At 41.8% G+C, this 72089-nt stretch overlaps 2 protein-coding genes across 4 annotated transcripts in view; one reads left to right on the forward strand and one right to left on the reverse strand.

Annotated features, from left to right (window-relative positions):
* COL4A2 (collagen type IV alpha 2 chain) overlaps positions 1-21390 on the forward strand; it is a gene marked incomplete at its 5' end in the record, with an annotated part of 101423 nt that extends 80033 nt beyond the window's left edge. Inside the window, 18 exons of the mRNA XM_042032933.1 lie at positions 540-710; positions 1841-1984; positions 3235-3360; positions 3691-3872; positions 5345-5408; positions 6214-6288; positions 6885-6992; positions 7938-8045; positions 9314-9385; positions 9774-9899; positions 11227-11343; positions 13195-13356; positions 13492-13590; positions 14347-14493; positions 15115-15231; positions 16083-16274; positions 16988-17274; positions 19726-21390. Of these exons, the coding sequence (XP_041888867.1) occupies positions 540-710; positions 1841-1984; positions 3235-3360; positions 3691-3872; positions 5345-5408; positions 6214-6288; positions 6885-6992; positions 7938-8045; positions 9314-9385; positions 9774-9899; positions 11227-11343; positions 13195-13356; positions 13492-13590; positions 14347-14493; positions 15115-15231; positions 16083-16274; positions 16988-17274; positions 19726-19980 (2552 nt within the window). The remainder of the gene's footprint in view (positions 1-539; positions 711-1840; positions 1985-3234; positions 3361-3690; positions 3873-5344; positions 5409-6213; positions 6289-6884; positions 6993-7937; positions 8046-9313; positions 9386-9773; positions 9900-11226; positions 11344-13194; positions 13357-13491; positions 13591-14346; positions 14494-15114; positions 15232-16082; positions 16275-16987; positions 17275-19725) is intronic.
* Positions 21391-26652: 5262 nt separating this feature from the next.
* Positions 26653-54095, reverse strand: RAB20 (RAB20, member RAS oncogene family). 3 transcript variants are annotated; one of them, XM_042038499.1, is made up of 2 exons: positions 53733-54095; positions 26653-27747 (listed from the first exon to the last, which is right to left on the reverse strand). In XM_042038499.1, the coding sequence occupies exons 1-2, from the start codon at positions 53902-53904 to the stop codon at positions 27227-27229; spliced, it is 693 nt and encodes a 230-aa protein (XP_041894433.1). In that variant the 5' UTR covers positions 53905-54095; the 3' UTR covers positions 26653-27226. The 3 variants fall into 3 exon arrangements, with proteins under 3 accessions (XP_041894433.1, XP_041894453.1, XP_041894443.1); XM_042038519.1 differs by lacking the exon at positions 53733-54095 and adding an exon at positions 30420-30501; XM_042038509.1 differs by lacking the exon at positions 53733-54095 and adding an exon at positions 28474-29599.
* Between the last annotated feature and the right edge of the window lie 17994 nt (positions 54096-72089).

Raw genomic sequence — 72089 nt, forward strand, 5'->3', positions numbered from 1 at the left:
TTCAAATAAATACCTACCTTATTTCCTTACTCCTGTCTAGTCTCTGTGTCTAGGAGGCCTCTTAAGGCATCACTGTGTCATTCCTTTTGCCAGTCCTCTGTGGCAGGGCCATTGTATGGTTTCCACAGCGGAAAATTAAGCTTGGGGATGAAATTTCTTCACAGGCAGAGCTGCTGCTTTTCTTTTTATAGCCACTTACCAAGTCAGGTCAGAGCTTGCTGCTGGCAGACTGGGAAAAGGGAGCCACCAAATGGGGGTAGTCTTATGGAAAAGGGGCTTAATTCTTAAATTAAAGAGGAGGGAAAAGTCCTGTTGGGAGTGGGTGTGGAACCAAACTGATAGCGAGGCTGGTTCACACTGATGAGCTGCTTTATCTTTGCAGCCATTTCTGCAATTCTTTGATGAAAAAAATCCTGATTTCCCTCCTTCAATATGAAGCTGGTAGGACAGCAGTTTTCTCCCTCTTGAGCTACCTTGTATGAATCATCATCTATGTCCAAACCTTTTTTACTCTCCCTGTTCTCACGTTTACATGACAGGTCCACCTGGTGCTAGGGGAGAAGATGGTGAGCAAGGTTTTCCTGGCCCTGTGGGCCTGAAGGGTCTGTCTGGTGACAAAGGTGACATGGGTCTCACAGGATTACCAGGTATACGTGGCGTGACTGGTCCCCCTGGCATAAGTGGAATGGATGGCTTTCCAGGAGATAAAGGTGAGCTCTGGACTGCTGCTTTGAAAACAGTAATTGATTAAAGCTGTTCTGTGCTGAGGTGAGCCAGACATATTCTCTGCTGGTCTCCCTCTATTTAAAACAGTAGAATTAGGATAATGTGCCTAATATATTCCAAAATCACTGCCCGTTTTCCCCTCTGATGTACTTGGCACAGTGGTAGCTCATGATATGCAGTCCTATTTAGAAGAGCAATGGGTGCTTTATTTCTCATTTTAAAAAAAGATACAGTATTTACTATTTTCTCTCTAAAAGTCTTACCCTCATCCTAGTCCCACTTGTCCTCAGTAAAATTTAAGAGATGTTTCCCCAAACCTTGGCTTTAAAGCTTTTTAAAGCTGGGAGCTGTGGACTGAGCAATGCCAAACACAAGACCTCGATGGTGACTTTAGGATACTAATGTTATGTTGGGAAGGTGAGATCCTCACCTGCCAGCAATGAGAAAATACATATGTGTAATGCACATTGCCTACACCACATGGGGAGTTTCAACAGTGTTCAACTCCATGTGAAGCCAAATTGAGCACAAAGCATGCTTAAAAATGCATGCTGCAATTTCATCAGTTGGAAAGACAGGACAAGACTAGCTGTGGAGTACTGATCAACTCTCATTTGAGAGAAATTAAGATCTGTTTGTTAGCTTTACCCATGTAAAACAGCATTCTCTTGTTTAGAAAAGAGGAGTAGGGGAATTTTTGGTGAGAAAGGGCCAGCCAGTCCTAGACTCATATCTCTACATGTGGAACAGGCTGACTAAAAACCTTATGTGGAACTAGGTACCTATCTCAAGCTTATCTCTAGGAGAGGGGTTGTACTGGTCTGTCAGAAGAATACGGTAAGTTCTGGTCATCCCCACAACATCTCCTCTTGGCCAGTTGAGGCGGGTTAGTGTACTCCTGAGAGTACACTACCTCAGGAGCTCTACTACCTCTCAGAGAGCTTGGGTGCCTGCTCCAGACCCAAAGATTTCTGTAGGCATCAAAGCACCCAAAAAATAGGTACTGCTGCACTGAAGTTTTCATACAATTTTGTCATGTGTTGCTGGTTCATATTTACTTAGTTTGCAGAAATCGGAGTGAAGTAACAGTTCTCTTCCCCTTCTTTCCTTAAAGGCTCGAAAGGTTCATCTGGCATTGATGGTTTCAAAGGCATGACAGGCCTAAAAGGAAGACCAGGCATCAAGGGAGTCAAAGGAGAATTTGGCCCAGTCGGGGCTCGGGGAGATAAAGGCTCACAGGGTGCCCATGGCTTCAAAGGTATTTGCTTATGGGTGGTACCAGTGTGTTTGCTCTTCACGTCTGCAGAACTATTTTACAAGGACACAAAGACAAAGAAGACACATTTTTCACATGGTAAATTTAGCTCAGACATTCCTCCACCTATTTCACACATGGGCCTCTGGCCAAGAGGCCTGGATTTTAGACTCAGGGAGAGGTTAGTTCTTTACATACTTAAGGCTGGAGACAGACATCTTATTACTCATCTGAGCTCAGACAGTGGCACCTCTGGACATGTGCAGAAGTCAAGAGAGCTTTTTCCCAGGAAGCATAGGATGTTTGGGGGAGAATACTTGGATTTCTCTCCAGTTGCACTGTAAAGACAGTGAAATATTCAGAAAACCAGACAATTAAGTAGTTTAAGTAGTTAAAAATCACAAACATTCAGCTGGTATTATCGTTGGTGAAATGAAAACTGTAACTCAGTCCTCTTTTTATTGCACACAATTATCTTTAAATAAATGCTTTGCCACAAGGCCAAAATGTTCTTTCTAGGCACCCTGAGATTGGTATTTTTTTTAAAAAGTATCTGCAATTCAGAGATTGCAGAACAGTGATCCCAGCATCAGTCTCAGCAAAAGCCAAGTGTGAAAGCAGCCCCTGTGAAGAGAAGTGCAAATATGCTTCTTGGCAAAGAAATATAAGACAATGCATAATCACAGGGGACAAGTCTGGGTTACTGGCCTGTCTCTGCACCCCACAAAGAACTAAATACAGTCATACAGTCTATATGGGTCCCTTCTTCAAGACATTATTTACTGATATCACTGATACTTATTGATAAAGTGAACACTATAACAGATAACAAATCCAAACACTTTCTTTTGCCCAAGGCTTTTTGACTGAGAATTCCCTTTTAATAGAAATTAACTACTTTTCTGTGCTTTCTTCTGTGTGCTTTTCAGGGTTTTTTATAAACCATGATTTTGGGGTTTTTTATAAACACTTGATTCCTAACTGATCTGTTGAGAGATAAATTATCTATCACAGGCGAGTCTGGGTCCAGCTCCCGGGATTGTATGTACAAAAGTTGAGCTCTGTTTTCATGTTTTCTTAACTGTGACTCTTGCACTGCCATGTTATATTGACACAGGTTACTTTTCATGAAGGTGGATTTTCTGTAGCTTGTGCAAGGACATTCCTTTTTCCTAATTCGCTCTTCTGTTCACTTTTCCCAACAGTGCTGCTGACTAACATTTTGTAACACAGTTGGATTTTTTACCCTTTAGGTGACCGTGGGGATCAAGGCCCCCCAGGAGAACCTCCAAAGCTCATGCCCAGCATGATGATGGAAGTCAAAGGTGAAAAAGGAGATGTTGGAGAAAGGGGCACGAAGGGATTCTTTGGCTTAAAAGGTCAGTGGTCACAATAAAACAAGGCAAGCACATTCAGGATTATCAGCCAGTGCTTGTTCTCAGCTACCATATTAAATATTCCCTGCTCATTTTACCACTGTGCTGCAGCCTGCCTAGCAAGGTCTCTGACAGCAGAAGCTGAGCTCCTGGCTGCATTTCACGGAGTCACCCCCAAGGAAAGCTCTGAGGGGTGGGGGGTGGGTGTGTGTGGACTTGTACAGCACACTGTGGTGCCATGTTTCGAGACGGCCATTAGCAGGAAAACTTCTTACACACAAGCAACTGCGTGTCAGTCTTTCCTTACTTACATTTCTTCTTCCCTGCCTGCAGGTAGCAAGGGAATGCCAGGCCTTCCTGGAAAGACAGGAACCCCAGGGTCCCCTGGGCATCCCAGCTACGTGGCTGGTGTGAAAGGAGACATCGGCGCAAAAGGGCTGACAGGTCTGAAAGGGTATCCTGGTCCTGCTGGCTCTCCTGGCATCAGAGGCTTCCCTGGCACCACAGGAGTCCGAGTAAGTTCACACACATGAGGGAATGTTGGTGCCCCTGTGCTGGCATTCAGCTTCTCAGCAAGTGGCATTCACCCCTTGAAATTTTGCTGAACAACGGCAGTGCAAAGATAAAAATGCCATAAGCATTGAATAAATAGATCAAATATTTTTGCTTGCTCCCTCCAACATTAATTAAGCAGAGTCATTTATTTTCTCCTTGTGAGACATCCAAATTTCATGTGCCAACTTTTTGCCAATGAGGACCCAGATGGTTCCTTCTAGCTCCTTGGTTCTGTTGCTGCAGCTGCTGGTAAAAATTATTCTCAATGTTGGGCTTACTTTTCTTTTTCTCCCAGAACTTGATGGTATCACTGCCAAAAGTTACTCACTGTCACTTATTTAACAGTAAAAGAGCCTAAGAACCTTAGCTTCTAGAGGGTAATTCACTGTGATTCACTTCAGCTGCAAAATATGTTACACTGAAAGAAATAAATGCTTAGAAAAGGCCTGACAGTAGACTCACAGACATAATTTATTTAAGAGAGACAAAAACTATATGCCTTTCTCAGGTTCTCTTTGCCTTTAGGTTTCAGTAAAATTTTTTTTAACCAAGGACTGCAGGACTGTTACAGTTTAATCTCAGCCAGAAACTAAGCCCTACCCTATCACTTGGTCCCTCAAACATCCCCAGCAGGATGGGGAGAAGAGAATTGGAAGGGTTAAAGTGAGAGAACTCAAAAAGGTGAAAAGTGAATAAGAACAGTTTTCTAATTGAAATAAACTATCATAACAATAAATAATAATAATAATAATAATAATAAGGAATATAATAATGATAGATTAATAAAACCCAAGAAAGACAAGTGATACAAATGAAAACAATTGCCCACCACCAACTGGCTGATGCCCAGCCAATGCCCAAGCACTGTTACCCCCCAGCCTATTGTCCCGCCTGCCTTATATGCTGAGCATGAGGCCATATGGTGTGGGATATCCCTTGGGTCAGTTGGGATCAGCTGTCCCAGCTGTGTCCCCTCCCAAATCCTTGCTCACCCCCAGGCTGCTCACTGGCAGCGTGGGGTGACAAGCAAAAAATGTCTCGACACTGTGGAAGCGCATTTCAGTAGGAATGAAAACATCCCTGTGTTATCAGCAGTGTTTCCAGCACAAATCCAGCACAAAACAGTCCTGTACTGGCTACCATGAAGAAAATTAAATCTGCCCCAGCCAAAACCAGCACAAGGACTCACTACTTTATATGCACAATAAGATGTCCTCAATTTCAGACTTAAGCCTTTGCAAACATAACTTCTCCCTTGGTTGGTACTGATTTAGATTAACTGACTGCTGCCAAATCACTCTATAAAGTACTAAAGAAACTCAAAAATGGGAAATTTAATAGCCTTTTTAAAATATTTCCAAAACCAGCTGCTTGGAAGGTTGACTAAATGCTCATCCTCACTAACTGATGCCTGTTTTCAATCATACGATAGGGAGAAAAAGGCATTCCAGGAATTTCAGGCCATTTTGGTACTCCTGGCTCACATGGAGAAATAGGTGAGTTTGTTCTCTTATCTGAGCACCCTCCGTATTCATCACCCATCAAATACGTGACATTAAGATCTGAGGGGTCTCTGTTGCAGTGCTAGGTTTCGTTTAGCAAGCTGCAGCTTTCCCTGGGAGCTCAGCGGAGTGTTTAGGGCAGTGTGACCATTTTGCCCTCTCGTAGTCCACTTCGGACGGCTCCACTCTCTTGCTCCGGCAGCTCTCAGCTCTACAACACAGTGACAGCAAAGGAGGCGAGAAGGGTCCCTCCATAAGGGTTTCAGAGGACCTTTAATGGTTACACCTCGTCCCTGCAATCCCCAGAAACAGAGAGACCTCTTGATCCGGGTGCAGGGGGGTTTTATCAGGGGCTCAGGGGCGGTACATGGGCAGAGTTGGGGTACAGGAACCAATAGGGAGAGCCCGAGGGGAGGGGCCAGGGCTACGGGCAGGGGAAAGCGGGGTGGGGGAACAATATGGGATAAGAAAAGCAGTGAGTAAACGGATCACCACAGGTCTCAGTGGATCTTCAATCTCAAAGAGTCTTTCCACAGTCTTACAGAATGATATTGTAGATGTGGGAGGCTGTAAAAAGGTTAATACTGTTAATTTCATGCCACATGTGCTGTCCATGGATAAATCCATCTGTGGCAAGGAGGGAGGCTGTTCTACAGACTTTTTTTTGCTTTAATTTACTCCTCGTTTATTCTAGAAAGATAATTGTTGAATTTTGCCTCAAGTTGCAATTCCTCAAAACAACAGGAAGTACTGTTTAAATTAAAGCCTTACCACTCGTGTTCATTTTTATTTGAAATAGGTGATCGGGGAGATACTGTAAACTTACCAGGAATGCCAGGCCTTAAAGGGGAAGTTGGTGTGCCAGGCTTAACAGGTATTAATTTCACAGTTGCTCTTTGGATGTATTTCTTTCACATATTAAAGTTCCCAGAGGAAGGGAGGGGGAGTTTTGTATGGGCTCTTGAATGTGTGCTCTCATGACAGCTCCAGGAGAGGTTCATCTTTTCTTTATTGAAATAAATATGCGCTACATTTGCCTCTTCAACTGAAAATACCATTATAGCAGTAAACATCATCACATGCAACTCTAGTAAACATTTTTATATTATTTTTTTTGCTATTGATGACCAAAGGAGCATTATCAGGCCATGATTATAGAAGATGGGATAGCAAAGTCTCATAGATTTTGGATTGAGTTGTTAGGTAATGTATTAAAATTTCCCTGCACATGCAGTCCACTTGAACATCAGTGTCATATTCCACATAATTTGGGGAGTACTTTTAAAAACAAGTTCAGTGATCGTTTGGCCAGACGACTGTTCATGCTCCCAGATTACGTAAGCACCCTGACTAGAAGAATGTCTTTATGTGGCAAGACCAGGACCCATTCAGTAGCCAAGTTCACTTTATGCTTGTTTGCTTAGGGTTGTATAGATATTAAAATAAGGTACTGGTTTTGTGGTTTTCCAGGTATAAGAGGAGGTGTGGGGTCAAAAGGAGAAGGTGGTGATCCTGGTTTCCCTGGCATTGAAGGCCTCAAGGGCACACAGGGTGTCCCTGGCTCTGTGGGACCGGAAGGTAAAATATTCTTTTTAACACTTCAAAGAATAACATTGTTTAAGAGGAAAAAGAAAAATACTCTTTCCATCAAAAGAAAGTCATTATGTTTTTTAATATGTTCATCATTCTGTAAGTTGGTGAAGAGCAGTGACAAGGATGTGGAACTCACAGCAGAAGTTAAGAGAAAATTGCAGAAACCTAACTCTGCTTCATACCAGTTTTTGCTTCTTTATAGCAACCACGCGTCCAGTCAAAGTGTTGTATTGCTGGCATACTCAGGTATTCTAGTGTTGTCTCAGTACTACAAGGAGTGGGCTTTTCAATGACCTTTTCTGCCATAAATGAAGTCAGTATCCCCCAGGACACAGTTACAGAGCCTTCGAGCCAGGCTCATTGGCCAACTGTACAAGAGAATCCAAGTCAGGTTCAGCTGAGGCCAGATCATACACTCAGGACTTAAGAACATGTCTTGTTGCAGGAGGATCATGGAAAGGCTCTTTCAGAACAGTTGTTCCACATTTCTCCTTATTAGAGGGCTTAGAAACTCCAGGCAAAAGTGGAAGAGTTTTGATAGGTGCCTCACTGGGAAACAGTTCTTGTCTGATGAGCTTCTCAGTCAGAAAGGCAAAACAGGCACAGCAGAAGGGGAAAGTAAGTAACATGCACAGCAATGAAATCACTTATTGTAACTGGCAATAAAAGTCAAATTATCATTTTAATAGGAGGAGCCCACTGTCTTTTCTGAGGTTGTCAGAAACCTGAAATTTGTAATGAGTTTGTCTCTCCTACCTGTGCTCTCTTTAGTTTTCTTGCACTTGGATGAGCAGTGCAGTGTCATACAATGACATTAGGAAGGGAAAGTCTTCAGTTTGCTGCCTGGGGGAATGAAAGTAGCACAAGTTGGTGTTTTGGGCTGCTGGTTTTAAGGATGCTCATGACCAATGATTCATTGTTGTCACACAGGTTTGCCAGGACTGGTTGGCCCCCCAGGGCAGCAAGGAAGCCCTGGGACACCTGGATTTCCAGGTGAAAAGGGAACTCCCGGCTGGCCTGGCTTACCAGGACAAGCAGGTATTTGTACAGTTTCAGCTATTCAATCATTTCTGTCTGAACACTTGCAAATGTTCCTTTGGGGTGAAGAAGAAAGGGGGTTTTTGCAGTTCAGAGTGGCAGAGTTTCCCCTGCTAAAACATTTATTCCTCACAAAGTCCAGGTGTATTAACAAAGACACATGTGGTTGCTTTCTGATTTATGGCTTCTGGTGTCTTCTCAGCTCATTTTAACTGTTGATGACCTCTTCAACTAGGAAAGCAGTTTTCAGGAAACATATTCATTTTTCATGACAGCTAGGAAGAAAAAACAATAAAAAATTATTAAATATGCAGCAAGGGTAATGATATACAATATGAGAATATTAGAATGTGGCATTAGATAGCAAGCAACATATTTGTCCTACATCATCACCAAAAACTGTTAACTGATTCAGTATCGAGTTTCAAGAATAAATTCCTTACGGCTTAGACAGAATTGTGCTATCAAAATGCAGGTGATAGTTTAAAATGAAGCTGTTTATATCATAGGATACAGAATCTCAATGGTTGCCACTTAATTCCTTAATATATTAAGCTAGCAGGTTTTTTCTACCTTATAGCCAGAAATCACCCTGCTTTTAGTAAGATTCTTCTATCTGAATGTGCATCAAAGCTCAGCTAATACAGTTTTGAAGACTGCTTTTTTAGACAGTGAGGAGAGACAGACAGACACTTATTTTTCTGAGATTGAATAATCCTCCAGAGCTGTGGCCATTGTCTAGCTTTAACATCATATTCACCACTTTGACAGGTACAAATAGATGGAATAAATTTTACCTGTAACAATAGTAACAGTAGCTGTTAGACATTTCATTAGGGTTTTGTTGGGGTTTTTTAAATGAGACAGAGTGAATTGCTCCTGAAGACAGCTTTATTATAACCACATTTAGAGTCTACAATTATGTCATAATTGTCTTGGCTTGAGGATTTTGGAAAACTAAATAAGTACTAATAAAACTATGGAAGCAAGGCTGGAACTAATGGCATGCTACCAGATGGATCAGAGATATTTAAAAACTATCTCTGGAGTAATGAGTTTATCATATAATTACAAAATTTGCCAATCACAAACTATGGTGTGGTGTATTTCATAATAAACTTATGGTAATTAATTAATTTTCAGATAATACACCATATTTTAACACAGAATAGCATTTATTCAAGCTTTTTTTTTTTTTTTTTTGGCCCAGGAATATATATAGACTAATAGAAACTATTATGATAATCATGACTGTCGTTTTAAAACAGGCCAGCCTGGCTTAAGAGGAATCAGTGGACTGCATGGTTTACCAGGCACTAAGGGCTTACCAGGATCACCAGGTAAGTGAGGCTGTTACTCTGCCTGTTCACAGGCACAACATTGTGTTGGCTTCAAGTTTTGTTAGTGAGGTCTTTGTAATGCAACTTTCTAAACTGTGTCCTCAAAAGCTTTGGAATGTGCTTCATTATTGTGGGCTCTGGCAAACAACTTCGTACACCATGTGCTACCCCACAGGTGGATTAGAACACAACTTCAAATTATAACTTCTTTCCTCTGATAAAGTTAAAGCCTCAAGTTCTTTTTTCTCATCATGAGCCTTTTTTTCAATGAGCCATTACAGACTCATGTATTTTGTAAATCCACATGCTCTATACATGTACTTTAGCATGCATTGTTATATGCAGAAACATTTCAGCTTTCCTTCTTGTTCTGAACAACTCTCAACAGGTCCAGATGGGTATGGCTCTGCAGGTTTCCCAGGCACAGTGGGTGACAAAGGAGAAGCAGGAGAGCCAAGCAGAGTAGAAGGTGGCCGAGGACCTCCGGGCCAGAAGGGAGACAGAGGTGTTCCAGGTTTGTATTCCAGAGAATGGGATCCATCTGTTATTTGTTTCATCTGTGGGTGTTAGAGAGGTCACAAAGTGCATAGTTGTGTAGGAGAACTCCCGAAGTCAGGAAGGTCACTGTTTGGAGTTTGTGCTGCAGCTCAGCCAGCCCCTGCTCAGAAACAGCAGTGTGTATTCCCCAGTGCTGGACAGCCTGAGTCCTTCCCCATGGTAGCAACATCTTGTAGCACCCACTGGGCCCAGCAAGCTGCAAATGCCAGAGGCTACTCTCAGCCATCAGCTCCCCAAACATTTTTAATGAAGCTCCAGTTACACAAATGCATGACCCCTCTCTCTTTTTTTGCAAGCCTGTCCATATTTACCTTTCTCCTGAAAGCCTCACTGTTTGTCAAAGTGTGATGGTCCTGCTGACACCTCGGGGGCTCTGTTCCCATAAACGGTGCTTTGCTGGTGCCATCACCCCTCGTGCAGAGTAAGGTCCAACCCCCCATGCTGTAACAGGCTGTGCTCATCTCAGGATGGGTCACCACCTGGTTTTCATCCATCAAGAAGCCACCAGACTGATGTTATGAACAAATTACAGGGGTTTTGTGGGTTTGTTTTTTATATTTTTCCAACATTTTGGCTCTAAAAGGATTAAGGATTGACAGAGATATAAAACCTTACTGCCTTTGCCTGCGTGGTTCAATGGCTCATTCCTATTCTTTTGTGTTACACTTTATTGTTACTAACACGCTGTGCCATCTCAAACACTATTCAGAGATTTATTATCAAGCATTAGAAAAAGCAGCTTACCTCATCCATGGATATTTGTCACAATTATAAACAGAAGGTCGACTTCCTGACAACTTCTATATACTTTAAAAAATAATCTGTTATTGGTAGGGCAGATTTTTGGCCATTTAACAATTTTTCATCTGTAGAGAACTTCTTGGATTTGAACTTTTGGTTTTAACTGACCCCAGAAAATGCTAAGTGTGAGCCCTGACTCTGCAGGCACAGAAGAACAAAGCTGCTTTCCTGCCTGCTTCAGTATACCTAGGGTATTTTGAGTACTTGCTATCTTGAAATATTTTACCTGGCAAACACGAGATTATTAGTATTCTACACAGTGAGATGTAATTAGCTACCCAGAGAGCTTTGGCAGAGAACTAGTATTTTAAAATTCTTTAAAAAAAACCTTCCACAGTAACATCTGAAAAAATAAAAATCAGTAGGAATTGCAGGTGTTTTCTATTTTGAAAATCCCACTTTTTAGTCTAAGGTGAGTCCTTTTAATTGCAATTGTGCATTTTTTTTCTTGCAGTACTGATTATTTCTTCTCTTCCTTTCAGGAGTCCCAGGACCCTTTGGTATTCCTGGGCAGGAAGGATTTCCAGGGCCTCCTGGGATTTCAAATATATCAGGATATCCTGGTGATAAAGGTTCCCCAGGTCTAGATGGAGTGCCAGGTAATTCATGCAACAGCAGTCACTGTTATTTCTGAATTGATTCAGTAAAGTAGCCCTATTAAACACAACACTGAAATTGTTGGACGGAACTAATGGTACATCAGATAACAGAGACAGACCTCTTGAAAGCAAAAGGCAGTTCCTCCAGGTTGTCCTGATGAAAGGATTTGAATTTCATGCAAATAACATTAAATAATCCAGAATTCTCTTAACAACTTTCAGAAGTATTATGCTAATCTACTACTCTAAAATCTGAGGTCTGTGGCAGACTTGTAAGTCTATTAAATATTGTGTTAATCATTTACAAAATCCTCCTATGTGAAATGACCATGCAAGCTAAATTTCATTGGAAAGCATTAGCTCTTCCCTCTTAAAAATACCTGTTGCTTATTGGAGTGCACAGTCATTTCAAACTGTGGTGCCACTCTGAAGAGCTTTTAGCAGTTGTTCCACTAACATCTTTATATGATGGATGGAAATTTTTATGTAAACTCAGCAAAAACTTAGGCAAACCAGCTGAAAACCAGCAAAATACCTAGGCTTCCAAGTTAAAAGAGAATGTTAGTCGGCCTGACTCTGTATAGTGGTTCCAACTCTCCAAGCAGTCAGGGGAGTGGAAACAGGAACACCATGCCCCAGCCAAAATGGTGAGACAAGTGTGGCTCACTCTTACTTTGCCACATACATCTTGCATTTGTATCCTCATGTGAGCCAGCTTCAAAAGGCAGCACAAGAGATGCCCCACTCAAAACCCTAGTTAGTAAGTCACCCCCTCCTCAGAAACAAGGTCCAAATGCCTTGTAAGCAGCAGAGGTAACTGAAGAGAAACCTGCCAGGTTTAGCTTCAGGCAATATGCAATTCTAGAAAAAGAAGCTGTTCCCATAATTCCCAAGACAGCATGAAGTACTTCTCTGTGGAAGGTATCTTTCAGCTTTTTACCGGCTAGGCTAGTGGTTTAATGCCTTAGAAAGCCTCGAGCAGCCTAGAGAGGTAGCACGGGCAATCCAGCACTTTAGTAGCTCTAAAATCGGTACCTGTATCAGCTGCAAAGCAAATCAGCAGAAGCAAAGAGGGAGAAATATAGCTCCCTGCTCGCTCAATTTCCTGCAGTTAGAAGCTTTCAAATGAGACAGACAACAAGAGATGTTCACAGGAAAGTAGCTGAGCTGAGAGAGAGTGGAGCCTCCCCTTGACCATCTTTTATTAGGAGAAGGGGAAAGGGGAGGACTGGGGGCGGACCCGGGGTGACCGGCCAATCAGACACTGCTAAAGAGTCTGAGTTACATTTGGCTTTGCCCGCGCTTGGAACAAAGGAGCTCGGAGTACATGGCAGAAGCAAGTGTCTTTGGGAGGGGGAGGGGAAGCTCAGAACAGGCAGCAACACTTATCTAGTTCCAGATGTTCAACTGAAGCACTAAGATACACAGAACAGTAAGTCCTTGGCTCTGAGTCAGGTACTTGATGCTCTCTGATTTCTCTCTAGCTACTTGGATAATTTAGGATGAAGCAAGGAGGCACCCAGTGAAGTGGGGTATTTACTGGTGAAGGAATAGTTCATTGAAGGCTGTATCTCAGCAGGCACCTTATTTCTGCTGAAATCTTGCTTGAGATAACACTGAATTTTGTGGGAGCTTCGTGCTCTCATTCCTCTGCCACTGCTGCAGACAGCTATGCCAGCCTGAGAGCAGGAGCAGGAGTACTGAGTAAGTCTGCTGAGGAGCTAAACATTTGCTTCCTGCTTAAATTAAGGAAATAGAACCTGATGGGATACAGTTAGATAGTTCTGTTATTTTCCTTTGTGCCCAGGTGTTAAATATAAACAGATTACAATCTATATGTCCTCTAAACAGGCTATCCAGGACCACAGGGGCAGCCTGGAATACCTGCTCCACCAGGAAGCAAAGGAGAAAGTGGACAAACAGGTAGGGCTGGAGAAATTGGCCCAAAAGGAAGTAGAGGTGATCCTGGATCAGCAGGAAGACCTGGCCTGCCTGGATTCCCTGGACTAAAAGGTAAGGATGGGAAATGCTGATCTTGGCAGGAAGCAGGCGAGCCTTCTATGCTACAGCAGCTTTAATACTGTGACTTTTGCACTCACTTGATTTGTACTGAAATGCAATAATGCCACTTGTCATTTTGCATTAAAGGTCGTAAGGGTGAACAAGGTGTCATCGGCTTTATGGGCACAGCAGGATTTCCAGGTGATTTGGGACCTATTGGACCCAAGGGAGATAGAGGAGTAACTGGTAAGTGTGTGCAGTCAGATGTGTGACTCCTTTCTAAACCACTCATTCTCCAGCTCCACAGAGCTGATCTAACTGGCCCTGCTCTGAGCAGGAGGTTGTGCTAGGAGACCTCCAGAGTCCTCTGTCCTGCATGACTGTGTAAATTCTGGCAAATTCCAGAGGACAGATGCCTGAATTTAACATGAGAAGTCAATTTTTTGCCTTTATGAATTTAATTTGTATGAGGTGCCAACTCCAAAATCAGAGCTACTTTTTGGGGTTAAAAAAAAGAATTTCTTGTCTAAATTAGTCCTCCAGAGTAGACATACTGGATATTTAAGGAGACCTTTAAAATCCATCACTCCATCTATACCATCGTGTATTTGTGTCTCTTGAAGCCCACCAAAAGATGGTGCTGCACCTCAGAGGTGTGGCAGTTTGGGGGGAACTTCCCGGCTTCCCATGTCACAAATGAGGGAGCAGTAGCATCATTAACTTCCTTCTGCTTATCTGTGTACTGTCCAAGTGAAAACAATCTCTTGAAGATTATCCCATACTTGGAGATTGTCTCATCTTGGGCATCCCATACCCACACATATTTCCCCAATATAAAACAGCTGCTATACCCAAGCTGGTTGAGTTGCAGACCATAGACCCTCTCATACGTATGCAGCCAAGTAAGAGCAACATATCTCTGGATGAAAGTACGTTAAGGAAAAATACAGGGTGGTTGGGTTTTTTTTTAATCAAACTATCTCATCCCCCTTCTAATGACAGGCTTCCAGGGACCTCCAGGCTCTCCTGGGCTGCCCCCTCTTCCTCCAAGGCTGGTTGCTGAGCAAGGTTCACCAGGTCCTCGTGGAAATATAGGACCTCAGGGAAGCCCAGGAGATATGGGACCTCAGGGCCCACCAGGAGATCCAGGTAGGAATCACACATTCAGACTGCAAGCTGTTCCCCTTAGCAGAATGAGGCCACCAGAGCACTGCTTGTCTGTAAGCCAGAAAGGAGAGTCAATTTTTGGTCTTCCAAAGCTGGGGCTTCAGCTTTTTTCCTCCTCCTAGCATTCAGAGCGTAAGCAAAACAGGAGGAAACTTTGGCAACACTCATGTAGCCAAATCTACACAGTAACACTCAGTAGCCAAAGCAACATCAGATACGGACCTGGCACAAACCAAGACTGAACGTGTTTGGTGGGAAAGTGCACATCCTTGTGGGAATGCTGTCAACTCAGGGAATAATGTAGTGTTAGTGACATATGGACCTGATGCAGTGCAACTTTCGCCATGAGCCTCATCAGAGATAAGTGGTGCCAAGAGTGAAGAATTAGGGTTGTGGGGCTCATGTTGTCTTGATCCCAGCAACCTTTTCCAATGAACTTAGTGCTTTTTGCCTGAGCAAGTACCACAGGATCTTGCCTTCAGTGTAAATTAGTAAACCCAGCAGACAGGACCAAACATATGCAAGTAGAGCACATGTTAACAAAGTGGGATGGGCATGTTGATATGTCTGCAGTCACTGTGCTTACAACCATTGTTGTGTAAGGTTTCAGAGGCTCACCTGGAGAGCCAGGACTCCAGGGCAGGGGTGGCATTCCAGCTCCTCCTGGTTCCAGAGGGGAACAAGGAGGAATGGGATTTCAGGGTCCGGTGGGATTTGAAGGTAAGAGATATCACACTTCTTCCCTCTTTCTCATTTCTCTGCACTAAATTGCTCTGTAGTTACTGCATCAGTGGGAGGGGAGGGGAGGGGAGGGGAGGGGAGGGGAGGGGAGGGGAGGGGAGAGGAGAGGAGAGGAGAGGAGAGGAGAGGAGAGTTTCTGTCTTCAGAGATACTTCAAAAGGGACAACTAATTAACTGTTAACAGTTACTGTAGAACAGTATTTTCAGAATAAATTTTGATAGCTGTAGATGTCAGTACACTCATGAGTTTGTTTTGATCTGAGTGTATTCGTTCTCTCTAAGTATCTTCACCCTAGTGTTTAACTAACAGTTACATTCATGGAGGTGAATGGCTGGGTAGGTGATACTTGGATAGATGAAGTTTAGGGGAATGTATTTGTAAAAGAAATACCTGTGTCTTTATCAAATCAAAGAGCAGAACTATTACTATCTTAGCTAAGCACACAGAGAAAAAGGTATTTGCAGAGCACAGTTTCAAGTGTATGGATCAAATGCAAGAAGTCTAACAACTATTGGTTAATATTGGACTAAGAAAATATTTTAAAGGAAAAATATGCTCATCTGTACACAGAACTTTATTTTGACTTTCCCTAGTTCTGATGTGAAATACACTATCTAAGAAACTGGGGAGCCTAATCCAGCACCAATGTACTTCAAAAGCAATTGTTACAATCCTAGAAATGCAGCTCTTTTAACAATAACTTACCATAAAGAAAAGGCATCATGCAATTAAGCTGTTCATCAGCAGCTTAGCTGGAATATCAGCTAGCACCAAATCATTTGTGGGAGCACAAACTCAGCTGGATTCTTTCTTTTCTGCCTTCTCTAAGGTCAGCCAGGTCGCCCCGGTAGCCCTGGGCCACCAGGCATGCCGGGTCGCAGTGTCAGCATGGGCTACCTGCTGGTGAAGCACAGCCAGTCCGACCAAGAGCCAATGTGCCCAGTTGGCATGAACAAACTCTGGAGTGGATACAGCCTACTGTATTTTGAAGGACAAGAGAAAGCACACAATCAGGATCTAGGTATGTACAAATATTGCTGGCAGCAGCCTCAATTCCAAAAACTGGGACTACAGCAAACAGGCTTAGGAAGCACCAAAATGAGAATATAAAAACAGCATGTCTTCGTAGAGCGCCCCCGAATGAGCAAGTCATTAGTGTTGTTCAAGGGAACCTGTAAAGCCAGCAAAACGTTCTGGACCACAGGGCTTGTGTTGTAACCGCTGGACTCTGCCTAGCAGGCTGCAGCTCCCTGTGAGCACAGCGGGGGTTTCCCAGGGCCATGCGATCAGTCGCATCCCAGAGTCCATTTCGGAGAGCCCCGCGACCTGGCTCCGGCAGCCAGCAGCGTTACAATGCGCTGGTGGTAAAGGAGGCAGAGAAGGGCCTCTCATGAGGGCTTGAGATGGCTTTAATCACATCTTGTCCCTGAGATGTTCAGAGGCAGAGAGAACGCATGGTCTGGGTGCGGGGTGGTTTTGTCAGGGGCCCAGGGGCAGTCCCTGGGTGGGGTTGGGGTACAAGAGCAAATAGGGAGAAACCGAGGGAAAACAAGCAAATAGGGAGAAACCTAGCCAGGGCTAGGGCAGGGAACAGGGGAACATGTGAAATAGGAACAGCAATGGGTTAACAGATCCCCACAGGCTTTCCTGACAGATACTTGGGAAAGAGCAGGAAACTGGAAAATGTGCATTGTCTTCTGTGAGAATGATTGCTTTTTTCTTCTTTTTTAACAGGGCTGGCTGGTTCATGTTTGTCTCGTTTTAGCACCATGCCATTCCTCTACTGTAACCCTGGGGATATTTGTTATTATGCAAGCCGAAACGATAAATCCTACTGGCTCTCAACTACAGCACCTCTTCCAATGATGCCCGTGGCAGAAGAAGACATTAAGCCATATATCAGTCGCTGCTCAGTTTGTGAGGCCCCAGCTGTGGCAATTGCTGTCCACAGCCAAGAAGCTTCTATTCCTCACTGCCCTGAAGGCTGGCGCAGTTTGTGGATCGGATATTCCTTCCTTATGGTATTTGGTCTCCAGTGTCACATTTTGTGCAGCAGTGGGTTTTAAATTTGAGTGTTAGTACTAGTAAGGCTGCTCTGCTTCAGAGCCAGCAAAAACAAAACCATGCATCGCACTGGGGAACCAGGGAACTACAAAAGTAATTTCTAGGAAGCAGAAGAGGAAGATGAAAATTTCTGTGAATTTCAGAGAACATTGTCTCTTGTCAGAGTAGCATCTGGAGACCTTACTTTATGTACAAAATAGTGCTTCAGAACTGAACAAAAGGACAGCTGTGACTTAACAAATAAAATTACACTGAGGTGCAACAGTAGCATATGAAACATTTTCACAGCCAAAGATTTGGAGTTACTTACATACATCACTACTAAGAAGCTGATCTAGGGGGGAAAAAAAGCAACAACACACTTTTCCCCTTCTTTTTGAAATTTAAAAATCATTGGTTTTTGGTTGAAGATTTTGAAGCCAAAGTCTTTCACTTATTCTGGAAAGAGAGACAGCCGCTAGTTGTTTTTCAAATTAAGTTTCAGTGATGTATCTCCAATGGCAATAAGAGCTCAGCTGTACATCCCATGGCTTACAGGATCTCTTTGATCTTGTGATCTTATAATCAGGAAAAGGGATGTTACACTTAGTGCTGGGTGTGCAGCAGAAGACCTACTGAAGGGCCTGACCTTTTTTTGCAAGACTACAGAGGGATCATATGAGCACTGGAGGGTAAAGAGCAGCTGAAATGTTACTGAATGGTCTGATGCTCATTTTTCTGACTTCCTTGATAAACACGAGAGTCAAAACCTGCAGCAGCATTTGTATGTCAAAAGCCAAAAACTTAAATTTTTCAGAAAATAAGATAAAGGGAAATCTGAAATTTGTTACAGAAAAAGAAAACCACGTTTTGAGAGAGCAGGTCAATTTTTTTTTTTACCATCCCTGTGTTTGACCTTTCTTTTCCTTCTATAAAAAGCCCTGATACCAATCTGATAGTTACCTCACAAGAATACTAAGAATTAATTAAATATTTGCAAAGCCCCATGTAAACACTGAGCATTGTTAAGAGCAAATCGTCACCTTAGCAAGAACCTTTTGCCAGGACAGAGTCTGTCAGCACTGTGGTACACACAGTGAGAAGAATTCCCATTTTCCCAGCTGGCTTTTGGAGCAAATGAAGTGTTTGGTTGTACGCATTTTTGCTTCTCAGGCAACTGTGGAAGTAGAGCACACGTGTGGTTTTCTCAGAGTACATACTGTTTTATTTCCTTGGCTTAAATTTGTCACCTCCTTCCCCTGAGTAAGGTACAATCCTCAGTCAGCACAGACTCTGCCCAAACAGCCGGAGAAGTCAGCAAGCACTCCACTATCATATATCCTATACGAGTAAGCACTGCAGAAGGATAAAAAGCCATAGTCAATACCAGAAGAGATGTTACAGGCATAGAGTTGGAGCTTGCAGACCAAGCATGCAATGCCAGTGGTCATCCTCAGGTTGCCAAGCAGGGCTGCTCCCAAGCCAGGGCTCAAACAGCAGCAGCAGTTTTTACTATCTGCTTTCCACCTCCAACTGCAGAGGCCTCAAAGCTGTAATAATTTATGCTGCTTCTTACATTCCCTACATTTACAAAACTATTTAAGAACTTTATTTTCCAGCTGCTTTCTTTTACATTGCAGATTCTTTCCGTTTCTAACAAGAATTCAACAGTATAACTTAAAAATACAGCTGTACAGCTCTTAAAGGGACAGAGAAAAGGCCCATTTTGTTAGTAACGCCTTTGACAGAAGAAAAGTAACATTCAGTTCACTATCACAGAACCTGTCAAAGGCAACAGTTGAGTGGTGTAGAGATGCATGATTTTGGTGTAATTTGCTGTCAAAAAACGTCCTACAGGGAACTAGTTATTATATAGAAGCTAATTCTGTTTCCACAGTGCTCCTCACATGCAATGCAGAGGAAGACAGACTTTATAATTTGGGAAATTCAAATTAGATGTACAGTGCAAAATTGTTCTTAGTGAGGGTAATGAAATAGAGGAGCAAGTTGCCCAGACAAGTTGTGGGAAGTCCATCCTTGGAGATACTAACAACTCTACAGCACCTTGGAGCAACTGAGGGCAACTTTGGTGTCGGCCCTGCTTTGAGCAGGGAACTGGATGAAGTAACCTCCAGTGGGCCCTTTCCACCTAAATGACTCTCCAATTCTAAGACTTCCAACAGTGAAAATCTTAACTATAGAAAAGATATTTGTTAGAAGATTTTAAAGATGCATCAGCATATGGGCTAGCTGCTTTATATCATTATAGCATAGCCAAACCCTTACACAGATGCAGGACTAGCCAACTTTCTGCTCTGGAGATAAGAATTAGGAGCAATTCTAGTGGTTTTTCTCTTTTCACACATGTAAGTTTATGAGAGCATTGCCTGAGGCTGCACTCTGAACACTGCTCTCCTTGTCTCCCTTAGCACACTGCTGCTGGTGATGAAGGTGGAGGACAGTCGCTGGTTTCTCCTGGGAGCTGCCTGGAAGATTTCAGGGCGACTCCTTTCATCGAATGCAATGGCGCACGCGGAACCTGTCACTACTTTGCAAACAAATACAGCTTCTGGCTCACCACGATCGACCAACCCTTCCAAAGCAAGCCCTCGGGAGACACACTCAAGGCAGGACTCATTCGAAGCCATATCAGCAGATGTCAAGTCTGTATGAAAAACTTATAGAAGTCTCTCACAGTATAAGGAACCACCTTATCATGTAGTTCTTATACAGTGGAGCCTTCTGTGGTGGTTAGACAATTGAATAAGTCATGTTGGTGCTTTTTTTAACTTATTACCTCAAAAGCTGAATGGAAATTAATTTTTTAAATGTCTGTAAAAGCAAATTAAGTATAGCACAAGTCTAACAGATCTAGTGCTGTGTTCTCCAACTATGCAGTATATATACACATTTTTTGCTAGTCTAATATTACATCATTTGCCAAATGATAGAAATACTCTCAGCTTTGAAACACCAAAAAAAACTTAGTAATAAAAGGTTTCCTTGGTCAGATACCCACTGCATTTACATGAAGAGAATATATGTATCTTTCTATTTACTGTATTTTCACAACAGTAAACACTAACAGCTGCAGTTCCATAAATTAACACAGGGTGATTTAAGTCCTAAATCATTGCAAAATACCAAAAATATACCATGGTCCAGAATGCTTATGTCTAGCATTGAAACCTAACTTAAGTTTTAGTATTTTATGCTTGGGCGTTTCAAACACACCCAACACAATATTTTTATTTTTTCAAGCCTCACCATGCTTTAGCACTTAACCACTGCCAATAACAAAGCCCACAGGCTCCCAAAAACAGTAACCGCAAAATGCAACTCTTTCAATTTGGTTATAAGTCTACATGATGAAAATTAGCGTTTTATTTTATAAGCTTGACGGGGTTTTTCCTAGACATACCCCAAGCCAAAGGATCCCTTGCTCCACTGTGCTGTGGACATTTCATGTGTGTCACACCACACAGCAGAAACAGCAGCAATTGGTTTTTGCATTGCACCTTTTCCCTTCTGAAATCAAGCCGCTCATCACAAACAGGCTTTAACCACATCATGTTGGAGCAGCACCCAGGATAGGGTTTGCAGGAGAAGGCATTGCTTGATGCCACACAACCCTGAAACACAGAACTTGCAGCCCTGCCAGCTGGCTCTCTGAAGGCATGCTGTCCTGGCAGCTGGGGACATGTGGCAGTGGGACAGCCACCATCCCAACGTGCACACAGTCATCCTTGCAAAAACAAGGGGGAGGGAAGCAGGGCATTTATCTGGCACCCTCTCAAGGCACATATCTAGCACCATTATCAAAACCATACAAAAGGTTTGATAATGGCCAGAATGGCTAGCTCTTTCCTTCTGTAGAAAGAAGCAATTTAGCCCAAAGTTGTCTGTCAACACTTCAAGACAGGAGGGGAAGAAGGATCAGCTACGAATTTCATGATCACATAATCTGATTAACATTTATAGCAATGACAGTTGATTTTTCAGTAACTCGCCTCGCTCCTGCTTCAGGTGCTTCTTGGCTTTTATTATTACATTCCAACCTCACTGCATCATAAATAAAACCTGTTTTTTCTACATCTCTATTTGTTGGTGATTTCTGTTTCGTAAACTTGTTTTTCCATATAATGCATATGGACTGCTCTGTTGAAATACTTTGTTTGTACTAAGGAATTAGAAAAGCACTCCCAGAAAACTCCTCCCACTGAAACTCAAACTCTTCAACCAGAATACACTTGTTTATTTCATGGCACTTAAAAAGATCTAAGAGGGAAGCTGTGTCTAAAATCACTTATTTAAGCTGAACAACTAAAATAGTATTTAATCTGTTGTTGGAATGATTAAAGAAAATAAATTCTGACATTGCTGGTTAAAACAACCTATTATTCACACTCTACAAGGTTCAGGAAAACAATATTTACCAGACTTGACAAGTGTTACGTCCACAAAAAAATATATAAATTTTGTTAAAGTTCTGGAATCATAGAATGGTTTGAATTGGAAGGGACCATAAAAATCATCTCATTCCAACCCCCCTGCTGCAGACAGGGATATCTTTCCCTAGACCAGGTTGCTCAGAGTGACATTCAACCTGGCCTGAAACACTTCCAGGGATGGGGCACCCACAACTTCTCTGGGCAACCTGTGCCACTGCGTCACCACCTTCACAGTAAAGAATTTTTTCTTAATATCTCATCTAAACCTACTCTTAATTTGAAACCATTCCCCCTTGTCCTAGCACTACATGCCCTTGTAAAAAGTCCCCCTCCATCTTTCTAGTAGGCTCCCTTCAGGTACTTACCTAGCACATTGTCTGACCCAGATTAGTTGCTCATATAATTAGATATATCCATAAACAGAGAAATTACCTGAGCTTTAAACAAGCTCTCTGGCCCTGCTGTAGCTCTGAAAGGCAGCCCCTGAACAAACTTACCACACTGTTATTTATTTCAGTTAAATAAAACAGTACTGAAAACATTGCAGTCAACATGAGCTAAATCTATTCCATACTTGTCAATTCTCTTAAATTAAATGTGACAGTAACAAATACCCAAGAATAGACAACTTGCCTCTTCGACATACTGCTAGACATCGGTGGTTGTGGGATGATCACACAACTATCACTTGTGAGTTGTACAGCATGCTGCTCTGGCAATGCAGCACATTCAGGGTTTTAAGAGAACTCAAGGTTATAAAAATCTGTAAAAACTGATTATGTCAACAACAGCAGCAAACTATTTGGACTTTTGTGGCTAATATATTGCCTAATCTTCCTACGTAGCTCATTGCTTTAGCACATAGAACTTTAGCACATAGTTCTTCCACCAACAGTTGCTCTGCCTCTTCATTTTCTGACTCAATAAGCTGTTCTTAACAAGTTTCTTAACAGAGTGGTCCCAGCACAGCATTAAGTGGAATACATGGGCGTGGGGAATAAAGAAACCAACCACAAAAGCCACAGGGTGCTAAACAGGCTTGAGCTTCTGTACTTTGTGTGCGTCATGTGCTTCAGGTCTGTGTACTCACAGCTGTGCTCCTCCAAAGCCTGCGCAATCACTGCTCGGAGAAGTGGAGCAAGCTCATGCACACAAACACGTGGAACACTCACAGCACAGGACTTCACCTGGTGAGCTAATCCAGAGCACTGCATGGAAGGAGACTGACTTGTCAAATGGACTCTTAGCTGCAAGTTTACCTCCTATGAAGACAGGCTGACAGCTGGGGTTGTTCAGCTGAGAAAGAGAAGACTCTGGGGAGATCTTATAGCATCCTCAAAGTACCTAAAGGAGACGTAACAAGACCTGTAGGGACACAGCAAGGGGCAGCAGTTTTAAACCGAAAGAGGGTTCGTTTAGACTGGACAGAAGGAGGACATTTTTTATGGTGAGGGTGGTGAGACACTGGAGCAGGTTGCACAGAGAAGCTGTGGATGTCCCTTTCCCAGGAGTGTTCAAGGCCAGCCTGGACGGGGCTTTGAGCAACCTGGTCTAGTGGCAGGTGTCGCTGCCCGTGGCCAGAGGGTTGGAACTAGATGATTCTTGAAGATCCCTTCCAACCCAAACCATTCCACAGTTCTGATTGTAGAATCCACTTTCAGGAAGCTAAAATATCTTTATTTAGGGAAAAGCTCAGCTACAGCAAAACTAAACAATCCTTTTACTGAACTATAGTGCTCCAACCTAGGATGCAATAAACCACCAGTGTTTTGCCTTGGTTTGATCAAATCTTTTGTTTCAAAGCATGGTGTATGCTTCCTACACTTTCCTGTTTGAAAATGTGCTAAAGTATAACATGCTGCTGAGCCTGGAGAAGATAAATGAGATCATATTCCCTTTCTATAGGTAACAGTGCTTCAGTATATCAACACAGGTATAGTGAAGTCAATATAGTGATGTGAGTTGGCCCCAATTATTCCCTCAGAGTGTATTGACCAAATGAGCAGAGTCTGTTCACACCCTACATGACTGGGCTTGTCTGTGGCTGCCAGAAATAGAAAATTAGCAAACAAAAAGCAGTAAACATTGCCTTGGCACAGCAAGTGTGAGATTGCTGCCAGGGGAGAGGCTGAGGGGTCACTGCCAATGTGCCAACAGCACACAAGTGCAGGCAGCAGCTGCCCCTGTAACCCCATGGGGACCAGTAGCACCCCCAGACACAGCCACCCGCCCCAGGTGCAGCGGGGACATGGACCTGCAGCTGTTCAGCACACAATAGTTCAAACCCCACTGAACAAGGGAAAGAAGGATCACTGCACCCCACTGCTCACAAAGAGAGAAGCAAAAACAGGCAGGAGTGCTTCCCACCATGGTGTGGGCAAGGATGTAACTAAGTGGGCTCAGAAGCTCTGCCAGCCCTATGGGCACCGGCAGAGGAGGTTCTGGCTCCTTTTGTGGCCCCCACAAGACCTAAAGCCTTTGTTGGGGTTGTCAAGGGCCCATAACAACCTCAGTCTTGCACCATCAGTGCCTGTGAGGGGCAGAAAGTAGGATGGATCCTTCCCAACCACTCTAGCACAGATCCTCCCCCGTGGGTCAGCCTGGCTCAGCCATCACCTCAGGCACAGGCTGGCCTGTAGCTCACATTCACCCAGCATGGCCAAAAATAACACCTCTTATTTCACTATATAATTAATTCACATAATGCAGACATAAGAGGGAGGGGGGGCAGGGGAAATAAATGCTTGTAAAACAAGTTTCCTCTCCCTGGCAGGGCAGGCAGAGTCCTTTGTCCATGCTTTTACCCACCTTCACTAGTCCTGGAGAGGAGGATTTCCCTTGGCTTCAGCAGCATCACCACAATAGGCCCAGCTCTGGACAACCTACCTCTCATCAACAGCTCCCATGTATTATGCAACTGCCCAGGTATTGTCATGATTTCACAAAGGCTGGTACAGTGACAACCCATCATAACCCAGAAATTTCTCCAGGAACAAGAGCCAGAAACACTAAAAAGCCATAAACATCATGCCAGACGACAAGGGTAGCCTTAAGGGCAAAAGTGCAGCACACAAGACTGGTTCCTGTGTCATCTCATTTGGTGAAAAACACCCAAGTTGGAGCTTTCAGAAAGACTCTAAGAATTACTTAAGATGTCATATGTATCAAATGCTTGTGCAACTGAATTACAGATATTTATACCTTAAGTGTTGGATGTTAAATTTACCAATATTTTTCCTGTTCTGTACCTTCCAGATGTACATCTCCCAAAATGCCTGACCTTGCAATAAGCGCGTGTTGCAGGTTCAGGTGTCAGCAGACACAGGAAGCCAGCACTGGACCTCTCACAGATGTGTCAGCAGAACCCTTTGGTCACAAGCAGAACTGAGAATGGAGCCTGTTTGTCTCTTCCCAGTCCTGAGGGAAGACTACATACTGACCCCTGGAATTTTGTTACTAGCTAGAAGGTTTCTAATTATACACATTTTCAAATACCACAGCTCAGGTGCTGTTTAGTCTTTGACAGACTGGTAAGTGTCTGCAAGCCACCAGCAAACCCAAAAGATCACAACCCTTGGTAAGACCTGTAACAATAGGAAATGAGGTAATGATTTTAAACCAAGGTAGGTGCAGACTAGATATAAGGAAGGCATTTTTACAACAAGGGTGGTAAAATAATGGAACAGCAAGCCCACAGCAGTGGTAGATGCCCCATCCCTGGAAATATTCAAGTTTCAATTGGATAGAGCTCTGAGCAACCTGACTGACAACCTACCAGCTCAATGCATGGAGGAGTGGACTAGATAACATTTAAAGATCCCTTCCAACCCAAACCTATGATTACATTATTCAATGTTCAGTGGTTTCTCTCTCAAGCCGTTCTTCCCCACTACATGTGTACTACGAATTAACTTAAAAGCAGAAAATAAAGCTACTACTCTGCAGCAATTCGCTCAAGAGGTACTTCCAGAAAAAAGTGCTTTAAATGTATTTAAGTAATAATTTAATTCACTATTTATTTAGGAATTGTCTCCCTATGTACGAAACAACTGTGATTTGGGTGGGACAGAGAGAGGCAATGAGAAAGCATAAGAATCACCAATGCTTGGTCTCAGACAATTCTAACAGAGGCATCCAAAGGAAGATGAAGGAGACGAGAGCTTGCAAAACTGAAAATATGCAAACTGCATCTTTAGGGTTTAGTGGTTGGTTGGTTTTGGGAGGAATGGGGCAGGGGGTTCAGGGGATGGGTGTGAATGTGTTTTTAAAAACTAGAACTTCTCCACTCTGTCTAAGTTCAGTGTGATCTCCTGGGTCACTACGTGCATTCTTTGTAGCTGAGAGGGCTGGGAAACTCTAGGAGCTGTGTTAAGTGTTACCCACTCCTTTTTACTGCAGTCAGGAGAGAAACCATGTACCTCATTTCTGCTTCTTCATGGGCCTTTTACTCCACAAAAGGCAGTTTCTTCCCCTCCTCCTGCATTAGCCCGTTTCACATCAGAAAACACCAGTCTTCACTTCCCTCCAGCTAGAGGTAATTACTACTCCAGGTAGTAATGTCATGCATAGCTGATAAACATCAAAGCTGCAGCTCTGCCTGAGAACAACTAAGGAGTGGGAAAGGAGACAGAATACAGGTAATGAACACAGTGATACTCCTACAGGCACCAGAAAGAGTTTTTTACAAAAATTCAGACAAAATAAGATTGATTTCTTCCCCAAAACCCACCTATATTAAAAAATTACAAGAGAAAAATGAAATTAAAGAAAAAAAAAACAAAAAAACTTTCTCCTGCAACCTGCAATTAGAACAGCAAGAGCTGGGATGCTGCTTGTTAACACATGGAAGCCCGCTATGGAAGGAGAATTCACATTAATAAAGTCTCCAACTGAATAGTACATATCCACAGTGATTTTAATAGTTTAATAGGGTTTAGTTTCTGAATCATACATTGTCATGTCTGACATAAAAAGATTGAATTGATTTATTAGCTACAAATATAAATATACCTGAATTTTCTTTTTTGCCTTAAGAATAAAAAAGTACCATGTGTTCAATCTTCCAAAGTTAGAATCGTAAGGGAAAAGAAGATAATCATATGAAAGTTTTCAAGAGTACACAAACAGATCATTTACATGCAACATGAAATGGCAAGTCACTAAAAATCAGACTCTTTCAAGTCTGTCCAAATGATTGTCACTACCCATTGTAATAACACACCATTTGTCTTCAGAGCCCATGGAAACTGGCAAGTCTTACTCCATAATTTCACTCATATTCCCATTTTTTTTATACACAGAGCTTCCCAGAAGCCTTTAATGGTCAGAAGATTTATTTGTTTCTATTTTTTTTTTGCATACACCATTTTAGTCTATTTATTCCTTGACTTTTCCTTTCTGGTGAACTGCAAAGCAGTTCTTGCTCCTCATTTTGCTGGAGTGAAAAATCCCTCCCCTTTTCTTATGTCACATAGATGGTTCAGGCACAACAACCTGATTTTGTCCTTTTGGCTGGCTTGTAGTCCGTGATGTCTACAGTTTGCGGTGGCCCCTCAGCTTTCTGCCGCACAATTATTGGGACTACCATGTCAAACACAGTTTCAAAGAGGTAGTCCACCTTGTATCCTGTCTTTGCACTGGTCTCAAAACACATTTTCTCAGCTGCTGGAACATCCTTCTCATCTAGCATTTTGTATTTCAGTATCTTTTTATAGAGTGCAATCGCATCCTCTGCATGGACTTGTTTTCGCACCTTTGAGCCACAGCTGGCAACAGACTTCTCAGGTCTATTTTCATCCGGTGGTAAAGTACAGTCATCACTGAGGTCAACTTTATTTCCAACAATCGCAAAAATGCAGTCAGCACTTGCACTGTCTGTCAGTGCCAAGAATTTTTCTTCCAGCTCAGTCAGGCTCTGGAGGCTGTTCACGTCGTACGTGAGGATCACAGCAGCCGCTCCTCTGCAGTACATAGACCCAAGGCCATGGAATTGCTCCCGTCCTGGCAAAGGTTTAAACACAACAAATGTTAGCGTACTGGAAAACACATTATTAACCAAGCAAAAGAGCTTAAGGAATTTTAAACAAATTTCACAAGTCTGGATGCAGCAGCGAAGGTAAAAATGTGTTATTTGTAGTACTTTCAGATTTTTCCTTCTGTTTTTCCTTAAGAGAGCAACAGTGCCACAAAATAGCTCTGCTCACTGCTGGCTCAGTCACAGAGAAGGGAATCTGTAGAGACAAATGAGCGAGGAAGCTCATGCAGCATTCACATGTGCAGAGAGCAAAACAAAGCTGGCTTCTTTTTTATTAAATTGCATGCTAGTTGATTTATGTCACATTAACTACTACCCTGCTTGCACCTACAGATGGCCCATCCATCTACCTCACCATTTACAAACAAAAAAGTTCTACTGTTTCAGGTTCTGCTAGAATTTATTACTCCTATAAATTCAGCACACATTTTCAGGTACATCCAGTTCAGAAATCTGGATCAAAATCAGTAATCCACTTGTTCTTAGGTTTTGAAGGATTTTGTAAACTATTTAGTCTGATGCTACACACCCACAGTTCTCAGGAACATTGGCTTGACGGGAAAAAATCCTTGTAAATGACTGTGGAATAGGAAAGGCAGAAGAAATTAATGCTGAAAAATGCAGGTCAACACCCATTGGGAAAACACACCTGCACACAAACATGCACACTGTGAAAGGAACTCAGAACCTACCTCCAGCTGGGAACAGAACAGTCACTGCAGTAAGTCCTTTGACAAACATCAGGACTCTACTCCACAGTTTCCAGAAGAGACACAAAGTGTTCACCATTATCAGTAAAACAGATCTGGAAAACCTCAAGCTAGAACATGAAATCCAAATCTCATTGCACTTTTAATACTGAGTGAAACTCTGATAACTGCCAGAGAAACAGATTTGGAAAGGTGAAGAGCTCACTATAAAGAGAGGTAAAAGGAAGCTGGTGAGGATGCTTAAAAGTATGTGAAACATTTGCATGAGGAAAAATTGTGGGATCTCTCAGGCTGGTGAGTCACTGGAAAAAAAGGGTAGAAACAAATGTCTATAAATTCAGGCCTAATGCTGAGAAAGTAAATAGTTGCTCTTCAGTTACTTTCTTGTCACACAGAAAATGAGAATTTCACATCAAAAACATGCATGTAATTTTAATGCTTTCCTGCAAAGTGAATAATTGGTAATAGCAGTTATATGATATTGCAGAGGTCAAAAGTTCAATGAACAGCATTCAGAAAACCATTAGGCAAAGTTTATGGAAAATTGCTTCAGTGCAATTTTGTATAACCTCTGATTTGCTTTCCCTCAGCAAAAGAAATTCTTTAATTAATGATCTGGTATGTAGGAAAAAGGAGGTTTAAAAAAAAATTAATAGCTATACCCTTGTTTAGGTATGTTGAGTAAGGGCAAGGGAGATTGGGATACAGGGCAGGGAGGAGGTCAATCCCTTTATGCTTTTTTTTCCTCCAATATCATGTTAAAGTTGTACTTTCAGTTGCACTGCAATTGAGTCTTTAAATGTCCCAAATTTTTCAATAAAGTTTGTGCCATGGCAGATTTTGTTTTCACCCAAACCCCGATTATACTGTGGTCTGGAAACCACAATGGAACATGTATCTCCCCATTCTCCCACTTCAGATGCCTAAGCCATAAAACGCAGCCCCCAGAATCATTTGCTGCAGCAACCGAGTACTAGAACAATACTATTACTTGTTTTATGGAATTTGTATGCTAATCTAATCTTGCACAGCATAATACAAACCATGACACTTTTACATGGTAACTACCAACTGACTACTGCTGCAACTAATATATTGTGGAAAGGGGGAAAGAAACAGTAACAATTTACCTTACATACAGGATTAATTATGTCAGAGGAATTATGGATAGTCTCCCTTGCTCATCCTCACAGCACAATCAACAAGAGAAAACTGCACAATGTATTTTTGCAGCAGTTTCCTTGTACAGACCACTTCTGACACTTAAGGGCTAGAACAACTCTAAATATGGAAAAAGACCCAAAACTACACAAAGTATTTAAACTTATATCTGTCCTCAAGGCATCAGGCAAAATAGTATTAGGGTGAAAAACTTACTGCATAAGAACAGCCATCCCCTTCTTACAGCCAATTATTTTTTCCTCTGGACCCATCTGGTCCCACTCCAACCACACTTTTTTTTATACAACTAGTTAAATTGAATGGTAAGCCCTGAATCCAACAATTTGGCCCTTTCAAAAAAATAATGGTAACAGAGAAGAGTGACAAAACTATCAAATAATTTGCAGTCAAAGGAATTGCAAGAACCACCAAATCAACCACAAAGGCACAACATCAGGGAAAATTCTGGAAACCAAGCAACCAAAAACTAATTTCCATTTTTCTTTTCATCTTTATATTTTGCCTTGTTTAGAGCAGTTCAACAGCCCTACAGCTGTATCCCTATCTGCAGCACCATTAGCTTTCCAGAAGCTCTTCCATCAAGTATACAAACTCCTGTTGGAGACTTCAGCCACTCAGAGACAGCACAGCCAACAAGCATTTTCAAAGTCCTATGATGGTTGTCATGAACAAATCAAAGAGTTTTAAGCCAAATGGACCTCAGTACCATAAAGTTCATAATAAACCTAACAGAGAAAGAAGCAGACCTCGATGTCGCTCTTGGAGCTCTCTGCCTGCCCGTGGCTGCTGAGAGTGGTATCCAAAGTAGTCCATGAAGTTGCTGTGGATGTTTATGAGAGCAGAAGCCAGATTTAAATGCTCCTTACCTACCACCTCTTCAAAGGCTTTTACCACAACTTCTGAAGTGGCACAACTTCACACACACGCACTCTTTCAAGAAAATTTCTATCGAAAGAACTAGTTTTAAATCTCTCAGTGTTGAGCACATACAAGAATGTAAAACAGGCTGTTACTTTCAGGCTGCAAGGGATAAAACACAACGAATATTAAAGAGCTAAAACGGTCTTCGATAAAGTGTTGAAAAAAGTACTGTTTCTACTCTGATAGCACAGTCTGAGTGGCAGCACAACTCAGTTCCTAAGGTAAATATGTAGTGGGGGAAAGTACACAAAGGTGGGCTACACAGGCATGCTATCATTGCATTAAAATTGTACAAGATCACAAAATTGTCCAGGAAGTTCTCAGTCCATAAACTAGGTATCTTCCAAGGATTAGCACTGTGATTTAAGCAGTACTGTAATCCAAATAGTAGAGAGGAATTAACACAAACACAAGGAATCAGCTAGGTTTTGTCTTTCAGATTCTCTTTCTGCTTTATAAGAGTCTGAACTTGAGTATACACAGAGAGCGACAGGAACCATGCCCTAGGGAGGTAGCTAGAAGAGGAAAGAAAAGAGAAGGTATGACACCCATGACACAGCACAGAAATCAGTATCAAAAAGAAATTATCTTTAAGGATTCAGCTTCAGTAGATGAAGGTTCAAAGGGTGACACTTATGCTCTTGAGTTACCTCAGCAGGAACATCCTCAGGATCACAAAAGTAGACAAAGATCCCTTTTGAAAACGGAACAACATCTCCTTCTGTTTGCAGACAAGGCAGTAGAGTTGTGACCCTTTAAAGGGCATCAGGGGAAACCATTTTTCTAGGAACTGAGATTTCTATTTCTGCACATATACCAAGATATGTAATTACTATCAAAGAACAAACAGTAAAGGTCCCTAAAGGTTTCAGGAAAATTCTCCTGCCCACTTATGAGTCAGGCTGTCAAGTTTTGACAGTGATGAAGTCAGAGTTCTTCATTACCTTGTTCAAGATTGGTATTTATTTCTTGTAGGTGGCTTTATCATATTTCCCTTGAAGTCAGGAGCTTTATTAAGAACTGCACTACACCTCTGGTTACTTAGGGATAAAAATAAAGCTCTCCATCCCAAAGGATTAACAAGGAGGACATAAGTAGGAATAAGTGGAAACATGAGTCACAAAGCACTGGAGAGTTCAATTTCTACTTGTCCAGGAGCTGCCCGAATACATGATTTCCTGATCTGCCAGAAAAATGCCAACATTTGGTTTTTCTTCAAGACAAAATTCCCCATGGAATTAAAGCCTCTGAGAGAGAGAAAAACTAAATAATTAAGTCAACAAATGCAAGCAAACAAAAAACTCCACCACAACACCCCCCGCTCCTCCCCAGAAAAAAAAAAAAAACAACCAAACACAAAATCAATTACAGTTGAGCAACTATAAAATTCATTTAAGCTCCACCTTCACCCAGTATTATACATTCACAAAGCTGCATTATAGAAGACACTTGCATATGTTGAAGTTTCAGAATGCAACAGATGTCTAGCTCTGCTAAAAAACAAGATGACATTTATTTTGTTTATACTCATTACTTAGATATGAATCAACATTCACGGCATGAACTGTGGCCTATTTTAGCAGCTTCTATTTAAGTTATTAAAATTAGATATGTATGTCTTGGCCAAAGCAGAATATAACATAAACATAGGAGAGTAGTGATCTTAATACCCAAAGGGCTTCACTTTCATGATTTAAAGCAGAAAGAGCTACACATGGAAGAAGAAAATAACAACCACATGGGTTAAGTGAACAATGAACAAAGGAGAATTCTTTAACACAGCTCTCCAAAGAAAAAACATCAAAAACAGTCAAGAAAGTGGGCTCAAAGTAATACATTATTGAGACATGCTTACTCCACTTCTAAACACAATTTATTTTGAACTGTTAAGTCAAAAATCTTTATCTCATAATAGAAGACTTAAATTTGTGAAAGAAATAATCTCTTCCCTTAAATCTATGCAATTTTTACTTAATGAGCAAATACTTTGAGTTCTGAGGGAATCTGAAATTGCCAAGACCCTGCAAACATCCCCACTCTACAAACGTGAATTATTCTAGGCTTATAAAGCTCCTTCTGCAAAACAGCAGCTCAGTGTCAGAAAACAACCCACACCAACAAGGAACAATCATTCACTTCTCACTTAAGCAGGACAAGAAATCATGATCAAACTGAGCCCTGTCCTTCAGTCAGCTTTAATTATCGTACTGATTCCTTCTTCCTACCAATATACACACACAGTCCTTACCACAGCAGTTATTGACAAGCTTAGATCCAAAGCTAAGAGCCAAGCCTAATAGCATTTAGGTATTTATACTGCTGCTTTTATATAGATAAAGGAAATGTACTCCATGAGCTGCTTCTCCTCCCCTGGAGGCTGGCATTCAGGAAGGCAAATATACTCTGGACATTAATTCCAAGCACTACAAATCTCTTCCCATAAAAAAAGATCACAATATCCCAATGGAGGCAAGTCCCAGATTCAGAGGAACCAATGATGTATCTGGGCTGACTGCCACAGATGAGAAAGCCTTATGAACTGTAAGCAGTGAAGCAAAAGATGCTCTCCAATACATTTAACTCCATGACATTTGAATAAAAGGCAGATCTCGAGACTGCAGTGCACTGTTATACAGGAAGAATGTAACATTATTTTCCTGATTGGGAAGTGGCATTACATTATGTCACAATAATCTAGTCCCCACTGAATTCACATTCAGAAATCTTACACAATCTACTGGCAGACTATAAAATAGAATTCTATCCAATATTAAAAATTCAATTTAATAGATCTGATTTTTGCCTGGACAACTGGATAAAGTTACTCAAGAAAATCCAACAAGTCATCTAACTGGAAGCACAGAAAGTTTTGATAAAACAGGAAATGCCTTGGCACTATAATCCCAAATTAATGAGCCATGGTTCCACAGTATGACTTTTATCCTGAGAAATGAAGCTGTACCCTTCTACGTAAATAAAAATGTTAGAGATATTTTTTTTCTTTTTAGAAGTCTACCATCAGTGATCCAATAGTGTCTGGAATAAAACACATCCAAAATACATGTAAACTCTGTTACTAGAGAATCCAAATTATGATAGAAATAAAAATCTAGGAAAAATACACAGAGATAAGTAAGTGAAGGGCTGTGAGAAAGGACTAATTCTTAAACACAATTTTTAAAAGAGCATGAACCTTATCTTTTTTCTTTGGAAGGAAACTTATGTAGGAATACTTAACAGATATTAATATATTCTCCATGGAATAACAGGAAAATCTACAATAGGTTTCAGGAAAAGCTGGATGAAAATAATAGCATTACTAAGCATTTTCTAAGTCTTTTACTAGGGGTTCTGTCTCTAAAATAATACTCAAGAGGAAAAATAAAGCTCATCTTTTATTTTCATTCCTTTACATAAAAAAGCCAACATCCTTGTGGGCATCTAAGTTAGCTATTAAGTTTCTGCCATGAGAAGACAACTACCCCCTGGAAGGCTACTCTACACCAGCACCTAGCAGTGCACATTAAGAAATGCAGTTCACTCTTCCCCTGCTTTATCTAAGGGTACCAAAAGCACAAATTATGTTGCCACACAAATAAAATAAACCACCACAACCTGTCTGGAAAAGGAATTAATTCAGAATATTTATAAATGAAAAGAATCACTAGAAGGCATCTGAAATAAAGAAAAATGGGATGCTTACTTACCAAAAATGGAAATTCCACTATACTTTATACCTAAGAACAGTAGTACATTTAATGAAAAAAGTTTTATGCAGATGTCTTTTAGCCTACTTCTTTCCTCTCCCCTTGAAGTATAACAACTAAACTAAAGCTAATTAATATGCCATAAATAAGATTTGAAGGACATGTTTCAGCAAGAACCAACAAATACGAAATATGTAAAGGACTTTGCATTAAAATTCTACCCACTTCACCTACTTTCTTGAAAGATAAGTCTTCCCTTAAAAAGGATTAATAACTTCACTAAAGTAATGCCGTCTATATTTCTTCACAGATTCAAGCTTATTGCTTGTTTAGAGCCTTTTCAAAAGGAGAGTTACACAAATCCCAGGATGGTTGGGGTTGGAATGGACCTCTGGAAATCATCTAGTCCAACCTCCCTGCTGAAGCAGGCTTGCCTGGAACAGGTTGCACAAGATCATTCCAGGCAGTTTTTGAACATTTCCAGATAAACAGGATCCAAAACCTCCCTGGACAGCCTGTTCCAGTGCTCTGTCACACTCAAAGTAAAGAGGTTTTTCCTAATACTTAGATTACACGCCCTGTGTTTTGATTTGTGCCTTCTGTCCCTTGTCCTATCACTGGGCACTACTGAAAAGTCTGGCCCCATCATCTTGACACCCACCCTTAAAATTTGTATGCAGTGACAAGATCCCAGCTCATCTCAACCAGCTAAAATAAATGACAGCAGGAACCACTATTAATGTGCTTCTCTTTCTGGTTCTCACCAGCAAAAAGTGCTCATAATTCTATTTTGGCTGTGTTTCCTGTTTTTCTTTTTTGCTATATACCCCCAGAATGATTATAGGCCAATCCACTCAAGAAAGCCCTGATTTGTCAGGAGAAAAATCCCCTTTACACCCCTGACCTTTTAAAGAACATCTTTCCCGCGTCAAACTTGAAGTATACCAGCAGGTCAAGCAGTTTCAACCAACTCTTTAATTTTTATTAGAACATCAATTCAATTAACATTCCAAAAGTGATACTTTGGCACAATTCACATAAAACAATCCTTCCAAAGAAGTTCACTTAAATGGGCCTTTTATTGTTAGGACAAATAGCACACTGAGAAGTTATGCAAGAATGTCAGCGTGGTGTGCTGCACATCACATGCCAAACTCTGCAACATGTGGTTAATGATCTACAGGATCATCTGAGCGTTATCTGAAGAAGATGGGTTGTTGCAATATGCTTTTCTCCAGCAAAAAGGCACACACAAACCTCTGTTTAAGAAGAATGGCAAAACAGAAAATAATGGGATTGTTTTGCTACAGATTAGTTCTGCTTCGTAGTCTCCAAGAAGATTATCAATCTAGGCATGTCCTGGTAGAAGCTCCAAAATAAAAGACTAGTCACCACCTTTTTCTGATGTGTGGAAGAAATGCCTCAAAAGCCATGTGGCCTTAATTCAGAGCACACCTCCAAAGAACCAACAACTGAAACATGGGTAAAAATTTGCTGTGTTTTTTTGACAGTTAACAGTGCGATAGTTTGTGGAGAAACGTGCTTTTAAGTAAAAGCTTAATTTTCTAAAGGCGGCTAAACTAAAAGCAGATGCCTAGCAGTTTACAGAGGTGCCAATGAATCTGTTACATCCTGCAGAGCATTCTGAGTCACAGAGGTATCCAAAAAAGCCTATTACCACAGATGAAGCCTTCTCACCCACAGCTCAAATATAATAAACACTCCTCAGTCATCTTGTCAAATCCTGTATTATTCGGTCATGAATTACTTTAAATATACCCAGAAACTTTTTTAATCCAGCCCTGAAGAGTAGTTTGTCCATCTTCATTCCACAACTGGTAGTGAAGGCTTGCATTTCTGGTTCCCAATGACAGACCCATCAGACACACTCAATGAAAGGAGATCAAGTTTACATGGGAGAGAATAGAAGAGGAAAGAAAAAAAATCATGAAGGTAAAAAACATTTACAGAGCATGATCAGAGACCAACTGTAATCCTCATTCAAATCTGACCTCCTGCATAATAAAGATGATAGAATTTCACTCTGTCCTTGTCTTGTGACTTAGGAGGAATTTGTGTTCTATAAAGTAGCTAAAGAAAGGAAAGTTAGTATCCCACCAATAAGGCATTGGAGTTCAGCTTTCAGATTCTGAACTTTGATAGACCTTCAGCTTCACAAAGTAATCTGTTCAAAAAACAAACAAACTCCCCTCCCTCAAACACCAAACTAAAAAATTATCACATTCCCCAAACCCCAGAAAAACTCCACACTCCTCCTAAAAAGTATTCCCCTATGACTTAACCTCCTTCTTGTTAGGCCAGAGAAATGAGTATTTTTTCCACTCAGACTTTTTGCCTCTGGCATATTTCTCTAAACTAAAAACCATACCTGTAGCTCCCTTCTCCCACCTTTCCATATTGTTTTAATTACCAAGAATGTAAAAAGAGTCTCACTGAAGTTATAACGTTACTTAAATTCTTGACTACTTTTATCTCTTCCTACACTTGTACTTTTCAGAACAGCTCATAGGTTCTGGGACACCACGAGGTACCAAGAGCTTGGTTTGCCATCTACTACCAACTCAACGGACCTTGCAAAATATATTGCTGCCCAATGACTCTAGCTTAACCTGTTGCCAGCACCCCATAACATTAGTCTCTCTTCATTTGCAGCCTTATACATTTGCTTAGTGTATTTCTAGCTGCAATTGTCTTTTTATAGAGAGACTTATAAACTGAGTGCCTTTGGACTAAAGGCATATTTAGGGTTTCCATAACCAGCAATGCCTTCAGCTGCACAATGCCTATATAAAGGAGAAGAAATATTATCAGAGAAGATTCTTATTATCTACAAGATTTAGCCCATTAACTAGTTTCAGCTTTTCTGGAACTAAAGAATACCTGGAATCTGTTCTGCTACATAAATGCAAAATTAGTTTTTTTGCTGGCAAGAATAATTCAGGACTTAGCATTCTAATAATGAAACTAAGATGGAGCTTCTAAACTCACAAGAATTTTAATTTCAAAATAGACGTTCCCATAGAAACAGCAGTATGCTTTCTATCCAAAGCTATCACATTTCATAAAAACACAAATATGCTTTCTATCCAAAGTTTTAAACTTCACCATATTATGTCTAGCAACACAAAGCATTACATAGAGACACAGAAAACCTCCTAACCACATCACATAGCATGTTTTTACCAACAAAAACTTTGGCTAGACCAGCATAAAAAAATATATATTTGTAGCTAAAGATCCCACTGATGTCTCTACAATCCTGAATAACTTTTACATTTAGCAAGATAGATTTACTTTCTTCAAACCATTCATTAAATTTAGTTCTCTTTATATACTGCATTCATTTCTTGAAAAACAAGATAACCCCAGAAGATTCAAGCAGTTTATGTATTTTCAGCTGTCTGGAAGGGTAGTGCCTTGTAAAAGATGAACAGAACTAACCTTAACCCTGCCAGACCGGCAAGTGTACCAAGAGTTCATCTTCAACACAAATGGAAAAAACAACACCAGTATTTATCTATTTCTCTCTGAAATCTCACAGCTGTGAAAGGAAACGTTTTATCTAAACACTGATACCTGGCAAAAGAAATGAGAGCACGAGAGATTGATGGGACATTACCATCCTGTCTACAAGCAAATGCTCCACCAGAAATCTAGCATCAACACCATGTCTACTGAAAATGTGGCAGGGTGCTTGAGAGTTAAATTTATGAAGCTCCTGTATGCCTGTACTGAAACGAAAGCAGGAATGCAAGAATGAAACTAGAAATTTAAATCTGAGTAAGTAAAAAGCATTGATGTAAAATTCTTCTGAAACTATGTGTCTAAAAGAAAGTCTGAAACTGCTCCTTAGAAAGAAGTGGTCATTTGGCAGCTTTCCTTAAGGAAAATATGATTGGAAGCAAATCATAAGGGGGGGAAAAAAAGAAACCTTGGATTTACTTTGGAGGACTTCTGCAGGAAGCAATATCACTGAACACTTAACTGGAGCAGCAGAGCTTGATGGTCAAATATTGCTCAGCAGTAACAAAGAGGCCACTTACAGCAAAGGGCCGTACAACAACCTGACCTGGGCAAGACACTCACTTCTGGCCTGTGGAAGAAGCTTTTCAGCTTTAACACCTGCTGTAACACCAATTCATATTCTCAAAGAAAAGTACCTTCTACAGAAAACCAATTCATTTTCCACAGGGTGAGTTCTAAAAGCAGCTGGTTTTTCTTTCCAGTACCTGAAAACTGATACTTTTTCCTTAAATTTACAATTCCTTTCTACAGGGGTAAAGGCACTGCAGATGACCCCACTTCCCGACAATTTCCAAGCAGAGGGTGTTGCCAGGTCCTTAACTTCAGAGTCACTCAAAGGAGACCTTCAAAGCCCACACTCCCTCCCAAAGCTAGCTCTTCAAACTGAGAAGCAGGTCCTTAGTCCTGCTTAGGCAAGAATGCGTGGCCAGGTGTACTTTAGCACAGTTTGACTGGCACTGCAGGGCCAGGAGGTCACTCCACACTTACTGGATGTTTTATACTGCTCAACAAGGAACTGGCAAGTTAGCTTGGTGTGCTGGTTTGGCTGGGCCATAGTTAATTTTCTTCACAATACCCAGTATGGGGCTGCGTTTTGGGATTTGTGTTGCTGATTTGGGAAACTGCATAGATAACACAGGGATATTTTAGCTATTGCTGAGCAGCACTTGCACAGTGTTAGGGAATTTCCTGTGTCTCATATACTTCAATACATATTTTAACTTTAATTAATACATAACACATACTTTAACCAATATGTACCTTAAGAAAGAAATCTTGAGGACACACAAGCAGGCTATCCCTATGTGCTGAAAGATGATGTAGCCTACCTGGACTTCAACAAAGCTTTTGATACTGCCTCCCGTAGCATACTGCTGGAAAAGCTGGTGGCCCACATCTTGGAAAAGTGCACTCTTTGCTGGGTTAAGAACTGGCTGGACACCTACACCCAGGGAGTGGTGGTGAATGGTGCTGCATCCAGCTGGAATCTGGTCAGTAATGGCATCCCCCAGGGATCAGTGTTGAGCCCAGTCCTGTTTAATATCTTTTTTGATGATCTAGATGAGCAGATTGAATCTACCACCAGCAAGTTCACAGACAACACTGAGTTGGGTTGATCTGCTGGAGGGTAGGAAGGTTCTGCAGAGGGACCTGGACATGCTGGATCAATCAGCTGAGACCAGTGGCACAAGGTTCAACAAGAACAAGGGCTGGGTCCTGCAACAACAACCCCAGACAGAGCTCCAGGCTGGGGACAGAGTGGCTAAAAAGCAGCCCAGAAGGAAGGGACCTGGGAGTGCTGGTCAACAGTGCATGTCCCATGAGGAGAGGCTGAGGGAGCTGGGGTTGTTTAGCCTGGAGAAGAGAAGGCTCAGCAGGGACCTTATTACCCTCTACAACCACCTGAAAAGGAGGTTGTAGCCAGGTGGGGGTCGGCCTCTTCTCCTGGGTAACCGGCAACAGGACAAGAGGACATAGACTTCAGCTGCACCAGGGGAGGTTTAGGTTGGACAGGAATAATTTCTTCACAGAAAGGGTGATTAGACATTGGAATGGGCTGTCCCTGGAGGTGCTTTAGGAAAGACTGGACAGGGATGGCACTGAGTGCCATGGTCTAATTGACATGGTGGTGTTCAAAGGTTGGACTTGATCTCAGAGATCTTGTCCAACCTATTTGATTCTGTGACATCACCCAACCTGTGAGGGGCTGGGGGTGCACTAGAAATTGGGACACAGTCAGGACAGCTGGGCCCAACTGACCAGAAGGATATCCAACACTATATGGTGTCATGCTTAGCAGATAAAGCTGGGGGCAAGGAGCAGGAAGTGGGAAATGTTCAGAGTGATGGCATTTGTCTGCCAAAGTCAACATTACACATGATGGGGCCCAGCTTCCCTGGAGATGGCTGAACACCTGCCTACCAATGGAAAGTGAGGAATGGATTCCTTATTTTGCTTTGCTGGTGCACACAACTTTTCTTTACCCACTAAACTGTCTTTGTCTTAACCCATGATTTTTCTCACTTTTACTCCTCCAGTTCTCTCCCCCATCCCAGTGGGGCAGAGTAAGCAAGAGGCTGCTTGGGGCTTAGTTGAGATTGCCCTCCTAAATGTATCTCAATAAGCACTTTGAAATTCTACCACTCGTCAGCATTCGTGCCAGCTCTCAGCAAAGAATTGTTAAGTCAGAGTCTGCCCACTACCTCACAGACAAGAAATTCTTCCTGGTTTTTTTCATTCTTTATTCCTGTTCTAAGCTGAGTTACGTTTTTCCACTTCCTCATTAGATACTTTGCTATAGCCTTAGCTCTTTACAACCTCTTTTTTTAAAATCAAAATTCCCTATAGGATTTTTTGCAGAAGGGTTAACTACATACATACCAAGTCAATCGGTACAATACACCATACCATGTTCTAAGTGAGGAAACACCATAAACTTAATAAACATTTTAATTAAGGGCATTGACATTTTAGAGAGGACAAAAAGTTTATTGTTACTCATTGCACACCCTCTTTGGATTAAGTTTTGTATCCAACCATACATAAAAGCAAATGGTCTACTCTTTTAGAGACATTCATTTTTCCATATTATCACTTTAACCCCAAACACATTATATGCACTTCTGCCTCCTGGCTGTCAGTCATTTCCCTTCTTCCCAAGTATAGGAAACCAAACCATCAAGAAGCAGCTGTAAACTCTTTTGTGCACATCCACCGAATAGGAGTCACACAAAATAACACAGTAAGTTAGCTTTCTTTCAGACCCACAGGAGAGCTTCAGAGCTTGTTGCCCAGAGAGGCTGTGGGCATTCCACCCCTGGAACTGTTCAAGGAGAGGTTGGATGGGGCCCTGAGTAAGCTGATCAAGTGGGTGGTATCCCTGCCCATGACAGGGGAACTAGATGATCTTTAAGATCTTTTCCAACCCAAACCATTCTAGATTCATTTACAAGAGCATTAGCTATAGCAATACCTATATTCCATCAAACTCACTTTCATGATAATTCTTTCCATTAATATTTCAAAAGCACTAGCAGCAAAGACAGGCCAACAGAACCCAGCCCTGCCCCTCAGTGCTCCACTTCAGGGCCATCCCAGGACACCAGCCAGAAGCTTTTAAGAACCTCAGTACATAGACAGTTTCAGGGATCTCCAGACTGTTTCTAGCACAGCATCAGGCCACCAGAAGCAAGAGTTTTTTAGCCTTCAGAAATCAGTCTGGAAGGTCACATATCTCTGGGAATGCACCTTCCAACCCTACCACACAGCCAGAGACCATCCTCTTCTTCCACAGCTGCAGCACAACTTTGTTCAGTACAGGCATTGGGGCACTACAGTGTGGAGAGGGACCCAAGTACACTAGCCATGCTTCCTTTTGAAGATAAAATTAATTACTAGGCTCATACGTAGACAGCACCTCAAGCATTATTTCCATAGATCTTTTATCCTACTAATACGTTTGCAGGTTGATTAGGAGTAGAGGACAGGAAGAAGAGAACTGGAAATACTTCTAGAGGCCTAGCTCTTACAAGACTGTAGTGCAAGACAGCAGCTAAGTGCTGGTATTCATCACTGATCACTACTAGGTGAGGAAGGGAAGGAAAGGCATCTACAAATGACAACATTCACATTCCAAAAAACAGAGTCCAGGTTTCACAGGAACACATTTGAGAGCTGGCAGGCTGTTTTGTCAGAAGTGACCTCCTGTGTCACATGTTTCAAAAGTGAGGAATGGTTTTTGCACACGTAACGAATAACACAGTTCTCCAAAATGCTTCAGGAAGCTCTGGCTATCAGATCAGTAACAGGTACCCACAGCCGGTCTGCCCCTCCAGTTACTTGGCAAGTGCCTCTTATTTAAGGTTAAACCATCTTTTGGTGAAATGGAACTGAGGTGCAGTGGATAACTATATGGTAGCTCCTGATTTGTAACATTGTGTTTAACTTCAAACCAGCCTTCACTAGCAATTTGAAAAATATTTAAACTTCGCTAAATGTGTAGAAATAAAGGCCATGGATCTTGCAAAAGAATGAAAAAAGTTTACCGTTTTATTTTTTTGAAGAGAAACTCATACTAATAACATGGGACATAAAATTAGGGTCACTCATTATGATTTGTTTCAATGTTTTCAATGACTTATAGGCAGGTTCTCAACTAAGAACACAAGCAATGAATAATTACCCTTGAAGAAAATTACAACTGCTTCTACTCCTTACCAGCTACCATCAGTTTCTACTCAGCTGAAATCATCTTCACTGGGTGCTTCTAAATAGTTGCTATTTGTCAAAAGCAGGAGGCAGTGCTGGTTATCCAGTGGGCTGCCTTCAGCAAATATCAGAAGTGGGAGACTGTGCCAGACACAGTGCTGCTACCTGGGTTTTGTGGGGATGTATTTAAAACTTCTTCAAATTATTAAGATAATTTTATCACAGGATGTGTGACTTGTGTTTTCAGAGCTTACACTAAGATAAACAGACGGTCTTTACATTTCCAGCACTACTTCCTTTTAATTCTATTTCCAGCTTCTCTGCCTACACACTTAAAAGCATACATGGTATCCACAGTTTAACAGCATTAATTTGAGAATTATAGAACTGTAATCAGACAAGAGGCATGGTACATAATCAACCTCATCTCACTAACGTTCTCCAACCTGGTACAAAGGAAGTACCACTAAAAATCATAAACAACTCAGTTCTGAATTTTCTGAACAAAATAAGCTATAAAGAGCAATGTTACCACTGTCCAGTGTCTGCACATTCAACCGTCATGCCAAGAGGGGAAGCAACTTACGGAAAAGGAACTGCTTACTGATTTGCTTGCACTACATCCTTTTCTTTCATAATTCGGCAGTATCTCTAGGTCACAAAGTGTTCTGCCACTCAAAGAGAAGATAGACACCAACTATTCCACTTCCACTGTGGTTCTGAGATGTGAAGTGAAAAAAGAAGTTGAACACGACAATGTTGAAAAGTCACACAATGCTAGAACAGGAAGGGAGATAAGGGAAACAATACAAATGTCATACACACAGCTATCTGCTGCAGGAGGGAAAGCTCATGTCTCAAAGACAGTTCTACAGTCTCATAAAAGTAAGAAGCAATCATACTGGTAGGGATTGGAGCTGAGTTTGAGAGATTTTTAGTTTCACAAAATTAGAGATTTAGTTTTTAAAAAAGCAACAGCCTGTATCAGGAAGGAAAAAAATTTAAAAAATACATTCACTCTCATTATACCAGCGGGGATTTTTTCTTTTTTTTTAAAACACCTAAGTCTCACTTGCAGCTAACCACAAGATTTGATGGTCCCTTTTATGAGGCTTGGAAGATGCTGACTCAACTACACAGAGCTTTTTCTTTCATTTATTTTTGTAACTATAAGCCACTACAGATTCAGGTTATTTCTCCCTTTTCTGAATGAACCAAAATCTTTGCTTTTTTTTGAGAGCAAATGATAGGTGGAAAATAAACAAAAAACCCTCTAGAATATTACCGAGATCCTTATTTCTACTTTCAACGATTAAGAAAAGAGCAACAACAGATTTATATGTCCAGATCACAGACGTCACCATGAAGAACAGAAGCTGAATTTTTGAGGCCTTTCACAACAAAATCTCACATGTTTAAATATTATATATGACTAAAAATTCACAGGTAGTCATCAGCTGCAGAATGCAAATCAAAAGTTTTCCTGTTATTTGAACTGTACTGAAGACCATTATTTTTAAACTAAGTATGTAAGAGTGGTTGGATGGCTGGACAGCATCCTTTCTCTGTATTTTTTAAGAATCTCCTGAAGTACAAAAACAGTAGTTAGGAATATTAAATCATGTAACAGAATATAGAAAATAGGTCATTGTATTGAAAAGAAAGGCTGAGGGAACAGGGAGAAGTATCTACATCAGATGCTCACACAGGTCTTTAGGCTCTCAGCACAGATTGTCCATGAACGGCTTCTTGGTGGCCCATGCAAAGCCAACTTCAATTCTCATCTGCTTCCTAAGAGATGGAAAGGTATACTAGGAAATTCACAAACACATCTGATGATCTATCTCCCTTTAAAAACCATGTTAATAAGCACTCTTCTCGATTTGTTTCTTTCCACACCTACCTAGGTGTGGAAATCTTGAATGCTTATTGAGTTGGTTGCTCTAAAGGAAGCTATCCTGAATCTCCTGTGATGTAGGACAGCAAACTACTTACATTAAGAATTCAGATTAAGAGCAAAAACCCACTCATTTCCTTTGACCACCTCTGCTCTCTGCAGCACACTTGTATAAGTGAAGTTTAATCACCAACCTGAAATCTCATTTCCTAGGCATATCTTCAGGTACTGAATATGAAATTACAGTTAAGCACAGGAAAAGGAATTTATCACAGCTTTGATGTCTTTTGATCAACCCCCTGGATGTTGTACCCAGTGTTTCCCCAAAAGAAAGGAAATCATTCAGACTTGGAAGACAAAATTATTCTTTCTGTTCCATAACTTTTAATGGCTCCAAATGTATCCACCACAGACTCAGTGTCTTTCTAGATGGAGACCCAGACAAAGGTTACTTGTTTGGATATTTTGCAATAGCACAATGTGACTCAAATGAGGGATTACTAAGTGTACCTTCAGTTCAGGCAGTAAAACACTGCCACTTGGAAGCTCACATGGCCAGTGGCTTCAACATGAGACAGCAATTGCAGTGAAGCAAACAATTCATCTAGATATAAATATCAAGATACTTAAACTAGCCAATAGAGTATCAGGAGAAGCTCAGCCAAGGCACTGTAAGGCTCGTTATGAGTCTCCTTGGTTTTGACATTTGTGTCACCAGAGTGTACATGTACAGAGGTGGAACTAGAAATGTACTCACCATACATGAGCGCTCAAAGTAGTAATTGTAAAACAACTACCAGCCCTACATTTGTATTTTAAGTATCCATTGTCCCCTTCCTTCCAAATGAGAGCAAAAGTTCATTGCATAGTCAATAGAAAGACACCACAACCCTGACTGCCTAAGTTCAGGCACCTAGACATACTAATTTTAAATACCTATTTGTTTTTCATTATGGAATGTAACCGGTATCTCAGGGAAACAAAAAACCCAACACACACAACTGAGTCAACATGAGTTACCTTGCACACGTTCATCTCTACATTACAGCTTATGAAGCTTTCTGTTGTTCTGTGCAATGCTATTTACTCAGCTAGACAGAGAACTACCGGAAAAAACATCTCCCATCCAATCCCTGGGTTTTCCCCCCTCACGCTCAAACTGAAAGAGCTGTTGTTTCTTAGACAGCTCAGGTATACATTTCACAAATACTAAAGTCAAACTTAAGAATGCAACAGGGCATTAGTAACTTGTTTTCTTGCCCAGAACACCTACGCCTTTACATATACCCTCTAGGACACCAGTTTAACTGAAGCCAATAATCCAGTTCTTGGACACCCTTATTTTCTCCAGTCTCTCCTACCAGCTCCCGATCCACCAGGAAGACAAATTTCCATACACCTGCAATTTTTGTCAGCAGCTTTGCCATTGCATTTACATTGTTTTACTTACCATTTTTCTTGTTCATGCCTCCCTCCCTCATACATTTTCAGTACTGTCACAAAGCAGACAGTCAGTACTTAAACTAATCTTTCAGCTGCTGAGTCAATTTTGACAGACATCTGCAAAATACACCTCTTCCTTCAGTAACCAGGGAAGAAGAATGCAATGCCAAAAGCACAAACTCTTCATTATGAAGACTCTCAGTATTGCTCCAGCCTAGAATCTGACTTTTTAAAATGCCATATGCAATCAGTTCAAGAACCTGTACCAACTCAAGTCCTCTTGAGGACGCCAAAGTTGCTCATGTTTGTCGAGCACAATGCCTTGGCATGATACTGGACAGCTTTAGCCAGGCACACATCTCAGGTCACTGATACGACTCAGGGAGAGTCCCACTCGAACTGTTGGGTAGTTTCCCACTTTGGCTAGAACAGCACAGCCACTTTGCGCACTATTATTAAATACCACACACAAAGCAGGGATTTAATGTGGGGGCTGGAAAGGTAGCACAGAGGTTCACACACAACATTTATCTTGGCCTGTACAAAGTACTCACGAGGTGCCATAACCTCCCCATTAGCTTGCCTCTGCAAGTCAGTACTAAAATTACACATTAGAAATAAAATTCTGCTTTCAAGAAAGTGAGTTAGCTATAGCTGAATAAATTGTGTTACTTTTGTCTTCTGTCTCTTTTTGATATGTATTTTTCACAATCCCCTCTGACAAGGTATTTCCATATTTTTACTTAATTTGCATACAAAAGCACTTTCAGCTGCAGTGAATTTGTTACCTTTGACTTTACTTGTGTATCATTGTATTTTAAATTGCTGGACACAGAAGATATAACTTCCTCCAGGACCTTCCCCAGGCTGTTCATTATTTCTTCATATTTTTAATCACCTCCCAAGTTATTCTGCTCTTTTCAGAAAACGTTCATTGCAAAAAAAAAAAGTAATCCAGTGCACTGTTTCACAACAAAAAAACCATGTTTCAGGGATGGTCTAAAGCTTAAACCTTTATTCCTTCCTCTGAATCTACTTCAGAGGCTTTAGATAGAGCTCACTGACAGTGAACTCTTCAGGAATTTCTGTCCCTTCGAACCTCCACTCTTACGGTTTCCTTTTGAAGATATGAAAATATACAGCCTATAACCATACACAGTAATCTCAGGGAAGACACACTATGTGTGTATGCAGCACTGGTCCTCAGCCATCATTGTTTTACATACAACAATTATGAACAACTAATTAAAGTCAACATAATATTCTGCAAAATAATTTTCCCAAGGGCAGAAAGGAAATAATTTTTTTTTTAAAAATCTAAGACTCTTGCTGGTAACTAGCCCCCAAGCCGTGACTCACCAGCAACAAACCTAAGGCATTTTATTCCCTATAACTTCCAACTTCTGTGTTGTTTAGTTCTCACCTCTTGAGCACAGGTACACAGCAGCTTTTCTAACTGATGATCCCTGATGCCCAAAACAACACTTTTTGAGGTGATATCCCCTGTGTCCTTCCAACAAGAAACCTCCTCAACTAAAGATACTTCATTACATATTCAGCAACACTCAACCCCAACTGCTGCCAGAATTTCATCTGGTGTAGAAAGGCACATGCATCAGAGCCCTCTTTGGCTTCAACTAACCTAACTCAATCATCTCATCTGCAGCTTCTTTTCCCCTGCTGTAATCCTCTACTTCCAAATGTCAAAACCAGAAGAATATCAAGCAGAGTAGCTACCATCAGTCTACACTTGTGAGGAAAACATGTCACCTAAATCCTCCTTTCTTTGTTCTGTTTCAATATGACGGGGGATCATGTTTCCTGCTTACCTACTGCCAACTCCATACTGGACATCATATATTCCACACAGGGGAATGCTTGGTTCCAGCTTCCTGGGCTGATCTCACACTCTGAGGACCAAGCCACACCCCATCCCAGGTTTCCCTTGAAAGCTAGGCTGAGTCACTGCCTTTACCAAGAAATGAAGTGTAGCTGCACCAGGGGATGTTCAGATTGGACATCAGGAAAACATTCTTCACTGAGAGGGTGGTGAGTTACTGGAACAGGCTCCCCACAGCACCAAACCTGTCAGAGTTCAAGGAGGTCCCTCTTGGTCATGTGGTTTAATGGTTTAGGTTTAATAAACCTGCAAGTAGCCGGGAATTGGACTTGGTCTTTATGGGTCCCTTTCAGCTCAAGATATTCTTTGACTCAGTGTACACAAGCACAAGGAAGTATTCATCAACACAGATAAATTCTGGGGAAAAAAAAAAACAACAACAAAAAAAAAAAAAAAAACACAACAACAACAACAACAAAAAAAACCAAAAAAAACCAAAAAAACCCAAAAAAAACCAAAAAAACCCAAAAAAACCCAAAAAAAACCAAAAAAAACCAAAAAAAACCAAAAAAACCCAAAAAAAACCAAAAAAAACCAAAAAAACCAAAAAAAACCAAAAAAAACCAAAAAAAACCAAAAAAAACCAAAAAAAACCAAAAAAAACCAAAAAAAACCAAAAAAACAAAAAAAAAAGAAACCCACAAAAACCTCAAAGCCTAACTAAGCAAGGGAGGAACCTAATCCTTCTTACCAGGGGGAATCTAACACGTCTTACCAGCTAAACATTCTCACCTTGCCCGAGAAAGCTCAGCACAGGCAGCTGCCGGCACTGCAGCCTATGAAACCGCAGCAGTCAGAGATCAGAAGCTGTGAGCAATTCACACGTGCTCACCAGCACCGATAACATCAGACATCAGCAAACCAGTCACAAGAGGCCTAAGCAGTCATCGGGCAGATACACTGCAGCTGACCCAAGGCACAGAACAGCCTTTTCTAGGCTGTTCATCTCCTTTGTCCCTAACTATACGAGCTCTGACAACAACAACAAAAAATATATATATACACACATATATATCTATATCTATCTGAGTATTCATAGAAGAAAAAAACCAAGTCAGTCAGTGTTGACAGATAGCTCAAAATGAGAGGAAGGAAAAGAAGTTTGCTTTCCCAGTTAACCTTTATGGTTCCCCATTATAATGCTGCATGAATATCTGTTGGCAAGTTCAAAACTCAGCCTCTTAAAATAGAATTACAGGATCCTGATGTAAACTTTCTAAAATACTGGTCATTCATTTACCGGTTGGTTGCTCTAATACCAAGCCAGCAACACAGGGGACATGACCACTAATAATTAAGAAACCTTGTTGCTGGTGTTAAAAGACCACTTATCTGTCAGATGAACAAATGTCAACTCAAAGAGACTGAAATCTAACATACAAAGAAAGTTTTACCTTTTGGAATACCAAGGCATCACAAAACATGCCTGAACAACCAAAAGACACCTACAATATCATTAGCTGTAGCCAGTCCACACATTATTATTCCAAGTTTAATGGTGGAATAGGACCAAGACCCTCAAAACTTCAGGAGGTTTTGTGCTGCCAGACAGAAAAGATTACATGCTAGCTCTGAGCTACACACCATCAGCACCCAGCAGGAAGTTTTAGTTTACTCCACAGCTGCTGTCAGCACTGCCTAGAAGATATATATATACACATACACACACACACATATATATATCCATGTATATACACACAGATATATATATATATATATATAGCTTTGACATCCTGAGTGTCCAATCCCCAATCCTTTCACGTGAGAAAGTTCTTCTCATTGATGATGTTGCTTACTTTCCTTGCTCCAGAAAAATACTGCTTCAAAAAAACTATTACAAAGGTCTCAAAGCATGTACTCAAATGCTTTCGAGACTAGGCCTCTATCCAGCAAACTAGTTCTTTAAAACATGTTAAAAGTGTACAGTTTCTTTTTTTTTGTACAGTTCATGCTCTCTTTTTTAGCACCTTTGAATTAACTGATCCAAAGAGAAAACAAACAAATGTAATTTTTCACATCAGAATATAAGAAGTAAATAATTCTATGCACCAACCACAAATACAACAGCAGCCATGCTAGGTCAGAGACAAGACTGTCTATCCAAGCCTCTGACAAGGGAGAAACAGTCAAAAACAGATGGCTAGGAAAAGAAGAGCTCTGAAACATGGCAAGCATATGATACTTCTCCCAAGTATTCCCCATCTGCGGCTTGTTTGTTTCCTTGACTTGAATGCAACTTCCAAATAACTTCTCTCATAATCATCAAATTGGAAAACAGGAAATGTGGAACTATTTGCCATGAGCATTTATATTAAAAAAAAATGAAGTTTCACAACTTCTGCACATCCAATTTACAGGGCTTGTGGATAAGAACATGAAAGATTTAGACTAGACTAAGCAGCTGATTGTTCCAAGGATAAGTAGCAGTGTGAATGTACAGGTAAAAGAAGAGTCCTCCCTAGAATAACTGATTTACACTTCAAGTCTAACTTGGTAGAACAGGTCAGGTGTGCACACTGTGATTTCATGAATGATAACAGCACAGAAATGTACATTTTAAGCACTTTGGTAAGCAAATTTAATTCTTCCTAGGAAAATGAGATTTTTCTAAATATCAGAGCAGGAAGTAATGCAAAATCAACAGTGATTAGTGAAAATGATAAGCATTTTAAATAATTCAGAAAATCAGAAATAAAACTTGTCTAGTACTAGTATCCATACACACTTAACTTTTGATCCATCACCACTACTGCAGATATTCTCGTCAATTACTAAAGTCTAACTGTGCACAAACATCACTTTGTATTACAGAAATGAAGCTTCAGTATATTGAAGCTTGCATTGTTACAGCCAAATGCCTAACCCATACCAGAAACACAAATAACCATACAATCTGAACTGCAAGTAAAATATAGGGGACTTCTATGGAGATAAGTCCCCAAAATAATGCTGATAAGTGACAACAAAAATAAACATGCATTCACATACTAAATACAACATGAATGGAGAAAATGAAAAAATATGCATTCCAGTTTACCTTGTTTAATTATGAATTGAACTAGTACAGTAGTTACTACCATGCAACCCCTAATTTTTGTAGGCCAAATTTTCCATATTTCTACATCATACATAGTTTAAAGTACTACTGAGGTATTAAGACAGACATCCTGAGCTGCCACTCAGTATTTAGGTAGGTGGGATGGGTGCAAACTTTGATCCATGTTTTTGTCATTCCTGTGCTAAAGAATTTTAAATCTCCTGGATGATTGATTGTTGCTGGATTTCTCTACATAGCTACACATACATAATTAAAGAAAACAATGTATCACTGTTTGGTAACTCTATAACTGCTTCACAGAATTCAGTAGTTAGCTACATCAGGTTAATAAACAGACAAGAAAAGCTAAATTTTAAACTCCTTAATACGCATGCCAAGCTTACTTGGTAAGCCCAGCTGGTAGAGATAAGACAGTGAGACCACAGAGAGATAAGAGGTGCACACCAAGGTCTCCACACACACTGAGGCCCACAAAAGCATAAGGTCCGCACAAAATAAAAATAATAAATAAATAACACCGACTTTTGAATCCCCTTGTGACTTAACACCAGAGTTACAGTGTCAACAAGGTCCCTTACTTCTTCACCAGGACAGCAGAAAGCACATATGTGCCCTGGGAGCTTCTATTTCTCCCAAGATTAATGAGACCTGTTAATAAACGAAAGCCCACAAGCCCCAACAGTCCAGCCCAGTTTTGGCAACTTCCATCGTTCTGCAAGAGCACCAGTCAACAGGGAGACAGTGCAAGAGCCCTTGCCCGCCTCTGAAACACAAGAGAGGGGCACCCAGGCTCAGTGCTAACTCCAACAACAGAGAAGAACAAGGAAGACACATTATGCCACCCCTGGTACAACAGAGCAACACTTTTCAATTGCTGTTCTGCAGATACAGGTTCAGCAATTCTGCTCCAGAAGTCCTGCTGAGCAGCAGGAACTTCTTCTGCAGAGCTGTGCAGTGGCCCTGCTCCAGGCAGCAGAGGGAATTGTGGCCACTGGGAAAGCGACTGTTGAGCTCTAAACACTTGCATTGTCCTGAGACAGGTAGCACCTGGGTGCTCCACCTGGCACATGGAGATTCCACCTCTGGAGCTTTCCAGATTCCACACACAACTGGAACCTGATTCCTCAATTAACACAGAATAAACTACTGCAAAAAGAGTAAATGACTGAAAAAAGGGGTTCTAAAACCAGCAGATGAGCCTTGGAGGAACTTTTTTTATTATGCATACTAAAAAAAAAAAAATAGAAGGGTGTAATGGAAATTACCAAGGAACAATCTCACCAAGACAGATAGTTTTTTTAATTGAAATAAGCCCACTGCTAATCACCCACGGGGGTCTGGCTTACTAGAAACAAGTAGCAACTGCCCACAAGAGACTCCCCATAGTAAAACACATCAATTCCAAAATTAAAGTAGATTTTTTTAAAAACGATGGCAAAGGACATAGAAAGTATATTTAAGACAGAGCTACTGGTAGAGAGCTTTCACGATAGTAACAGATAACTAAATAAAAGAAGCAAAAGCTCTTAGACACCTCCTCCCCACACTTCCCAAAAGTGTTTCTGTATAACTTTTCAGCAGTTTCATTTCTCCCCTTCCTCCTTCTCAATTCCTGACACAGGAAAAGCCATTTTGGACTAGATTGTGACATGAAGTGACACAGCAAACGAACTTCCCTCCCAAATTTCGTCAAGAGGAAACTGGAATATTGCACGATGCTGCAGCTCCACAAGGACATATAACCTCCATTCTTCATGCTGCCACTAGCCAATTTTTAAAAAAAACAGCTAAACATGAAAACAAACAAAAAATAAAACAAGATTATATTTCCAAAGAACAACTTAAAAGCAAGAGTGTCCATTGACTTCATTTTGCTGGACACTCTGGTCCTTCACATGACAGAGCAGAGCTTCCTGACTTAATAGTCAAGAGCAAGACATTCATATGACTAAGACCACAAGCCACTTCTCCAGTCTTTGCCCTCCCACCTCCTCCACCCCAGGCCTCCAAACCACAACCCACACCGACTCCTGCATCCCGGAGATGCTGCCTGCCACAACAGTGGGACAGCCAGCCCCTTGCTGCTATCCCAGACAGAGACTGCCGGCAGCCCACGCTCTCTGTGCACCAATTTCTTACAGCTGCGGTGAAGGGGAACGCCACGTCGGAAGGGCTGGCAAGCAGCACGCGTTTGGAAGCCCGAGTCTGACACCAGCTGATATCTAACTCAGCAGTACACAACGAGAAGGGACGAACAGAAGCCATAACCTTTCTAATGCCTGACTGAACTTGTAGTCAGTAGCCATCTACTCGGGTAAAAGAAAGCAACCAGGCACCGCAATCCTCCCTGTACATCCCCATTTCGCAAAGCAATTCTAAAAGTACCAGAGATGAGCAGCTGTAAGGCCCCTTAAGGCCCGTCAAAACCGTGTCTCTTTTCAGACTTTGTCCTACCACCAAACCCTGTTTCAGGCGACTGACTGACTTTACCGTAGTGCCGAAACAAGGCGATAAGCACCAGGGCAGGTTTCCCGGCGCCGGCCGCCCCCACCGGGGCGCCGCGGGGGTCACCTCCCCATCTGCCCGCCGCCTCTCGGAAAGGCGAAGCTGTCCCCAGCGAGCTCACCCCACCGCAATCTTTGCCATCAGCAGCTCGTACATTAGGGCCGAGCCAAAACTGGGGAAAAGAAAGCCCTATGCATCCCAAGGCACGGAGGGTGCCGGGAGCAGCGCCGCTCTCACCGGACCCGGAGACAGGGGCAGCCCGCCAGCAAACACCCCGCGGGTTTCGGGGAGCCCCGTTCCGCCGGGAAACGCTGGGAGCGCCGGGCCGGACCACATCCCCCCCGTGCCGCCCCCTGTGCCGGGGATCCCGCTCACCTGCGGTGTCCCAGATGGAGATGTTGTACGGCCCCCACTGCTTCAGGTAGAAGGCGCCGCCGACGGTGCTGACCGTCTCCTGGAAGCGCCGCTCCATGTAGCGGTGCAGCAAGGAGGTCTTGCCCACGTTCATGTCCCCCAGCAGCACCACCTTCCCGTCCGGCTTCTTCATCGCGGCTCGGCTCGATTCCGTGCCGTGCCGTGCCGTGCCGGGGGCCGCTCCCGCCCCCTTCCCCGGCTCGCTCCGCTCCGCCCGGCGGGGCCCCGGAAGCGGCGGGACGAGGACCGAGAGCCGCCTCCGCCGGCACCGCAAACTTCGGGAGCTCCGCTGGAGCCGCCGCGATCCGGCCCCGGTTCCGGCTGCTCCTCCTCCCCCACCCCGGCCCGGCCCCGCTCCCGCCCCGCCAGGGGGAGGGAACGCGGGCGGGGAAGCCGCCGGAGCTGCGCGGACCCTCCGCCCCTGCCCTGCGCCGCGGGAGCCGGGGAAGGGTCCCGGCCGGCCCCCGGGGCAGGGTGGGCGCTGGCCAGCTGCCGAGAAGCCGATTCCCGCGGGGGTGTCGGGGCCGAGCTCGGCCGCGCTGAGCCTTCGGGGGATGCAGCTGCGCCCTGGGATGCTCGCGTCCTTCCAGCTGGAGATGGCACAGACACCGTCTCGCAGCCCTCCTGGAACCCAAGGGAAAGCCCGCTCATCCCGCTCGCCTCCCGGCGTGTACATGGAGGGGCAGGAAGTTGCTCCGAAATTAAGATCTCTCACAGAGCTGTGATAGCTGCCAGGCAAACACCTTTGCCCTGGTGAGAGGGAGGTATCGGGGATTATTTTCTAAGGGGCAGGTCTACCCAATTTCGCAGTCAATTGCCCAGCTGCTGTACTTCAGATTAATTTGATTACAGGTGATGGAATTGCAATCATTTAAATTACCCAGAGATCTAGCCTATCACTTTTGTGTCAGTCCTCTTTATGCCAAACAAATCTGGGAAAAAATATTAATAAGATATAAACATGCTACAAATTTTGGGCAAATAAAGGGATGATGTGTAGACCAACTGGAGAGAAACAACTGTTACAGAGTTCTTAAGAGAACTTACCAGTTACTAATTTTCTCACCCTCCCCACAGGAAAGTTCTCAGATAGAAACACTTTTCTTAATAAGTAAACACACATCCTCATTCCTGTATGTCTTATGTTGAAATTGCTAGAATTTCTTTAGCCAGTCTAGGCTTCATATTTATGAGGTGCTTTGATTTTTGCCTACCTGCTAAAAAGGATTAGCTGTGTGACTGTGGGGTTTTTAAGCCATGCCTGCTTACTTCTGCTTATTCTGCTTTTACTGACCAGATTTGTGGTTTTGCAGCTGTACCCAGTCATATGCAATTTCAGTTCAGAATCAGATATGCTCCAGATATTAAAGTACTGGAGATACCCAAAGAGAGGAGATATTAAATGGTTAGGTTAAAAAGTCTTACAAGTAGTAACTTCATAATGTTAATATGGGGTGTGATTCAGGGCTGTGGGCAATACTATGTAAGTGATGGGATTGTTGCACTTGGATAATTGTGTGGCACTATTTTTCTGTGGCATGTGCAGCCTTTGTCTCAGATTCCAATTTTGTGCCTGGATTCCCATCTCGCTCCCAGAGTTGGGAAAAATGTACTCATTGAATCAAAGTGCTTCTCTGACGTACTGCAAAGCAAGTAGGTTTCTTCTGGGTGTTTGGTATGAAAGTGTTAAAAGAACAAAAATTATCTTTGTATGGATACTGCTTGCAAATTCCCATGTGCAATATGTTACACCCTTTTGAAGTGGCAGATGCCATTTCAGAAAGAGAAAAGAATTTTGTATCAAAGAGTATAGACCATAAGGATCTCCACCTGTAAAAAAATCCTGAGTTTACTCTCACCTTATGAATTGTTTTGCTGTCCACAGAATAACAAAACACCTAAAAGCTTAAACACCATTATTGATTTACAGCAGTGCTTCTGCTACCAAATCCTAGCAGTTAAAACACTTAAAACAATTATTTCTGAATTTTACCAAAATTCTGCTGTATTTGAATTATTTTCAAGTACTAGTGAAATGTAGGTCTTTCTGGTATTCAAAACAAGTACCAATTGTTTCTAAAAGTAAGCAGAGAAGTTAGGACAGAAAACAGTCTCAATAATAGGGTGAAAATGCAACTGGGATTTTAGGCTTTGTTAATAACATGCTCTATAAAAAAATAAGCCCGCTCCCTTCACAGATGTTTTCCACAGTTTCCTGAAACACGTACCTACATCCCCTCGTATTTCAGTGGGTGTATTTCTAGCTAGCAGCAGTCAGACAGACAGAGGACTCTCCTGAAAGTGTCACCAGCCAAATGTCACTGATGGCAATGTATTACTTTTGTATGTTGAACATAGCCTAGCTCAACAAGGCACCAAATTCATCTGGTCCAGTACTGGTTTGGACCTGGTGCCACACCTAACAACTCTCACTCAGCCAGGGATGTGCATTATCCCACTAGTATCCATCTCCCATTCACTGCTTACCTAAAGGGTCATCTCTGTTTCACAGCAATCTTTCCCTAATAATCAGGTGCAACAGGACTGGAGGGTACTGCATGTTGTTTCAGATCCTTGGGAGAATTTAGGACAGCGGTGATCTGAACAGGTTCAAAGTATGTGGAAGGGCTCCTGAGGTAAGCCCTTAAAGACTCAAGTTTGTGAAGTCCTCAGCAGTCTAAGCTCCCACTGACCTCAGGAAAACACGCTAGGCAGAGCACAGTGTGTTTTGTTATTACTGCCGACGTCTCCTTGGATGAATGCACTCCGAACTACAGCATACAATTTAAGTCACCTCTTGTTAAAGTCAAATGGCTCATGGTAGTCTGTAATGCAATATAAATAATAACAGAGCATATGTGAAAATATTTGGGAAAACATTAAGAGCCTGTAATTTGCTCTCTAGCACTCAGATGTATTGGCCTGTTGCAAGATAATTTCCCCAAATCACTGAGTTGTCTGTAGCAAGAGGTCTCCACAGTAGTAAGTATGGGCATGAAGAATGTCAAATTGCTTGATAGGAAGGAATATGGAATACTTTACTCTCTAGGTAGTGCATGTATATGTACTACATACACTGGTGTTTGTTTTTCATTTTAGAGCATCTGAGGACACTGTTAATTACAATGAGGTTGTTCATTAGCCTTCCTGACAGTGTGACAACATGCTCACCATGGTTGGTCTTCAGAGGTTCTGAAATTCAGACACTTGGATTAGGATACAGAGGGGGACAACACATTAAAGTTTCTTACCCACTTCTGTGCTAGAGTAAGACACTCCCAAGAGTAAGAATGTTAGCCTTGTACACAAGCCAAGAACCTGAGCCAATAATGACTGTACTGACGTCAGGGTAACTCAACCTTTCTAGTCTCCTGCAGTATGAAAGCTGCTTAATATTGCAGGAGAAAATTAGAGCCTGTTTATTTGTTTTCTTGCCAGCCTTCCCTAGGTATATATATACACACATTGTCCTGCCTATGTTCCTCGTTTGGTCTTCAGGCTAACAATATTTTCCAAGTTCACATGAGGTGAAATATTTGTCACAGAACAGGGTTGTTTTTTGTTGAGCTGATCTTATTTTGGAGACAAATTGAGCAAGTGGTTGAAAGGATACGTCATGTTAGCTACTAACTGCTGCCCCCAAGGTGTCACAGGTGTGCTGTGGACTTGGTGTTCAGCACCTCAACCTGCCTCCTTTTTGTCCTCTGGCAGTGTCTCCGTGTTTTGGGATGTTGAATCTCCATGGCCAGATGTGTGCTTTCTGGAGGTACCACAGGTGACCTCAATGGGACTGTTCGTAGTGATAAAAGTTGTACAAACTCATCCTACTTTTAAAACATAGAAGAATCCATAACTGAGAGCAATGTATCTCAGTTACCTACTGAATCCTAGACAAGGCTTTATGAACCAAAGATGAGGACAATAAGGGAGGCTTATTTCTTGTCCTTAATACGTGCTGGCACACCAGTGCTTTGTTGCACCTCTTCATGAAGCATGAGGTCACTGCAGAAGCTACGAACAAGTGAACCACAGCAATTTCTGGTTTTGTTTCTGCTTATTGCCTTCCTTTATGACTTCTTTCTTCTAAATGAGCAAATGAGTATGCATGCTCATTAAACAGAAATATTTGCCCTCATCATCTTCCAGACAGCTGTAACAAGAACTCACTCTCAAGGTGCTTTCTTTCAGGCTACAAAGCCTGAAATATGTAGACAGAGCAGTGGCAAGGTATGAGTCACTGTGTAGCCTAAAAAAGCTAATCTTCACATTGCCACTGCTCAGCCTACATATTTCTAACATATACTAGGTTCTTCCTCTTCACCCCGTAGATTAGTCCGCAGCCTGGATGCCCTAATCAAGGGAAATTGTCTGTGCTGCATATCAAAAGTTAGTCTGCTTTCTCTAGGGTTGCAGTTCCACACCTTTCTCCCTCTCCTTTTCCTGATGCTTTTCTTATGCTGGCACTGGGTTCTGCTTGACCATTTCCTATAAGAATTGAGCTTGATGAGCTGATTAAATACTAGCTCAGGAGTCACAGTGAGTAATTTTCTGCTGGTTTTGTGATCGGCACAGAGGAGGCTGATGGGGCAGCCCATGGTTGGAGCCACAGAGCTTTAGTAGCCTGGGTCTTCAGTTTAGCAGTGCTGGCTGCCTACAGACCTATACTTTCCCTTGGCAAGTCCCCGCTCTACCCGCTCTTCAAACCTTGCAGGCTTTGGAGCACCTCAGTTGTAGGACTGTTTTCTTTCACCAGGATTGAAAAAGTGTTTCTCTGTATGACTTCCACCGGGTTGGTGTCGAATCACAGCACACTGACAATGAGATGGTAAACCAAGCAGCTCAAGACATCCTTATCACAGAAAAGCCTGACCTGGATGATTACATTTTGCCTGTGCTAGAGGCAGTTGAACAGCAGGTCTTAGATGGAAACCATGAAGCAACCTGAGCTGTAGATACAGCCACTGAGTGAGCAAAAGTAAACTCTTCCCTGATGCACAGGTGCTAGACATGCAAATGAAAATAGGAGCTCAGAAGAAACTCCCCACCCAAGTGGGTGCACAAAATGTGAGTTTTGCATACATTGCTTTTTTTTTTTAATGGCAGCTTTTTAAGGTCTAATCAGACTCCATCAGCACACAAGAATCCAAGGCTGTCCTACTATCATGTTCCTGAAGTTTAATAGAGCACTGTGTGTGGATGGGTACAGAGGTACACACATGCTTACAAGAAATTACAGGATTATGGCCTATAAAAAATGCATTAGGTTTTCACTCTTCCTGGAAGAAGGAGATGGAGTAAGTTAGCCAGTAGTAAGACAGAATTTGCTTTAGTTCTTATAAACTCATTAGGATTCTTGTCCATGATAAGCAGACCCATGTACCTAGGAGACATCCTATGGACTGCAGCAGCCCACAATGGGAATGTGAGTGCAGATTTGGCAGAATCAGAAGGCATGATCCTAGTGACTAATAATGACATGGGAGTCAAAACAAATCCAACTTGTGACCTTTAGATGTGAAGTTATTTTCGCAACACATTTCTGATAGTTGAAAGAATTTAATTTTTATTTGCAAGTTCAATACTGTCATCATATGAATTGTTAAAAAATTGACATATACAGAAGAACAGATGTCTGTTTTTAGTTGAACCCACCTCGTCACTAATGACATACATGTATATCAAATATCTTTTGCATGTTATACCTTAACTTTAAGTCATTTCTCTAGGCTGTAGCTATAGCTATTCTCTATGAATAAATTCATGTGTTGCCAAGCTTGCCATCATTGTTTCTGGTCATGAAGAAAAGGCCATTAAAGGGTGTCACAGACAAATTTGCCTCAGGGCAAAATCACATTTTCCTGGTTCCAGGCAGGACAGGGTTAATTTTCGCAGTAGCCAGGAGAGATCATGGTTAGGGCCCAGAGGTTATTCTATAGCACCTCACATCATTTTGTGGGGACAGGGGAAGGCATCCCTCCCTGGTGTCAAAGCATGGCCATGTGGTGGGGTGTTGTCAGGGGTTTCTCTGTGGTGAGCACCTGCGTGTGAATCGTTCTCCTCTTGGACAGTTTGTTTTTAATATTGTTCCTCTTACTGTTCAGTTTTTTATTTCATTGCTGTTTTCAGTAATTGTTCTTATCTGAACCCATGATTTTTACCTTTTGAGCCTCCAATTCTCCTCTCCATCTCCCTTCAGGGGAAGGGAAGGGGTACTGGGGAGTGAGCATGTGAGCACGTGGCATTTGGAATTGGGGAACCATTCCTAAACCACAACACACATCCAGTCAGGAGTTACACTTTGTCCTGCCTCCAGCCCTGGTACTACACTTTCACCTCCTGGCTAGGCAAGTCATTGCAATCTCCTTTTCTCCTTCCCCTTTGAACTCCTCCCCACCCATACTGGCTGTTGTAGAGAGAAGTGGGATTTCTCCTCCTGGTGCATGTTAAAGGTCAAAAAAAAATTGATTGAATTTGGCAGAAAAAACCAGCCATCCTCGTTTTATATCCTTACAGAAAGACAACATTGTGACCTTCAAAGTGTAAATTGATCACTATGAAATGAAATTTACCACAATGATTTCTCCTAAAAGTATTGGACCTCGTCATGGGCTCTTGTTTCCTCTGGCCACGTCTGGCCCTTGGATGAGAGATGCCCCAGCTATTTATGGATAATAGAACCTATTTAGAAAGGAAACATGAATGCAATTAGAAGGATAAAGATAGTAATGATTTACTTACATGTGTGAAGATGTGATTTTGAGATTAGAAGAAAAAAAGGATGATCAAAGTGGAATTTAAAATATACAAATATAATTTATATTAGCATGTTTTTGGAGAGTAATACTGGAAATTCTTGCCAAGTTTGTGGCCTTCAAATTAGAAATTCATTGCATAAAATGTTCCAATCCCCTTCTAGTCCTGGTTTAGAACTAGAGAAAAAGAAAGCTATGATGATTTTCTTAGTTAGTTGCTTCTGTAACAGAAAATCTTCCCTTCCTAATATATGAAAGAGACTCCCTGGCTGCTTTCTAAATTGTATAAAGAGACAAAACCCCCCAGAATATTTCAGATTTTGGTTGCTAGCTAGTTAGTTGGACTTTAACTGTTTCAGACATTATATCTAGGCATTAAAGCCTACTAAAAATATGCTGTTTTACTAAAATAGTTTCAAACACAGCATGAGAGCAACCTCATTACATTTGAAACATTGCCATACTATAGTATCCTGTAGAGAGTTTTCATAAAGATGGTGCAGTCGGAATTTCCTACTTTTTCTGTGTCTTTAACCACATATTTATGATTAAAATGAAGTGCACCACTCCCCAGCACACCACTTTACATCACAGTGTTTCTGAGAATTAATTTCTGTGTCATTCTTTTGAGTGCATTTTCAATTTCACCATTCAAAAATTTGCTGTTGATTGCTCTTAGGAAACTTTTCTGTTTTGCTTCTACCCTTCCTTTTTTAATAACCAAGGTTTTAATCATTACTCACCTTGGGTACTTCTCCAGATATCTTACTGAGATCAGTGGAACTATTCATAGCCATGGTATAAATAAGTACGATGCAATTTGACCTTCACTCATCTCAAAAAATATTCTCCAATCTAATTACATAGAGAAAATCCTGCTGTAAATTCAAGAGCAAAAATACTTTAAAATTGCCTCTGACGAACAGTGTCTAGTGCTTGCAGCTGAAACCTAAACTTTTTCTCCTGCTATAATAGTTATTCTCTATGTAGCTCTGTTATGTGAAAATTTGATCCAAGTGGTGTTTGCTGAAGCAGTATATTTTTTGGCTCTTATGGGTTGCTAGGAATTGCATGCTGCTGTTTTGATATCTTTCCAGACTGTAGATGCTGCTATGTTTCTTGGGGCCTGGGAAGTCACCTAGAAATTAAATCTGCTGCTGAGGATTCCCTTTACGAAAGCAAGTTGCTAAAGTAATTGATTTAGAACCCCCTGGATTGGCTTCAGCTCTGAAAATATTTAAAAGTCTGCTTGCTTGCTTTTTTCCATTTGAAATGCCAGGTGGGAGGTAAATATAATTGTGGATTGGCTTTCTTTGGCTATTAACTTATCTGTATTAATTAGTGTTGTCATGATGTTTCCATCTTCAGAGCATTGCAGAAATGTAGCACCACATTCTGTGCTCATTTACACTTAAGCCAGCCACTAAAATATTGCTTGAATTGCTTATGGGAGCAAATCAGTTCTGTATTTGGCCTGGTACATCACTGACTGGTTCCAGAGCTTTGATTATAAGGTATCCTGACCCTCTTTCACACCCAGGCCATGCAACTCTTAAACAAGAGGGAAAACTTAGAACCCTAAAGGATGAAAGAAGAAGGAAAATACTCAAGGAAAAAATTTAATTCTGATATTTTTTTCAGTGAGTGAATTTGAATTATATGTACCCTTTTAAAACACTGAGAAAACAGCTTCTGTGAAATAGAGGAAATTGCAGAAATTATTCATGCTAGCTGATAGTTAATCTAAATCCCTACTTTAAACAGAAGTGCTGGGTGAAACTCATCCAGATATAATATGATATTATGTAATTTACTTCAAACACTGCTTCTGTCAAAGCTGGTCTGTTTAAGGCGTAAAAATAACAGAGAAAAGAAAACTTTTAGAACATATTGGGGGTGTTAACATAAGATATTTTTATTGGAGTAAGCTTGTTCCTATTTAAGTCAAATAAAGAAGCTTGTAATTCCCTAAAGCTCAGATGAGATTACTATAAAATAACATGGCAACACTGCTATTCATAAATCAGAAAAAGGAGAAAGGTGACAATTTAATATAGACAAATGACACTGAATGGAAAAAGCACTTGAAATTAGAAGGTGAAACAGAAGGGGTTTGTCCAAAAGAGAAGAGACAGGCTACAAAATGCTTTTTAAAAGCGTCAGTATAGAATTTATGCATGGAAAACAAGAATGGAAGAGGGTAAAATAAAAAGAAATAGGAATACCCAGTCTGATTGTAAGATATCAGTGACTCTAGAAAAAAAAATTTCCATTATCAGTGAAATGGCAAGTACGGACTTAATCCCATGGCATATTCAGCTGGGTGCTGAAGTATTTTCTTGGCTCTCAGGAATACTATTAACAATTAAAAGCATACCTAAATGAAACCTATGCTAAAATTCTTCAGTGAAGAAGGATGGACTTGAATTTAAATTCTGTTACAAGTTTTTGATTAGGGTTATAAATTAGCTAACTCTGGACACACTGACAGTGGATACTAACAAAAAGGAATAATTGAGTACAGATGGAGAAATTGCAATGAACACTTGTTAGCTGTGTTCTTCAGAGTGAGTAGCAAAAAATCCACCCATTTCAGTGAGCTTCAGGTCACAGCCTCTGTTTTGATGCAGAAGGCACGCAAGTTCACAGTGTGCTTATACTCATTGCAAGTACATCTTGTGATCATGAAAAAGAAAAGTTCTGTAGCAAACCTTTGCATGAAGGTACAACAGCTGCAAGAACTCGAAACTGAAGAACTTCTTAAAATTGAAGAATTAAGGCAATTTGGGAAGTGGAAGTGGAGTTTGTTCTCCAGATACCTCATTTACCTCATTGTCTCTGTCCTCAAATTGTCGATACAAAGGATTAAAAACTATCAGGAAATTACCAATACTGAGAGAAGCCATTACAGTCTTGTGGTAGGAGGTTTAAAATGGAAGGAAGAAATTGTTTCTTCTCCGTGCATGATTACATTGCAGAACTCCTTGTCTTGTGCAGGTCAAAAGTTAAAAAAAATATATATATTAGACTGATGAAAATCAGGAAGTCCCAAAGATGCTAATTCTGAGCAGCATTTACCTGGAAAGAGCTCCTGTATGCTTGTTCTGCTTCCCACTTGAACCCTCCTCACCTCTGTGAACAGAATGGTTCTATGAAGCAGCCCCCAAACTGCTGCAGTTACATTTAAACTGAAACTTGGGCCAGCTTGTCTTAAAGCATTAACCTAACAGCTGTGGCATTTCAGGCAATAAAAATGACAGCTCGCTTGTCCCTTCTGTGGGACACTGAGAATTTGAGGCAATCAGGGTAGGAGGTGACCGGAGAAAAGGGCTGCAAAGGTCCCCAGATTCTGGCCTGCCACATCCTCTAGTATAAAGCTACTAGACCCACACGACCCACATGAAGGCTAACAACTGCTCAAGGTTTTATTTTTCAAGCTGTAGGTGCTCTCTTGCTTCTTGATTACCAGCTGGAAGGATCACAAAACTTATATTGACATGATCCAAGCAGTTGAAAGGAAAAAGAATTTTGGATTTCAGAAGTAGTATAATCTATACTAGATTTGGGCAAAGAAATACAGAGATAGTAGTTAGAGATTTTAGAATGGAAAAGTTTTTGCAAAATCTGCATAACTTGATCAAAACTTAGGTGAGGGTAGATGTTTGGTCTTAAACTACCTGCTTAGCAGTGGTAAATTATGTTTCTGGGCCTTGTAGCTTCCTCCTGTCTGGTCTTCTGTTTCTGAGGGACTTTTCTGATCAGCTCTTTTATTGTCTCCCTGGCAAGATTGGTGGCTGCTTGTGCCCCATTTGTTTCATGCAGGAAATGAAAACAAATCACAAGAGGCTACAGAAATAAGTGGTTTATATTTTCACTCTGCTAGGATAAACATTAACTCTGAGCCGTCAAATGTTTTCAGGAGATCTGACCCAGAATTTATCAGGCACTTGAAATAAACTGTTAACTATTAACCAGTAGATGGAGGCTGGTTTAGTCACATTCTGAAATCAGTCATTGCTGAAGAATGAGATGATTCATGACCTTGAAAAAGCACGTTGCTGATGGCAGAAAAAAAAAAATTAGCCTCTTCTGAGAGCAGTAGATCAGTATCTACTCTTTGTGCATATTAATTGCATTAACACAACATGAGAACAAATGCAGAAGTAAAAGTTCACCAGGATCACTCAGGGACTAACAACCCAGCCTCTAGTTATGACATCATTTATCTGTATTAGTGGAATTGTATTCTAGCCTTCTTTATACTCCCCGTTTTTGCAGAAAACATTGAGGCATTGAGGTGCTGGAATGTGTCCAGAGAAGGGCAATGGAGCTGGTGAAGGGTCCAGAGAGTAAGTCATACGAGGAACGGCTGAGGGAGCTGGAGGCGTTCAGCCTGCAGAAAAGGAGGCTCAGGGGAGACATTATCACTCTACGACCTCCTGGTAGTGAGGTGAAAGTCAGTCTCCCAAATAAGTGACAGGATGAGGAAAAATTAACTCAAGTTGCACCAGGGGAGGTTTAGATTGAACACTAAGAAAAATTTCTTCACCTCAAGTGTTGTCAGGCACTGGAACAGCTGCCCAGGGAAGAGGTTGAGTCACCATCCCTGGAGGTATTTAAAAGACATGGTTTAGTGATGGACTTGACAGTGCTTGGCAGTTGAACTCAATGATCTCAGAGATCTTTTCCAACCTAAGTAATTCTATGATCTGAACTATGGATGCATGGTGTACCTTGTCCTAAAAGCAGCCTGTTGATTTCAGCCTGTGAGCCACACTTCTTCCTCAGTTCCCTGACTGAATGGTTTGGGCATAGCTATACAGTCAATGAAAACAGGTGTTTTTGAAGGCCTCCTGTAGGAGACCCTGTCAGGTCTCGGCATCCCAAGCGTGAATGATTTCTCATTTATTAACAGTAAAGGTCATCTACTATTGCATTACTCCTTCAGTTAAATCTGGTTAACATTCTCTGAATTTCTGCTTTGTCTGTTCTGGGCATGGATAAAAGAATTTGAAGCAGGGGCATATCCTCTAGAAGATATCCTTTTGGAAGATATCCTTGAAGAAACAACAATTTAACTAGGTTCTTAGTCTCTTACTACATTATTTGGGAATTTTGCAGATTTGTGTTGTGCCTGGAAATATGAAGTACTCCAATTACAATAGGATGTTCAGAATATGACTGCATTATGGGGTATGAGGGCACCTCTCTGTTGTCAAGTCTGGATGCTTAAAAATTTGTGTCCCAATTTCATAGCTGAAGCACCATTCCTGTCCTTTTGCTGTTTGTTTTTCCTATGTAAAAGAAAACTTGATGTTCAGATAGGAGGGAGCGGGTGCAATCTCAAGCTGGTGCCTTTATCTGGACAAGTAGGAAAATCAAGACTGCAGGCATGTATACAGTATATATGCCCCAACACTATAGGCACAGCCAGAAACTGGAGGGAGTGCTTCTGAAACAAGCTCTTGCAAAGAAAAAGAAGTGATTGCCATTTCTCTCAGCTGCATTTTTTCCCAAAGTCTCCCTTGTTATGTGATATTAATGTTTACCTTACGACGTCGGATAAAACATAATGGATATCATGCGAATGCTGGGGATATGCCCGGCGCCGGAGAAGTTCGGAAAACTGGAAATACTGTAAGATAATTTGTGAAGTGCACAAAGCGGGGGCAGCAGGGAGGTCCGGGAGGTGCCGGGGTTTCTGTCCGGGGCTGCGGGGCCGGCAGGTGGCGGCACGGGCGTCTCGTCCCGGGAGCCGCCGGCCAAGACCCCGCGCTGGCCCGGCCGGCCGGGCTGCCAGCCACGGCCCTCGGCTCGGGTTCCCTCAGCTGTCCCGGGGTTCCGTTCTTCCCAACCTTCTAGCCACAGTAATCGGCAGAGGTACGGCGGGAGGCTGCCCACGCGTCTCTCGTCTTCCCTCCTCACAGCATCGTTTCTCAACACGGTACCAGGTCCCAAATACGAAACGGCTTCTGGGCAATTCAGGCTACACGTGGAATCTTGTTGAGGGATGGAGCGCATTCGTCTTGCTGTCCTGCGAGAGGTGTCTGCTGTGCCTGAGAGTCTGTGTCCTCGGGCCCTTGAACTAACAGGAATGTGAGTGAGGAGCAGTGAGACAGAGCACCCCAGCTGCTGATGGCAGGTTCAGGTCTTTCTGAAAAGCAGGCGACTGCTAGCTAAAGTCATGCAGCTAAGGGAAATGTGAGTGCCATGACCCCGGGAGGAAGGGGGACATCACTATAGGCTCAGGGGTCAAAGCATACACTTCCCATAGAAATTTAGTGGCCATAGAAACCGTATCTAATGGAAAACTCGTTTATAGTGTTTTAAGTTGCCCCCCACCATTACATGTAAGTAGTCTGTTGCAATGCTACAGGTAGCAGTATCTTCAGCAGAGCTCCCATTGCTGCATGGAGGCTGCCAGCCCCTCATGGACCTCCTGAGCCTCTGTGTGGCTTTGCAGAAATGTCAGCCCCACTTCGTGGGGAAGGGACAAGTTCTGACACATGCTTGTTATTATTATTGCTGTTTGCCAGCAGCTAATAAATGAATTACTGCAAAAGGTCAGGGGAAGTCCCTTTGCTCTGAAGGCCCAGGAGACTAAGTATTTCCACACTACTCTTTGCTTAACCTGAAAGCTCAAATAGATAACAGTCATGTGAGTGCAATAAGAAAGATTTTATTCAGTGGTGGATTCAGTCTTACGTTCTGAAGAAGCTAACAAATGGAGAAACTGACGATCAGTCTCAGCAGCGGCCTTTTCATCAGCTGTGCTCCTGGAGAGGGAGACCTAGAGCTGCCCAGAGTCTGTGTCCAGGGCTGCCACCGCTGCAGCTGCTCAGAGACTTTCACACGAGGGGAGAGCTGTCACTGGCTGCTGGGGCCCTGGTGCAGTTCAGTGCTGGTCTTGGCAATGCTGAGATGTGGACTGGGTGAGCAGGGGCAGCTCACACCCCTGGTGTGCCAGTGGAGGACTACAGAGCTCTTCATTCCCCTCTCTCTAATTAAGGAAACAGCAGCAACTTGAAACTGCATGGTATTGTGGTAAGGACCAGCGTTTATCCTGTTTGGATACAGTTCTGCTACCACCGCTCTGAAAATGAATAATTCTGCCCACAAATTAAACTGAAAGCTTGTCACAGCAAGAAATACTTGACAAAGATGATTCAAACAGCAGAGATTACCTAGGTTGTCCACCCTCTGGAAAGGCTCTGCTCATAAGCTCTGTGAAGGTACTGTGGTGGAGATGGAGAGTTTCTTCCCCTAAACAGCCACAGCATGAGTCCAAAAATAATTGGTATTGCAGTCATATTGTGCTGAGATGCAGACATTCTTGGGATATTGCTGTTCATGTTCTCTGTCACTGCTGAAGCAAACAAGAATGTCCTGAGCCTAGAAAAGAAATGGTTTAGGGGCCACCAGTGAACTGAAAGAGACGAAATATGGTTTACTATTTTTAGGCTATTCATAAATGGTCAGTTGATGCCCTCTTTTCTAGAATATCTGGTTCCACTAATCAGAAAATTACCATTAAGTCAGCAATACAAATGAACTGTCTGGTAGAAATTACTTCCTGTGTTTTCTGAACCGGACGAAGCATTGGCAGAGGGCAAGAGTCAGCTGATGGTAAGGAATTAGTCACAAACCCAACAGCCATGCAGTGTGTGCAAGCATCCAGAGCCTGTGGCCATAGCCCCGTGGTTGTCATGGCAGCCCAGAGGCTACTGCTGCCTGGGGATTCACCAACCACTGTGAGACCCCTCTTCATGCTCTGGAAATGGATGCCACAGGAAGAGTGCCGAGTGCAAGATCCCTTAGCTTTCAAGCCAGATGCAGACAGCCAGCTCCATGTTTAACGTGCTGAAATAAGAGGGGTTTCCTCCTTCAGACACTTTTTTCTTCCTGCTTTTACAGTAAATACTTTGTCATGGAGTACTCTTCCCAATGATGCTTTATGTAAGGAAGCAATAGAAATGTTACTGTATTCAGAAAATGTTCACATGTGCAGTCAGATGCTGTTAAGATCATACTCACTTTCTGGAAAAACTTATTTGCTGTCTGTTTCTAATGAGCATAGAGACTGACAGCATTCCTTAAAGACATGGAAACAAATAACCTCCTTTAAAGTGCATGTCATATTCCCTGCTTCCACTTTCATAGTCATACTGGCTCAGCATATCTCTGCTCCCTCCTATGCATGCATATACCTTGCTTAAGCCTGTTTTGAACAAAACCTGTGTCAGGTGTCCCGGTGTTTCCTGCTGGATAATTTTGAGATTGTGTGTTATCACCTGTGCTGTGGGTGCTGCTGTGTGTATTTTTTCCTCCTGTGCTTACACATGTGTATAAACCCTGCTGTTCCTCACCAGCAGCAGGTGACAGTCTTGGTGCAGTGGCTCTGTGTGCAGGCTGCCAGAACTGCCCATCCTGGGACTGTCTGGAAAACAGACATGGACCTCTGTCATTCCTTCTTCTCCATTCTGCCCTTTTCCCCTGGCACTGGTAAACCCCAGGGGGGCAGCATGGCTGCTGCAGAGCACAGCTCTGCTAGCTCTGCACACCTAATGCCAACAAAGAGCTCCTTTGTGTGGAGGAAGTTCTCTGCTGGCCATCTCCAAGATGTGCTGAAGTCTTTTCTGGTGCCTGAGCTGTACACAGTGGCCAGAGCAGAATGAAAACCCAGGAGGCTCCAGAGCAGTGTCCTGGTGGATGGATACCGCCTTGGCCACAAGAATCACAGAGGCCTTCACCTTGCAGGAGTGGAAACACCTGATGGTGTTTCTATGGCTTTGAGAAGAAGGATTCACCCCTACATTCAGTGCACAGCCTGCAGGAACAAGCGGGTGTACTGAATTAGGCTGTGAGGAGTGAAGGTTGTCAAGTCAGCTTCCAATTACTTTGTCAGCCATCAAACAACATTTTTCACCTCTATATCCACTGCTTCCCAAATCATCATTTCTATTTCTACACAATGTTGGTGTATCTATAATAACAAAACCTCTATTCATTGTTTTCTCACATATCTCAGAAACTGCCTTCTGACTGGATTAAGCACTCTGGTAGCATGAAGAAATACAGCCACTCATATGATAAGAAAATATACAAATCCCTCTAATTTAGTTGTGGTCTAAATATCCTACTGCCTTAACCCAGGTCTGGATAGGTGCCTTGAATGCAAAGGTTGCAGTAAAGAAGGAACAGCTGGGGGTCAAAAACAAGCTGAGGATTTCCTTTGATGCAAACTGTGATGCTGAGAGATTTAGGTGATTTTGGGGTTTCTCCCCCATTTTTAAATAAGCCTAATGTTAATACGTGGATTCTTTATGGTATTTCAGTGGCTGCTCACAGCGAGTAAAAAGCTCTCCATAGCTGCTACAGAGCTCTGTAGAGCAGCTTCTGCCGGGGCACAGGAGCAGCACTGACAGAGCCAGTCAGAAACAAGAGGTGAAGTGCCTTGTTTTCAATTTATCCGTGATGCCCTTATGTCAGGGGGATGGTTAAAAAGAAAAGCTGCTGTTACTTCTGCTGCCTTGAAATGCAGATCACAGTCAAAATCAGAAAATGACAGAGAAAGCAGATCCTTATTCAGGCACAGTGGAATGTTGCAATCCATTAGAAATAAAGCAGCAGAACAAAAAGCCCAGAAGTTGCTGTACTTTCAAGGAGTCAGTGTCTAACAACACCTGCAGTATTGTACATATTGATACAACCCAAATAGTTCCAATGCAACAACTCTTGTACACCAATGGAGATTATTAGACAAGTCTTCTGAAGTTAAATAACTTTTCCATGGAGCATTTTGAAGCCTGTAGACTTTTACCTATATGAGCACAAAAGGAACACTGAAGAAATTAAATTTTGCATTAGTTTTTTTGCCAAAAAAAAAAAAAAAAAAAAATCTACTTTTGTCCATATTGAAAAGGGATGATTGAACTTTTTCAGCCTGGAGGCAGTCTGGTTTTTATCAGTGGTATAAATATTGCCACAAAGCTATTCCATTGGTTTCAATTTTATTTACCAATTAAATGCACACACTCCAGTCACAAAAATATAAATTCACATTGGGAATAACAGGTTTTACTTGGATACCTAAAATTAGATTACTACATCAAATGGTCTTTGTAGGGCCAATAAGACATTTTTTGCCTTCAATTACTAATTGTAGATACTATATTAAAGCAGATCCCATAAGGCCAAGCCTGTAGCTGTCAGAGTGGTATTCTGTAAGAGACTCTGGCTGATTACTCATTTCTAGGTTTGCTATCTTCCTAGCCCAATACTATGTTCACTAAAGAGCAAGAATTATGAGCTTCAAAGTTATTTCCTTTAAAACCATAGAACAAAAATTCAGGGAAGGAAAAAATGCATATGTGTGTGTTTTCTCTAACACAAGAGAATTCTCATCCAGGGTAAATACTGCCTTTTTATATAGCTATAAGAGGGGATATAAAATTAAAAATTACCCCATGTAAAGCACATACATTAATCAAACCCCGTGCAACCTGTGCCATGGAAAGAGTAAGAGGAGCAGGGTAAAATGCATTGTATTTCACACTGATCAAAATAAATTGTTCCATGTCTGTTCAGCTAAATCATACATGCCAGTTTCTGAAGGCAAAATGAAGTAATGATACTGTAATGAACATTTAAAATTATTTTTCATTTTTCATATGATCTCCAATCTTTGAAATGGTTTGTTAAATCCCCCAAAGCTACATATAAAATGAACTTTTGATAGTTGAGGTTACGGACTCATTCATGCGATGGAGCCAGGGTTCCAGAATGTCTCTATTCATTTTCGCAGGAGCAGCACTCTGCAGTCTTTCCTGCTCTGCTGAACACTCCTAATTTTGATTCATTCAGTTGGCATTTTAACCTGAAGGTATTAAAAAAAAAAAAAAAAAAAGGTATGTTGCAAAGTCTTCAATAGCTTGTTGGGACTATGCCATCCTGGCCAAAACTTTAGGAGTGACTTTATTCATAATTCTTCACAATTCCATCCCTTGGTTTGGGCCTACAATAAAGAGAATAACAAAGCTCTAATCTTCAACAGTTTATTTGACAATCTAAGAGGCACTGCATACATGCTAATAACCATGATATTTCACAAATTTTACTTGCATGCACTTCACAGGCTTTATGGATGTGTCAGTGATGCTTACTGTGGTTTTGGAGCAGATAACTTGGTTAGCCACTACTCCCTCAGCTACAGAACAATTCTTGTCCAGGAAGCCTTCGTGTTTCCAAGGGCTGAAGGACAAGAATGTACAAAAAGAACGGGTAAGATCAAGACCCTGTCTTCAGCAGGACTCAAATGAGGTTGAGAAAGTGTCAGGCTGAGTTACACCCATTTTTCTCATCTTTGTAAACAGGGAAATGCTTCTACCAGAAGCTGGTCCCCACTGAGACCTTCTCTACTCAATACCAGTAACCACTTGGGAAGCAAAGGGCAGCTAAATTAAACTGCTCCACAGGCTGTGGTAATATTACCAGTGACAGACCCTGTGGGTCCTGTTGTGTGACACCTTTGTGGTGCCACAAAGCACAGAAGGCCTCAAAAAAACAA

The sequence above is a fragment of the Corvus kubaryi genome, unplaced genomic scaffold (genome assembly GCF_017639235.1).
Source record: "Corvus kubaryi isolate FWS band 111438036 unplaced genomic scaffold, C.kubaryi_AGA036_p1.0 133, whole genome shotgun sequence".
In the NCBI taxonomy this organism is placed as follows: domain Eukaryota; kingdom Metazoa; phylum Chordata; class Aves; order Passeriformes; family Corvidae; genus Corvus; species Corvus kubaryi.

Coding starts and splice junctions, on each gene's coding strand:
- RAB20 (XM_042038499.1), bottom strand. CDS start 53,904: ATGAAGAAGCCGGACGGGAAGGTGGTGCTGCTGGGGGACATGAACGTG. Junction 27,748..53,732: donor CTCCATCTGGGACACCGCAG/GTGAGCGGGATC, acceptor AACCTTTGCCAG/GACGGGAGCAATTCCATGGC.